Source organism: Diabrotica virgifera, chromosome 1, assembly GCF_917563875.1.
Source record: "Diabrotica virgifera virgifera chromosome 1, PGI_DIABVI_V3a".
NCBI classification, from domain to species: Eukaryota; Metazoa; Arthropoda; class Insecta; order Coleoptera; family Chrysomelidae; genus Diabrotica; species Diabrotica virgifera.
Genome location: NC_065443.1, coordinates 37,423,168 through 37,488,550, shown reverse-complemented (window position 1 = coordinate 37,488,550; position 65,383 = coordinate 37,423,168). Strand labels below are relative to the sequence as shown.

At 33.8% G+C, this 65,383-nt stretch overlaps 1 protein-coding gene across 4 annotated transcripts; it reads right to left on the bottom strand.

Annotated features, from left to right (window-relative positions):
* Positions 1-25,809: 25,809 nt before the first annotated feature.
* On the bottom strand, positions 25,810-65,018 carry LOC114335899 (facilitated trehalose transporter Tret1). 4 transcript variants are annotated; one of them, XM_028286194.2, is made up of 3 exons: positions 64,866-65,018; positions 32,300-32,358; positions 25,810-27,868 (listed from the first exon to the last, which is right to left on the bottom strand). In XM_028286194.2, the coding sequence occupies exons 2-3, from the start codon at positions 32,343-32,345 to the stop codon at positions 26,541-26,543; spliced, it is 1,374 nt and encodes a 457-aa protein (XP_028141995.1). In that variant the 5' UTR covers positions 32,346-32,358; positions 64,866-65,018; the 3' UTR covers positions 25,810-26,540. The 4 variants fall into 4 exon arrangements, with proteins under 4 accessions (XP_028141995.1, XP_050505770.1, XP_050505871.1 ...); XM_050649813.1 differs by lacking the exon at positions 64,866-65,018 and adding an exon at positions 64,464-64,503; XM_050649914.1 differs by lacking the exon at positions 64,866-65,018 and adding an exon at positions 59,141-59,316.
* Between the last annotated feature and the right edge of the window lie 365 nt (positions 65,019-65,383).

Here is a 65,383-nt window from a genome sequence, read left to right as displayed (position 1 = left end):
TAGCTTCCTCCGTGGATGTGTTAGTTGTTGCTCTCGAATCCTGAGGGTCTTCTAACATTACAGCCACAAATTGGTTGCGTTGCTCCTGTTTGGCTATACCATACTGATGACGACTAATAAGTCAGAAACACGTGTCTGTGGTTGCATTCCATCTTATGCATATTTTGTATTTTCATTGTTGCGAGCCATGCCGATATCTATTAACTCGCGTTAACCTCTCCTTGTTTGATTTTAAAACGTTTTAAACGTTTGGCATTACTTTCCTCAGGTAGCTGTAGCTTCCTCCGTGGATGTGTTAGTTGTTGCTCTCGAATCCTGAGGGTCTTCTAACATTACAGCCACAAATTGGTTGCGTTGCTCCTGTTTGGCTATACCATACTGATGACGACTAATAAGTCAGAAACACGTGTCTGTGGTTGCATTCCATCTTATGCATATTTTGTATTTTCATTGTTGCGAGCCATGCCGATATCTATTAACTCGCGTTAACCTCTCCTTGTTTGATTTTAAAACGTTTTAAACGTTTGGCATTACTTTCCTCAGGTAGCTGTAGCTTCCTCCGTGGATGTGTTAGTTGTTGCTCTCGAATCCTGAGGGTCTTCTAACATTACAGCCACAAATTGGTTGCGTTGCTCCTGTTTGGCTATACCATACTGATGACGACTAATAAGTCAGAAACACGTGTCTGTGGTTGCATTCCATCTTATGCATATTTTGTATTTTCATTGTTGCGAGCCATGCCGATATCTATTAACTCGCGTTAACCTCTCCTTGTTTGATTTTAAAACGTTTTAAACGTTTGGCATTACTTTCCTCAGGTAGCTGTAGCTTCCTCCGTGGATGTGTTAGTTGTTGCTCTCGAATCCTGAGGGTCTTCTAACATTACAGCCACAAATTGGTTGCGTTGCTCCTGTTTGGCTATACCATACTGATGACGACTAATAAGTCAGAAACACGTGTCTGTGGTTGCATTCCATCTTATGCATATTTTGTATTTTCATTGTTGCGAGCCATGCCGATATCTATTAACTCGCGTTAACCTCTCCTTGTTTGATTTTAAAACGTTTTAAACGTTTGGCATTACTTTCCTCAGGTAGCTGTAGCTTCCTCCGTGGATGTGTTAGTTGTTGCTCTCGAATCCTGAGGGTCTTCTAACATTACAGCCACAAATTGGTTGCGTTGCTCCTGTTTGGCTATACCATACTGATGACGACTAATAAGTCAGAAACACGTGTCTGTGGTTGCATTCCATCTTATGCATATTTTGTATATATATATATATATATATATATATATATATATATCGAAATTACCAGGACCACCTTTATAAAGATGAGAAAATTCTTCTGCAACAGAGATATAAGCATCCCTCTACGATTAAGAATGCTAATATACGGTGTATAATATACGGAATGATAATGTACGGTTAAGAATACGGTGTAGAAGCCTGGACTTTCAATCAGGACAACATAAAAAATATTGAAAGTTTCAAGATGTGGTGCTACCGTCGAATGCTGAAAATAAGTTGGGTTGAAAGAGTCAGTCACAAACCTTGAAGTAATACGAAGGATAGGAATATTCCCAGAAATTTTGTTAACGATAAAACGAAGAAAACTCAAATATTTTGGTCACCTCATGAGAGGCCATAAATACGCATTACTTCAAAATATAATGCAAGGGAAAATAGAAGGAAAACGGAATCCAGGCCGTAGAAGAATGTCATGGTTGCGGAATTTGAGAGATTTGTTTTACTGCACCGCTAATGAACTTTTTAGGTCAGCTGTAAACAAGGTCAGGATAGTCTTGATGCTTTCCAATCTCCGATAGGAGTGGCACAAGAAGAAGACCTTTAACTCCAGTTGCAAGGCAAGTTGCATATCGATTACTTAAATCCTAAAAGTAATTGTTTTTTGAGACAAACTTACTGTCTCAAAGTCTTTCTTTTTGTTAGGCAAAATACTTAATATATTTGGAGCATACAAGTTTTTACAAATTCATCATCAGAAAATGCTTTGTTACTTTTTTGAATATTATGGTGGGGGAACGCAGAGGTCAAAGATGAAAACATTTAAAATACAGTTTACAGCCCGCGGGCCGTACTTTGCCCACGTCATTTCTAAGCAGTGACTAAACCATCTACAAGCCGTATAAACATGTGATTGCAAGTCCCATCTTAAGTACGATTTTTTTTAGATGACCATTTTCTTAAAGAAATTACCCACGGCCTACTAGTACAGTAATTTATAATTTGCAAACATCTCAATGTCATCATACAAAGTGTTTGTATTACAGTGTATTTATATGCCTATTTCCTTACTGCTAAGGATGCCCTTAATGTCAGGTATTGTGTGATAAAAATTCAAGTTTTTAAAATAACCCCTTATCAAGACCTTAATAAACGTTGAAAATAACGACATTTTAATAATATCCAGTCAAGTAGACCTACAAAAAGGATTATAACCATATCAAACTAATAGTTGCCTGAAAACTGGATCTGGACTTGACGAATGACCCGTCTAAAGTTAGACAAGTAGCACAAGACAAGGTAAGAGTGGTCTATTCAAGTCAAAGCGTGGCTATGGTTCAGAAAACACTTCAATCGGGGTCATTTCCTGTTTAATTCCAGTTTTCAAAAATACCCCAAGTACTGAACAAGTTCTGTAAAGTTCCGTGAATTCCAAATGAAGTTGATAACTTACTTTTGAAATGGTAATCATGTGAACTTTTTAAAGAAAAATGTTAAGTTTGATTGATAAGATCTACATCAATTTCAAAAACGGTTTGAATTCTTTAACAACCCTTTGAAAAGGGATTTTGGGTGTTATTACTAGAATTGGGTAGTGTAATGAAGGTATTATATTCTAGGATTCTAGTTACCTACAGTTGCCTACAGAAAAACGTTAGTACGTACTGAACAAGTCTATATTGTTGACCGACACTTGATGGAAATCACAAATTTATGTGAGATAAAAAGTGTCCCCGAAAAGTAATTAGAAACCAAATTGACTATATCATCATACAATATGATTTCAAAAGTCCATAAAATCTACAAACATATCCAGGAACGGATGATTTTCAGACCACAATATTTAGCTGTGTCGGGTATCGTATATAAAACGACCGTATATTTAGAGAGTAAAGGATAACATCGCTAAAGAAGATGTCACAGAAGAATTCACAACATATTAATCAAGTCAAGCATATTAATCAAGAGAACCTTTGGACAAGATGGGGAATAAAATAAAAAATACACATAATTCAGTAAGACCATAAACTTAAAGCAGGGGAATATTTAAAGAAGCAATCGTGGATGACAAAAGAAATATTAGAAATAATGAAAAATCAAAGAAAATTTAGAAACAAGATGAAAGATGCACAAAAAATAAACATAATCACCAACAAAAAGATCAAAAAAGCAAACCAGTTTAGAACCAAGTATGGAAATAAAAATGTTGGAACAGAAACATGACACTTTTAATCTACATAAGATAATCAAAGCCGAAATAACTATATATCTAACTAAAGAAAATATTTTTTCCACCTAACTCTACCGAAAGTATACTTTCCGGATCTGATTGTAGGGTGCAAAGTTGTACTTTTCCTCCCTAGGGAAGAAAAATAAAAGTGACGTCATGGTATTTCATTCATGAAATATAACTTATTGAGGCCCTGTACAATATCTATTTTCTATTACGTAAGTAGCTATACATTTTAACGTTTATTTATAAAACACCTTGTATTTTGCGGAATGATAAAAAACAGTAAATTGTTATTTTGATTTAACCATGTTTACATTAATAATTTGACTTATATTTGACAGTTGACAGTTATATTGTACCTACTTGTTAGTTTTAGTTCTAATAAATTTTGTTGGTTAGTTACATAAATAAATTAAGTAAAAATGAAAAAATACTTGTTATTTGAGGAAGGTGGAAAAACCATATGTATAACATGGGAGTAAAGTGCCTTTTCCTCCCTTGAATGATTACTGCCCTCCGCTACGCGTCGGGCAGTAAACTTCATTCTCGGGAGGAAAGTAGCACTTTCCTCCGTTGTTATACAAATAGCTATTCTCGATTTTTCTGGTTATTTAGAAGGGATTTCCGTTACCTTTCCCCCAATTTTGTGTAGTAATATAGTATGTAATAATCGGACGTCAAAGGAATAAAATCCTTTTATGTACTCTATCTCATATTATGTATAAGTTTTTACTTTGTGAAAACTGTCATTATAGATAGCAGTGCGTGAAGGATATAAAGTGTGGGTGAAGTAACAATGTATTTTAAATGGGATTTACTTTTTCGCACTGTTTTTTGGCACACTTTCATATAATCAAATATCCTTAATTTTTGCGTTGTCATGGTGATGGCATGTGAGCAACAAATTACAACAAAAGTTTTGACAGTTTTGTGGTTTAAAAGAAGTTAGAATTTTTAAATGTCAAAGTTCTAAAAATTGTAGAATAGAAATGAATTCCAGTGACGAAGAGTTACAGTTTTTTTTATTTGTTTACCGAAGATAAAATATTGTATGAAACTGTGCGTGAAGTACTTTTTGCGAACTTACGCGATGTATAGCACTCGCCCCGCTGTCGCTCGTGCTCTAAACATCGCGTGTGTTCGCAAAAAGCATACTTCACGAACTGTTTCATAAATAACTGTTTTACCACTTTTTTGTTTTTTAGTATTTGTTTGTAAAATCATTAATTTAGAAGATACAGCAACTTTTTTAAATGAAATACTACATTTTTACAAATATTAATTTTATTTTCAACCAGTGGCGCATCTAGACATTTGCCTTGTGAGGGGAAATTTGCCTTAGGGGGGAACTGCTCAATGGAACATCAACCAAAAGACATAAAAAAGGATAAACCCAAACTATTTACATAAAAGACATAAATAATGACTTATATGCATTAACATTAAAAGTTACTTTAATATTCCTAACTAGCGTGTTTATTGGGTTGAATTTGCCTGTTTGTGGTTTAAGTTTCATGTCAGCTAATATATTTTTATGATTCAACAATTTTTTTATTTAATTTTGGACCTTGTTAGGGGGGGGAATTTCTCCTTTTCCTCCCCGTAGATCCGCCAATGTTATTAACTTTCAATTAGGAACATAATAATTTAATTTAAAAAGTGGTAAAAATTATCTCCATTTTTCTCCAAAATTATCAGAATTTTCAACGTTTTGCTAAAATTCTATTTTGAATTTTGAATACGTGATTTTTCTAAGAATTCGCATCAAATTGAATTGGTGGGACGAAAAAAAGTGGACAATTTCTGGAATGTAATACTAATATAGTCGGTTCGCTAAACTCAGACACAATTGGCTAGTCATTTTAGTAAGTAATTTTGCCAATTTGGTTAAATTGCCAAAAAAAAAAATAATTACTAAATAGTTAATAATTACTAAATGAACTTACGTGCATAGAAATCGGCCCACTTAAAAATTTGGTCATATTTGATGTTTTGTATTTCCTAAACCTGTTGGCCGATTTAAGTGATTTTTTTAATATGTTATAGCCTGATTCTTTAACAATATTGCTGTAATAATATTGTTGCTAAACAGGGAGATTTTTATTGTATACCGGGTGTACGAATCAAGCTGTGTTTTTTTTCTCAAAGTTCGCATCACACTGTGAAATATTCTAGAATTTATAAAATACTGAAATTAAAACCCAACTACAGTCTCAGTTTTCTTAACATTCTGTTTTTTGATTCATTCGTTTATGTTGGATAATAAAAAAGTTAGGTACTTTAACAACTAGACATGTTCTTCATCAATACACGGTGTTTCTAAATAAGTGGGACAATCTTTAAGGGGTAATTCTGCATGAAAAAATAATGACAGTTTGCTTTATAAACGTATGTTTGCAAATGTTTCGTTTCCGAGATACTGGATATTGAATTGTTTCTTACAAAATAACGATTTATTTATTGTACTAAAACCAGTTGAGATATGCAAATGAAATTTGGTAGGTTTTAAGAGATAGTTATTGCCGATTTTACCCATACGGTTATTGCCCATATGGGTAATATGACCGTTGATATTACCCGTTTGCATGCCAATGGTCAATATAAAAATCTTAATTGTATGTCAAAAAAAGTGCAATAACTACGTTTGTCTTAAAACCCACCAAATTTCATTTGCATATCTCAACCGGTTTTAAAGCAATAAATAAATCGTCAGTTTGTAAGAAAAAATTCAACAGCCCGTATCTCGAAAACGAAGCGCTCGCGGACATTTTTTGTTTATAAAACAAAAGGTCATTATTTTTCATGCCGAATTACCCCTTAAAGTTTTCCAAATTTATTTAAAAACACCCTGTATTGCCGAAACACAAGGCTAGTTGTTAAAGTACCTAACTTTTTTATTATCTAACATAAGGGAATGAATCAAAAAACAGAATGTTAGGAGGAAACAGTAGCGATCAACAGGTAGCAAAAACGCGTTCCAAGATTGCGGCTGTAATTTTGAATATTTTTTCGAGATATTTGGCACACGTATTCGTAATATAATAAAGAATGGCGGTACAGAGCCCAATTTGAAAAATATATTAATATGTGGAAATTACTCTGTAATTAAATACAATATTAAAAAACGAGCCTGTACCACCATTAAGAAGAACAAAAAAATACACTTTCTTTAAATAAACTTTTTTATCCGATTCCTAGATTTTGTGTCATTTTGGAACTACTAAAAATTTTTATTTCATTAGTTGGATTATACAAATGGACAAATAAGTTAATGTTGGAGTTTAATGAAAGTTTAACAAATCAATTGGAAGTTCTATCCGACAAAATACAAGGGATGTTTTCGTAGTCTGACGTTCGAAACCTGTGAACTGTTCCACAAATAAAACTTCCCCTGTTTCAGTGTTCCCGTACATCAAAGTTTGTCCGACTAGACACCGTTAAGCTATTAATAATACATTTTCAGTTTGCTATTAATAAACTTTTTTTGGTACGTGGGATCCAGACCTAGGATATACGAATATACCTCGTGTACTAATAAATATATATTAATATATATTCCTTGACCTACTACGCTATCCAAAAATACGTTACAGCCCACAAGTGGTTCACATGTACCAATTCATAAGAAATTTTACTACAAAAACTCAGGTATAAACTCATATGTGGACCCTCCTCTGGAATTTTTACGCTAGCACGTGGCTATCTAGTAGAATGGCTCGAGCCGGCCATTTACAATTATATCAAAATACATCTTGAATAAGGAACCCCAGGTCAGTTTTCTAGAAACAAAAAAGAAGAAATGGCGGGATTACCTGCTAGATACTGTTGTATGTCGTAACTGTAAATGATTGTGTAAATGACAATGATAAAAATTTTGGAGATGGGTCAGTGTGTTATTTATGTACCTACGAGGTAAGGTAAGAGGATAAAGGTTTTTAACGGAATTATTGTGCAATATGTAAAAAACATAAATTGATTTAGTTAGTTGCGAATAGATTATTTATAAAATTTATACCAATGTAAAGTATCTGCGTAACTCATTCCAATTGAGTGTCTAATACTAACTCTAGTTTCATTACTTTTATTTGGTTGTTTAGCATCTTTCGGTTTACCATCCACTCATGTTAATTTAGCTCTTCTTATAGAGAGATCCTGTATACAAAAGCACCGGAAAAACATAGAACTTCGTAAATAAACCACATTTTTGTTGATAATTGTTGTCTGAATTGTACAAAGGGAATACAAAAAAGGGATTCGCCTATTCTGCAATATGGAGATTTGATTATCAAATTTAAATTTGATACTTGCAATGTTGCCAGATTGGTGGAGATAACAATCTCCGATAGCGCCAATAACAATCGATTTAAAAATTTTGCGTTTTTTAAATTTGAAAAAATAATTTAAAAAAACGATTTAAAAAACGAATCAACTATTTTCAATGGGAAATAAGCCACAATTTTACCAAAAAAATGATTTTATTAATTTTCACAATTTTCTGACAACGACACCCGACTTGGGTCGCTTATTTTCCATTGAAAATAGTTAATTATAAAAATGCCACAAGAAAATAGCTTCAGAACAACAATAAAAAACGAAAACTGGTACGTTGGAAAAACTGAAAAAAAAACGGTTATTTTATCGCATTATTTTTTGTGTCTTTAATTTTTAAGCATTTTTGACAATAGATTATTAAATTATGAATTATTCAAGTACTAAAAGTTACTCTGGTTTAAGTCGATAAAATACTTACACCATTTTTTTAATTGTTTTAAATTTTGTTTAAATTCAAAAACTGCAAAATTTTCCAATCGATTTTACTAGAAAACAGTGTATTCTACCGACTTAAAGCAAAAGTATCATTTAGTACTAGAATACCTCACAATTTAAAAATACATTGTCAAAATACTTAAAAATTAAAGATAAAAAAGTTATGCGATAAAATAACCGTTGCCCTATCCAAAAGGGAAGCCTATAACCGGTAGTAGAAATTCGAAATTTATGGAATCGATTTATCTCTGGAAGATAAACAGACGTACCAGTTTTCGTTTTTCTAAATAGGAGCGTTCTTGAGGTTATTAAAAAACTAATTGCAAGACGCCATCTTCAAAGCATTTTCGGACTATACTAAAATCACAATAAAGATGCACTAGAAATAAACAAACCAAGACACGTTGAATGTTACAAACGTGTTACCAAACTTTGTAAATCATGATATGGGATTTACAATGTACCGGGTGTCCCAATAAGAATGGCTCTCGGCCATATCTCAGGAACCGTTTATACTACAGCTTTGGGAAAAAAAATTTATAACAAAAGTTGCCCCGAGAAAATCCTGGAAATTATTTTCGTAATTGTAAGTCCACCGCTAGAGGGCGTAATTGAATATCAAAAACTAAAAAATTAAAAAAACGAAATTTTACAAAATTTGCCTAATGAATGGGTACTGGAAATCCAATCATCGTATTCTTCATACAATTCTGTGCATAGTTTATTTCACAAGTTTAAGTCTACCTGTGCAAATAAGAGGTGGGGATGAGTGGGAACCTTGTTATGAAAAAATCGCTGTAAGTCCGGTTCTGCTTAATCGATTTTTATAAACTTGGTCTTGTTGAAAACAGCTATTTTTCGTCAATGTAATACATAGTTATAATTTGGAAACAGCCTATTACGTAATATGCCGGCTAGAAGGCGCTATTTATTGTTTTTTAGAAATCTAGTTTTCTTTGAAATATATTAAAAACAAGTATGTATGTTTTCCCTGTATTACAAAATTAGACTAAATTAGCAACAGAATACCGAAAACCGCATGTCGATACCTTTTTTCTATCTCGAGATATCTTAAGAAACGTGTAAATTTTAAAAATAACTGTTGCTGTCATATAAGTGGAAATATATAGAAGCACGTAGTGTGCTATGAAAAAAAACAAAGGAACATTGTCCAGATGTCACCGTATATAACAATAACGATGAATCAAAACAACAATAAGACAAATAACACTATAAAATATAACAAAAAAAGAGTGTGTGTACTTTGTACGCGAGTAAGAAGTTATATTTCTACTATTATGATTTTAACGAAATAAATATATTTTAAACAGTTTAATTTTATTTTTGTTTAAATATTACACTAATTTTAATACTTAAAATAATACCAAAAAAATAGCGTTAATATGTAAATTTTTATGAATTGTATCCTCCGCGCATTTGCTTTTCTCTAGATGAATCGTAGAAAATATAAAAACGTCAGATTTTCTACACAAATTTTTAATTTTTATTTCATTATATTTTAATATCAATTATCCTATTCCCAATTAAGATAAATACATAACTGTTATTGTCACCGGTAAACTAAGTTAAGGAAGTCAAAGTGGAAACAAGTAGTGTGCTATGGAAAAAAATAGAACTATAAGAAGTATTAACTTCAAAAAATCATCATGTGTCAAATTATGTGTCAAATCAGTAAAACATAAAAATTTGTTCATTGATGGTTTGTTGCGGTTTGTTTCTATTAAAATTTATATAAAATTTATACAGAGTGAAATTCAAGATGATTCTTACAAACTAAGAAGCATTTGACATGATAGCCACATTCCTTGAATGCATAAGAAATGCAACTGTTGCGGCTAGAATATATGGAATGAAATATCCCCAAAGACGTCACCCCAGTAGTAGAGTTTTTCATATTTTGTTTTGATTTATTATATACGGTGACATCTGGAAAATGTTTCTTTGTTTTTTTCCAAAGCACACTACTTGCTTCTATATATTTCCACTTATATGACAGCAACAGTTATGTTTAAAATTTACACGTTTCTTAAGATATCTCGAGATAGAAAAAAGGTATAGACATGAGGTTTTCGGTATTCTGTTGCTAATTTGGTCTAATTTTGTAATACAGGAAAAAATACATACTTGTATTTAATATTTTCCAAAGAAAACTAGATTTCTAAAAAGAAAATGAATAGCGCCATCTAACCGGCATATTACGTAATAGGTTGTTTCCAAATTATAACTATTACATTGATGAAAAAGAGCTGTTTTCAACAAGAGCAAGTTTGCAAAAATCGATTAAGCAGAACCGGACTTACAGCGATTTTTTCATAACAATGTTCCCACTCACCCCCACCTCTTATTTGCACAGGTAGACTTAAACTTGTGAAATAAAATATGCGCAGAATTTTATGAAGAATACGATAATCGGATTGGCAGTGTCCTTTCATTAGGCAAATTTTGTAAAATTTGGATTTTTAAATTTTTGATATTTAATTACGCCCTCTAGCGGTGGACTTACAATTATGAAAATGATTTCCAGGCTTTTCTCGAGGCAAATTTTGTTATAAATTTTTTTTTTCCAAAGCTGTACTATAAACGGTTCATGAGATATGGCCGAGCGTCATTCTTATTGGAACACCCGGTACATATATACATTGTAAATCATGATTTGGGACTGCTCATCGTAACATTCAACGTATCTTGGTTTGTTTATTTCTAGTGCATCTTTATTGTGATTGTAGGATAGGTGATTTGGGTTAAAATTTAATATTTTAAGCCCAGGAATCTACAGTTAAAATATTTACAATTATTAATGAAACACCCTGTATCGTATACTACTAAATAAAATATGGATCACAAAACAGTACTGATTAATAAATTGCCTCAAAATTCGGAAAATATTTCATCGTGTGACAATGACCTATTCAATATCGCCAGCGGAAAAACCTAAAATTAATAAAATCAATTAAAATAATTTACGGCGATACTTAAGAAATATTTTCGTAGGAGGCGTTGAAAATAATTTAGAAACAAAAGAATCTCCGCTAATTAAATTTCTTTGTTTGATAGTTAATTTGAATCCGTTTTAATTTGGTTACAACCGGTTCTTTGAGTTTGCGTCGTCTTTCTTCTTCTTTGCGGAATTAAAATTGCCCCTTTTCATCTCGGGATTATTTTTTATTTTTTATGTTTATATCATGGTGGGATGCAAAGCTGCCAGAGATGCTCGTAGTCCACCTGTTATACAAAAACACAATAACTTATACTATTAACACTTCGGAAGAGTTGGCAGATATACTTATTTGTTTAATAAATAATATAGCTGCAATAACAGATTTGAATTTCTAACAATATAAAAGGGTACTAAAAATATTCCAGATGGATAGAATAGAAAGAAAAATATGCTTTATTGTCACTGAAAATTTTTACAATTTTATGGACAAAGCTTACATACAGTCAAAAGAAAAATAATATCAACAACAAATAACAAATAACAACTACAATTTACTAAAATTAGATAAATCGTCAATATACAGTAAATATGATATAAAACCAAAGACAAAAATAATTAATTGCAAAATTTATATAAATTGCAAATTGAACATACTTACAACAAATAAAATACAACATTAGGAATTGACAGTTTAAGCTACTGCGTATGAAACTCAATTTTCTTAGTTATTCATTAAGAAATTCTTCTATTGAATAATATTATGGTCTTTTAGATAGAAAGGCTTTTGTCATTTTACGGAACTTTATGAAGAAGTTGCAGATTTAAGTTGTAAAGGGAGATGTTGTGGTTATAAAGTTTTTTGCGGAATATAATATAGATTTCTTGACTAACTCAGTGGATGGGATCGGTAAATAAATATCAAAGATTGAATTTCTGGTGGAGTAAATATGATTGGGCCTTGCTGGAAAGACATGAAGGTGTTTACGAATTAAACAAACCGTTTCTAGAATATATAAAGATGGAAGTGTTAAAATTCCGTGATTTCTGAAGTAGCTTCTGCAATGTGTAGATCTTCTGAGGCCAAACAGATATCTTATTGCTCTTTTTTGCAATTTAAAATAACATCAAATTGAGCAGCTGTACTAGAACCCCAAAAAGGAAGACCATATCGAAGATGAGACTCGAAAAACAAAAAATATGTTATTTTAGAAGATGCTAAACTGAATTCCCTTGAGACAGATCTCATTGCATAGCAAGCTGAGGCGAGTTTCATACTTAACGAATCGATATGAAGGGACCATTTGAGGTTGCTGTCTAAAAAAAATACCAAGCAATTTTACAGAATCAACGGTACTGATCTGGCTGTTACTAAGAGGCAAAAGTTGAAGAGCTCCTTTATAGGATAATGCTACTGTTTTATCTATATTAAAAGAGAGTAAATTAGAGTCAGACCAGGTCTTTATCGTCAGTAGAACCGAAGTTATAGTTTCATGAAGAGATGCAATAGTTGAGTTGCTCCAAGTGATACTGGTATCATCAGCAAAAAGAAAAATTTTCCCATCGATTTTTAAATTAGTGATGTCATTTATAAAGATAAGGATTAGAAGAGGACCTAATACCGAACCTTGCGGTACTCCACATACAATGTTTTTGAGACTAGAGTCAGTATAATTTGCTCTAACTAGTTGCTTTCTATTATTCAAGTAGGATTGGAACCAATTCAAAGAAATACCTCTAATTCCATAGAAATTTAGTTTTTTAATCAAGACGTCGTCATTTACACAATCAAAAGATTTGGCATAGTCACAGAAAACAGTGATAGTATAAAGATCATTTTTTAGTGCTTAATAAACCTCATGTAGTACAGAAAACATGACATCAGTGGTACATTTATTAGTTAAAAAGCCGAACTGATTTGTGAGATAAAATGTTGTTAGTCCATTCTTTCACGGTTTTTGCTCTAAATTTTAAAGAACCGCTTGGATTGACATGAAATTTGGCATATGCATAGCTTACATGTCAAAGAAAAAAAGTGATATTGTGCAAATAGCAATAGGGCAAAAGCACTATAAAAAAACATATAAGTCCAAAATAAGTCCGGAAATGGATAAACTGACTAATTTTAAGTCACTTTTGTTCAATAGAGCTTTTTCGCCCAGTCAACACTTTTCGAGTTATTTGCGAGTGAATATGTTCATTTTCCAACAAAATAACTACATTTTAGACGGTTTTTCGCAAATAACTCAACAAGTAAGTATTTTGTCGAAAAAAACGTTTTTTGCAAAAATATAGCCTGTAAAAAAGTAAAAAAAAATGGTGGACGCGTTAGGTCTCTGGACCTCGTAAAACCAGAGTTATAGCCAATGAAAAATAGATTCATATTCACCAAATTTCAAATAGAACATTTCGAAGTGAAATATCCAAAAAATTAAGCACTTTTTGGGGAAAATCCATTATAACTTTTTTAAAGCGTTTATTAAAAGCTTTATTTCTGTTTTTATAAAAAGTTTTTAGCATTAAATTTAAGCAAGTTACGCTCAAAATAAAGTTGGTCCTTTTGTTTTGGCAAAGAAAATCGGGAAGACCACCCCCTAATTAGCAACTTAAATGAAATTAATCGTTACCGCTCCACAAATTATTTTACTTATGTTGTGTTAATAATATAAACACAAAATTTGATTTTAATGTAAACTTTTTAAAAATTTTAATTTTGAAAAATATGCTTTTTTCAAAATAACTTAAAAAATGTTAGAGATACCAAAAATCTCGAAAAACAAAAAAGTCAGCATTGCTTGTGTGAATATCATGTATTCTTTTGTTTTTCTGTTAGACAAAAATTGATGTTTCTAAATTTGCATACATTCGTGATCAGTGACTCGTTCAACCACTTTTAACTACAGCCCTTTCAAAAATAAGGACTTTGAACCGATGAAACTTACAGATCATATAAACAATACATACACGAGTCAAGAAACTTGTGAAGTCGTAACTAACTTTATTTTGAGCGTAACTTGTTTACTTTTGATGCTAGAAATTTTTTTTATAAAACAAAAATGAAGCTTTTTTTAAAGACTTTAAATAAGTTGTAATGAGTTTTCCACGAAATGTGCTTCATTTTTGGTTATTTCACGTTAAAGTATTCCATTTGGAATTTGACGAATATGAACCTATTTTTAATTAGCTATAACTCTGCTTCAACTAGGTATAGAAACGTGATATGTACACCATTTTTTAAAATTTTTTACAGGCTATATTTTTGCTATGAATGTTTTTTCAACAAAACATTTACTATTTGAGTTATTTGCAAAAAACCGTCTAAAAGCGTGGTTATTTTGTTGAAAAAATGAACATACACTGGCAAATAACTCGAAAAGTATTGACTTAGTGAAAAAACTCTATAGAACAAAAGTTACTTAAAATTAGTCAGTTTATCAATTTCCGGACTTACTTTGGACGAATACTTCCTCACCCCCAAGAGGGGGTGAAAACCACCCCCGGGGCAAAAGCACATATCGGCACAATATCACTTTTTTTCTTTGACTTGTTAGCTATGTGTATACCAAATTTCAAGTCAATCCAAGCGGTTCTTTAAAATTTAGAGGTTTTGCAATATTTTACCGTTAAAGAACGTACTATGTTATCAACGATAAAGGACAAAAGGACAAGTCGAGTTTTAATGAGTCTCTCAATAATTTTGGAGAGTACCGGTAGTAAGGCAATAAGTCTATAGTTGCAGGTATTAGATTTTTCACCACCCTTATGAAGAGGAATAATAATGGCTTTCTTTAGGCACTCTGGAAATTTACCTTTTTCGAAGGATGAAAATCAAATTTAAAAGTAATCAGAAAAATGAAAGAAAAAATTATATTATGAACAATTAAGTAGAAAACACTACATTAAAAAATTATAGACCCATCAGCCTCTTGACACATATTTATGTACAAACTCTTTATGAAAATCTTAACAAAGAGGCTAACACCTAAACTTGATTTCTATCGGCCCAAAGAACACGCAGGCTTCAGGGCAGGATATGGCAAATACCATTTACATACCATAAATATATTAATTGAAAAATACATCGAGTACAACATACCACTGGTTCTTGCATTTGTTGATTACGAGAAGACTTTTGATTCTGTAGAGTTTGAAACGATACTGGAAGTCCTAAAGCAAAGCCGAATAGATTACAGATACACGTCGCTAATCAAAAGCATCTACAGGAACCAGTGGCGCACCCAGGGGGTTTTGGGGGTTAAGACCCCTCCCAGAGCATATAGAAATATATATAAAGAGTAGTAGAAATAACAAACAAATAGTAAAAATAACAAATCACCAAAATAACAAACGAGGCAGTGGCTCAAGAGCTTCAAAAAATAAAGAAAGGAAAAGTAGTCGCACCAGATGATATTCCTGGGGAAGTCTGGAGAGCATTGGGAGAGACAGGAACAAGTTGGCTAGCAGGTTTATTTAATAGAATTATGGAAGTTGGACAAATGCCAGACGAATGGAGAAGCAGTATACTGTATACTAGTACCTGTCTACAAAAACAAGGGAGATATACAACAATCTACAAACCTACAGGGGTATAAAACTGCTTAGTTACACCATGAAAATATGGGAGAGTAATTGATAGACGGATACCTGAAGAAATACCCGATAATCAATTTGGCTTTATGCGGGGCAGATCAACAACAGATGTAGTTTTCATTATAAGACAGTTGATGGAAAAATACAGGATTAAAGAAATAAACGCTCATATGGTATTCATTGATTTTAAAAAGCCTATGACAGAGTTCCCCGAGAGATTCTGTGGTTGGCACTCAATAAGAAAGGAGTCCCTGGTGAATATGTAAATATTGTGAGATATATGTATGAGGGAGTAACGACTAGTGTTAAGACAGGTGTGGGAGAAACTGATCAATTTCATGTGAAACTCGGTGCTTAGTCCTTATTTATTCTCATTAGTTTTGGACCAGATAACTGCGAAACTACACGGCAACATTCCATGGTACTTAGAGTATGCTGATGATGTCGTGTTAGTAAGAAATAGTGAAAGAGACAGAACAAAAACTGGAACACTGGAGACAAGCTCTGGAGGAAAAAGGTTTAAAACTTATTAGGACAAAAACCAAGTATTCGGAATGCTCATTTAAAAGATGATGGAGTTACTACAAATAAAATGGTATCTTTGGATGGTGAAATCATTGTGAAAAGCAATAGTTTTAAGTACCTGGGATCGTTATTACAGAGTAATGGATAAATAGATGGAGATGCATGCAGTAGAATTAGGGCTGGATGGCTGAAGTGGACGGAAGCGAGTGGTGTGTTGTGTGACAGAAAAATTCCAATGAAGCTGAACGGAAAATTCTATAAAACAGCCGTAAAACCGGCTATGATGTACGGAACTGAATGTTGGGCAGTGAAAAAAAAAAGAGAAATAACGAATGCATGTGGCGGAAATGATAATGCTTAGATGGATGAGTGGAGTGACAAAAAAGGATAAAATTAAAAATGAGTATATTAGGGGAAGTCTAGGTGTGGCACCAATTGATGCCAAAATGTGAGAGCATAGGTTAAGATGGTTTGGTCATGTTCAACGTCGAGACGTTAATAATTAATCATCCAATACGAAGAATTGCTGAATTGCAGATTCCTGGAAGGAGTAGGAGAGGAAGACCAAAGAAGACCTGGGGGAGACGATTAGGCAGGACATGTTGGTAAAGGGGATTAATATTGATATGACCCAAGATAGAATTGTGTGGAGAAATGCAATTAGGGAAGCCGACCTCGCATAGGGATAAGGCAAAGAGAATGATGATGATGTAAAGAATAGTAGAAAAATGTAACTTCTGTCTTTCTTAACTAATTGTCTTTCACAAACAATACAAAAAAAATTCGGTGCCTAAGCCAACCCCTCCCAGAGGAAAATTCTAGGTGCGCCACTGACACAGAAAAATTCAGCTTAAATCGAGTAGTAAGACAATAATATGTCCCCAAAATTGTTCACGGTAGCTATAGAGTCAATTTTTTTAAGAACACTCAATGGCAAGATATGGGCATCGATATAGATGGAGAAATATTAAATCATCTTATGTTTACAAATTATATATGTTAATCGTAGACAACCTACAAAATACAGTTTCTATGATACATTCGCTTAAAACTCTGTCTGAAAGAGCAAGATTAAAAATAAATTTTGAGAAAACTAATCTTATGACAAATCCCGTAATGAGTGAAAATATAACTATTAACAATAATCCCATACAACAAATAGACACTTATAAATGTCTGGAACGCGAGATCAAAATAAGCAGAGACAATCAAACACATGATACTGAAACATGTCAGTAACGGCCACTAAAAATGAAAGAACTATTGGCCGATATAGAAAGGTGGCCGGTATTGCCAGTTTTTGTAGTCTACATATAATTGGTTTGGGGAATTTTTAAACTGGCCGTTAGTACAGGTCTCCGGTTTTGGCAGGTGGCCGTTAACATAGGTTTTACTGTATATACAGAGGCAAATAAGTCTGACATGACCAGCAAGTAAAAGGAAAGGATACGCCTAGAAAAATTAAGCAGTTTATTAAAATATGCACCTGGAACGTCAAGACCATGTACGAATGCCATTCATGAAAATTTATAATGCCATTCATGAAATGGAAAGATTAAATATCGATATAATGGGCATCAGTGAAATGCGATGGCCTGATGCCGGAAAATGTCAAATAAACGAGCACCAAGCAACGAACTGTCAACACTGATGGAATCGCCATAAAACGAAGTTAATGGCGTCAGGATGAGATAGAAGATAATCAGGTAAAGGAGGAAAGATAATCGGACAGTGCTAGTCAGGTACGTTGCAGTTGTAGCAAATTTTACCTGACAAATTCTCTGTCTCTCTCATGTCTCTCTAGAAGTGCTAGAACCTCTCTCTTGTATGTTGGCGCCTATCTCGCTTCACTGTTGGAATGGGACGGGGCCATTCCATCAGTGTTGACAGTTCATTGGCACCAAGTATATTACTCTGGAAATACAGAAGGTCAACATAAACATGGCGTCGGAATAATTTTAAATAAACAAATAAAAAAATACGTTACGAATTTTGTTCCAATATCCGAGAGAATCATGCTCATTCAATTGGATTTATTCCCAGCAAAAACCAACATAATCCAAATATAGGCACCCACAGCAGACAAATCAGACGAACTAATAGAGGCTTTTTATTACGATTTAAGGAAAGTCCTAAGTAAGTTAAAAACCAATGAAGTAACGCTAGTTATGGGTGACTTTAATGCCAAAATCGGTAAGGGTAGTTATGGTGAAGTAGTAGGTTCATGGGGTTTGGGTGAGCGAAATGAGAGAGGAGAACGCCTACTCACATTTACTACGAAAGAAGAGTTGGTAATCACCAATACACTCTTCAAATTACCATATAGAAGGTTGCACACATGGCGCTCACCCGGTGACACGCCAGAAAATCTCATAAGAAACCAGATTGACTATATTTTAATAAATAAAAGATTCAGTGCAGATATTAAGTCAGATAATAACCCACTTGTCGGTAAGTTTCGTCTGAAATTTAAAAAAATCCACAAGCCTAATCCTATAAGATACGATCTCAAACAACTAAGAGATGATGACATAAAGCAAGAAGTACGGGAATATCTGAAGAACAACATATCTAAGTCAGAAGTAGTTAATGATGTTTACACAAAAATAAACCACTTAGAAAACATTTGGAAGGAAATATTAGACCAATAACTGCGACAGAAAAGAAAAAACCATAGATGATGGACAGAAGAAGAGAATCCAAGCGGAAAGACTACGTTGCATATAAGTTTCTAGACAAAGAGATAAAAAAGCTGTCAGAGAAGCTAAAAACAGAAATCTGGAAGAACAGTGTGAAGAAATCGAGATATTGGAACGTAAACACGATTCCTTCAACCTCCACAAAAAGATCAAAGAAGCAGCAGGCATCTATAAATCAAAAAGACCGGGACACTTAACAGACGCTCAAGGAAATCCAATAGTTGATATTGAAGAAACAAAAACAATATGGATGAACTATGTGACAACAACATTTGAAGACGATAGAAATGTCACCATCACACAAAATAAAAATGACGATACCGGACCACCTATTCTCGAAGCGGAAGTAGAAGCTGCTATAAACAACATTAAGGAGGGAAAAGCCGCACGACCAGGAGAGTTCTACTCAGAATTTTTGAAAATTATGGATAAAGACGAAGTAAAAAGACTTACCTTGATCTTCAACAATATATACCAAAGTGGAAAAATACCCCAACAGTGGCTAAGATCAACTTTTATAACAATCCCTAAAAAACCCAATGCCAAAAAATGTGAAGATTATCGAATAATAAGCCTTAGGAGCCATATCCTGAAAACTTTTTTAAAAATTATACATAAAAGGATATATGTATAAAAAGTGTGAAGAACACATGACAAACACCCAATTCGGCTTCATGGATGCATTGGGTACTCGAGAGGCACTTTTTGCAATACAAGTTCTCTTTCAAAGATGTAGAGACGTGAAATGTGATATATATGTGTGTTTTGTTGATTACCAGAAAGCGTTCGATAGAATAAAACATGACGAACTGATAAAAATATTAACTTCAATTGGTCTAGACAGCAGAGATCGCCGTATAATAAACAATATCTATTACGAACAAACTGCAGCTGTTAGAGTAGGGGATCAGTTAACAGGCGACATAAAGATAAAAAGAGGTGTGTGACAGGGATGTATATTGTCCCCATTATTGTTCAATACATATTCAGAGCACATTATGAACCTAGCGCTAACGGACATAGACGAGGGAATACTTACAAACGGAGAACGATTGAACAACATTAGATACGCTGATGATACTGTCATTTTTGCAGACAGTCTTGAAGGTCTGGAGACACTTGTCTCCAGGGTGGCAGAAGTAAGTAGCAGATTTTGGCTTGATTTTAACATCAAAAAAACCAAATACATGGTTATAAGCAAAAATACACCTGGTCAATTACTAGTTAACCAACAAGCTATAACACAAATCACCAACTTTTGTTATTTGGGTGCAAACTTAAATGAACAGTGGGACCAATCGACGGAAATTAAGATAAGGATCGAGAAGGCAAGATCAGCTTTCGTCAAAATGAAAAAAATCTTTAACAGCCACGATATAAAATTGGAAATAAAAGTTCGTTTACTAAAATGCTCCGTTCTTTTATATGGCGTAGAGTCATGGACCTTAACTGAAGCATCACTGAAGAGACTAGAAGCATTTGAGATGTGGTGCTATAGACGCATGTTGAGGATTTTCTGGATAGACAGAGTTACCAACGAAGAAGTTCTACATAGAATGAGTAAAGAGCGCAAACTAATTGTAACCATAAAACGTCGCAAACTGGAATACCTAGGCCATATAATGCGCAATGAACAACGTTATGACCTACTTTGGACCATACTTCAAGGTAAAGTGCATGGGAAAAGAGGTCCAGGACGAAGAAGAATATCCTGGCTGCATAACCTGCGAAAATGGTTTAACTTAACCACTACCGGGCTTTTCAGGGCAGCAGTCAACAAAGTCAGAATAGCCATGTTAGTGTCCAACATCCGTAACGGATAGGCACCATAAGAAAAATGAACAGCATTTGGCAAATTAAGGCATATTCTAAAAACTTTAATTCCCATATTGTCTCAAGCGAAAGGTTTATAATCAATGTGTTTTGACCGTACAAACTTATGGATCAGTGACTTTAACACAAATAAACTCAGAGTTACACAAAGAGCCAGGGAATGTGCAATGCTGAACGTGGGCCTTCGAGACCACATAACCAACCAACAAATCAGACAAAGATCAGGAGTTCAAGACGTCATCGAAAGAACCACGACGCTTAAGTGGAACTGTGCAGGGCACTTCTCTAGAACACAAGATGTATGGTGGACAAGACGAATCATGGAAGGAGACCCAGAAACTATAAAAGAAGCCAAAGACGACCACCGACTAGATGGACCGACGACTTAAAAAGAGTAACGGGAAACTGGCTACAAGCGGCCCAGTGTAGAGAACACTGGAAAGAACTGAGGGAGGCCTATGTCCAGTAGTGGACGCGATTGACTGATTGATGATGATGATGATGAAGTGAAAAACAGAGCGAAAAATTGTACTATTCTACTTCTATACTTCTATAGAATAGTAGACATAGAGAAGCATAGAGGATATAGATGATGAATTATTGTAAATTGTTTTCGGGGTTTATAGATCATGGTTTAAAAATATTTCTTCCTCACATTTCGGTTGCTACTTTTCTTTTGTGCTAAGGTGAAAAGGTTCTGAACCAGCTTTGAATATGTCCCTGATGCCTGATACCGTTCGATAAGAGAATTGAAGATACCTGCTGACGTCATGACGTCAGACACTCTTTTTTCTGAAGGATGACCACAACACTTGGATCTACAGACCGAGCGCGTTTCGTAAATTGCACGGCTTCGCGCAATCGTACTTGAGACACTGTGTCAGGTGAGGTGTTTGAAAATTTGAGTAACTTGATTCTGTGGTGTGAATTTCTAAAACTTTTAAGTGTGGTTTTTGACCGTTGTGAGAAATTATTTATTTAGTAAGAAAAGAAAATAATCGTTTTCGTTTTGATTCAATTCGAGTCTCTTGCCATCCTCTGACACCGTGTTTCGGGGTCCCTACCCCTTATCAAAGAGGCTATGCAAGTAGACTGAATTGAATCAACTCGAAACCAAGAAGAACTGCATATATTAAAATATCTGCAGCAGAGTGTGGTTAGACTGTCCTCTAACGGGGAATGACAAAATAAATAAAAATAAATTTCAACCACGAGTCAGGATTCTGTTAACCAAGATACGATAGTACCAAGCGGCGCCGCTAGGAGGAGCACTCCAACAATGCGTCTCAGAATACTTTAACGAAACGTGGTCATTGTGCACTCTAAACCGAGTAAGGTATGAAAAAGAAAAGAAAATAATCGTTTTCGTTTTGATTCAATTCGAGTCTCTTGCCATCCTCTGACACCGTGTTTCGGGGTCTCTACCCCTTATCAAAGAGGCTATGCAAGTAGACTGAATTGAATCAACTCGAAACGAAGAAGAACTGCATATATTAAAATATCTGCAGCAGAGTGTAGTTAGACTGTCCTCTAACGGGGAATGACAAAATGAATAAAAATAAATTTCGACCACGAGTCAGGATTCTGTTAACCGAGATACGATAGTACCAAGCGGCGCCGCTAGGAGGAGCACTCCAACAATGCGTCTCAGAATACTTTAACGAAACGTGGTCATTTTGTACTCTAAACCGAGTAAGGTATGAAAAAGAAAAGAAAATAATCGTTTTCGTTTTGATTCAATTCGAGTCTCTTGCCATCCTCTGACACCGTGTTTCGGGGTCTCTACCCCTTATCAAAGAGGCTATGCAAGTAGACTGAATTGAATCAACTCGAAACGAAGAAGAACTGCATATATTAAAATATCTGCAGCAGAGTGTAGTTAGACTGTCCTCTAACGGGGAATGACAAAATGAATAAAAATAAATTTCGACCACGAGTCAGGATTCTGTTAACCGAGATACTATAGTACCAAGCGGCGCCGCTAGGAGGAGCACTCCAACAATGCGTCTCAGAATACTTTAACGAAACGTGGTCATTTTGTACTTTAAACCGAGTAAGGTATGAAAAAGAAAAGAAAATAATCGTTTTCGTTTTGATTCAATTCGAGTCTCTTGCCATCCTCTGACACCGTGTTTCGGGGTCTCTACCCCTTATCAAAGAGACTATGCAAGTAGACTGAATCGAATCAACTCGAAACGAAGAAGTTAGACTGTCCTCTAACGGGGAATGACAAAATGAATAAAAATAAATTTCGACCACGAGTCAGGATTCTGTTAACCGAGATACGATAATACCAAGCGGCGCCGCTAGGAGGAGCACTCCAACAATGCAGAATACTTTAACGAAACGTGGTCATTTTGTACTCTAAACCGAGTAGGGTATGAAAAAGAAAAGAAAATAATAAATTACTCGGTTTAGAGTACAAAATGACCACGTTTCGTTAAAGTATTCTGAGACGCATTGTTGGAGTGCTCCTCCTAGCGGCGGCGCTTGGTACTATCGTATCTCGGTTAACAGAATCCTGGTCGGAATTAACGGAATCGTGGTCGAAATTTATTTTTATTCATTTTGTCATTCCCCGTTAGAGGACAGTCTAACCACACTCTGCTGCAGATATTTTAATATATGCAGTTGTTCTTCGTTTCGAGTTGATTCAATTCAGTCTACTTGCATAGCCTCTTTGATAAGTGGTAGAGACCCCGAAACACGGTGTCAGAGGATGGCAAGGGACTCGAATTGAATCAAAACGAAAACGATTATTTTCTTTTCTTTTTCATACCTTACTCGGTTTAGAGTACAAAATGACCACGTTTCGTTAAAGTATTCTGAGACGCATTGTTGGAGTGCTCCTCCTAGCGGCGTCGCTTGATACTATCGTATCTCGGTTAACAGAATCCTGACTCGTGGTCGAAATTTATTTTTATTCATTTTGTCATTCCCCGTTAGAGGACAGTCTAACCACACTCTGCTGCAGATATTTTATTATATGCAGTTCTTCTTCGTTTCGAGTTGATTCAATTCAGTCTACTTGCATAGCCTCTTTGATAAGGGGTAGAGACCCCGAAACACGGTGTCAGAGGATGGCAAGAGACTCGAATTAAATCAAAACGAAAACGATTATTTTCTTTTCTTTTTCATACCTTACTCGGTTTAGAGTACAAAATGACCACGTTTCGTTAAAGTATTCTGGGACGAATTGTTGGAGTGCTCCTCCTAGCGGCGCCGCTTGGTACTATCGTATCTCGGTTAACAGAATCCTGACTCGTGGTCGAAATTTATTTTTATTCATTTTATTTATTTAGTGTTGTGTTTATAATTTAAACTTTTGTTTTATTTTCAAAGTGTTCTTTTTGTTGTAAGTAGAAAATGAATCGTTGTACTAAGTGTAACATAAACTTTTCGAAATCTTCTAACTTGATGGCACATGTAAAAAGAAAACATCCAGGTAATATCATATTTTATACAGGGTGTTTGGTAAACAATGGGCCATAGCTTAACCGTAGATTTCTGAGCTTAAAATAGGTCGATTTAAGCTAATAACTTACCTTAGTACTAAAGTTGTAGTCCCGATAAAACCCACCATAGATGCTATAAGAAATCAAAAAGATATCAATTTGGGTTTTCCATCCACATCCAGAATACCCTCCAATAAAAAAATTATACCCCAAAGGAAATTTTTTCCAACAAAAAAAATTAAAAAGGGAAAGAAAAGTTCAAAATTGCAAAACCCGTCCTCAGAAGAAGCCAATATGCTAGCTGCAAACCTTTTAATTCAAAAATAATTTATTTTTTTATGTGTCAGTATATAATATATGTTTTAAAATAAGTTTTGTTTTATTTTTTGAGAAAAAATAAAAAATACAGGAATACAGCATACTTACAGTACTTTTTTTGAAATGCTATTTTCCAAAGTTTATAAAATTTCTTACGCTCGATTTTATATTAATAAAGTTAAAGTGGACTTTAAATTTAAAGTTTTCTTTAACTGTTACAATTGCATTTTTTAAGGTAACACACACTTTAACTTTATTATGAAATCGAGCGTTAGTCAAAATTCTAAATGCTCAGTAAATAATATCAACAAGTAGGTACTTGTATTGAAAACAACATATTTTGTAATTTGAAAAAAAACAACATATTTACAACATAGATAACAAAACAACATGCTTTGTTACGTATTTTAAAAAACTCTCCATCATGCATGCTCCATGAGAAAAGAAAATATAAAACTAATTTCATCCTTATCGTGTCTCAGATGGCGTAGCTACTTTTGCTATAACTACTCAACGCTTTGCTACTCTACCTACTTACATACAATTTGTATTATTTTATCAAAAAACAAGCATTTACATACTCTGCAAATTGTATATTTTGCTTTGCACTTTCATATGAAAAAACCGCGGTATTTATCTTGAACTTTTTTTGAACAAGGTGCAATACTTAGGTAATATTATTATTAATAAAACAAAGTATATTAAAATACAATGTTAAAAACTTTAATAATATTAGCAATATTTAAAAACTTTAATATATTATATTATAGTATACATATTATGAATCAGTAGAAACGATTATATTTAAATTTGGTAAATTATAACTCCACTCGACCAGAGCACGACCACACAACTCAAAACACAAGTACGCAATACGGTTGCGTGAAGCGTGGCTCGAAGCCGTGCAATTTACGAGACTCGCTCGGTCTGTAGATCCTTGTGACCACAACTGTACTTAGCACAGCATACACACGGCACTAGTTAGCCTGTTACCAAAAATAGAGTCACTAGCTTGATGAAGTTTGGCTCGCGTGTATAGTATATCTAACTTTTTGATTTGCGTACAAGTTATCGTGTACCTAGACACAGCGAAAAGACTACGAAAGAAGAAAATGAAAGAGTAATAAATGTTAAAGGCGTTAAAAATAGAAAGAGAATAAGGTACGATGGTTTTGAATAAAACAGACTTATAATTATTTCAGTGTATATTTTATAATAAAATTTACAAAATAAAATAATAGCAGTAACACATTGCTACATAGGTTAAAAAAACATACTACACATGTAATTTATTTTTTCAACAATCATTTAATAAAGAAAAATTTTTGGCAGTCATTGATAACGAAAGGATAAGTTTGACAGATAAAAACATTTTCGCCATAATATTCTCGTTTAATAACTCGGTTAAATTTAAATAAAAAAACATATGGATTACTAACTGCGGTGTTTCGAATACATCTCTGAAGATCATGAGTGGTCTAAGAGTTCCAAAAATAAATTTCATTTTATTAAGTGGTTCTCGAAAAAAATTTGATTGTATTATGGGCAAAAAAAACATTTTTGGTCTTAAGTAAACGCGGATCACTGTTGTCTACAATAATGTATCAAGTTTTTGCTGAAATGTATAAATAGTTGTTAAATTACTAAATAATACTGGGAATTTCGATTATTATAATGTTTATAAAATGCTATGATCTGATTTAGCCACTTTGTAGAAGAATTCCAAATGATTACATTAATACAATACTGTCAAAAACGTATTATCTACAATCTTAGCTAAATTTTCCATTCAAATAATGGCGATAAAATATTGCAGATAAGAGTAGAAAACCCACACAATGTTTTCGAAAATGGTTTTAAATAGAAATAAATAAATAATAAGATCATATCTCTAGTCTTATGTCATTTCACATCACCTTCAACGCCTTCCTTCTAGTACATGCTGTATTTCTTTAAAACTTTTGCCTTTTGTTTCAGGCACTATAAATACTACAAACAAAATAGAAAGAACTGAAGTTATCCCGAAAATCCAAAAGGTGTACGGCCTACCAACTGCATCAGATAAATATGGAAAACCTAAAGTAACTAGAAAAGCCAGTAACAGGCAAACACATGTTGACAAACTGGCAGCCATTGCTTTGATGTTACTGGAAAACAGTTCTCCACACACTGTCAAAGGTAATGTACCAAATCCAAAGTTGAATGATACGAAAAATACAATAAGACTAAGAATAGGTAGCCAGAATATGGAGTCTGTATTATAATTGTTCTCTAGACAAAAGAAAAATGCTCCTAAAGCTGCTAGTGATATAGTACAACCAACATTGGAAGCTAGTAAAAGTACTTTTCTTCCTAATCTATCTACTAAAAGAGTGGAAAATATGTTGGAAATAATCTGAACACCTCCTAATATTAACGAGGCTGTATTGGAATTAATGCTAGTCTTGGCAGCTTCGAAAATAGATTGCATATAGTTCAGCACTGCCATAAATCCTAATAATTGTTGAAACATCAGAAGCCCACAGGTAATAGTCAAACCTTTTCTAGCTGCTTTAGTGGAATATATCTCTCTCCAATCTGATTTCTTTTCCTTATTTTCATTTATAACTTCTTCGAGATATGCTAATTCTTCATGCACCTTACTGGTAGTTCTTATTTTTTTCAAGCACGCTTCAGCTTCTTTATCTAACTTTTTGGCCAAGAAGTAATAAGGACTCTCAGGTATAAAAGGTACAAACATTACATAGAACAGTATTATTGGAAATAATTGAAGATAGGCAAACATTTGAATAGAAACTACAGGTCCAATAGCATAAACGATAAAATATCCTATTGCTCCCATAATACCCATAATGCAACCTAGAAATCCTCTATTCGAATCTTCAGAAATTTCTGCAACGTAACTTGGTAATACAGCTAAGGTACAGCCACAACTTAGACCGAGAAAAAATCTAGTTATGTAGAAAACAGTAACTGATTTAGCTAGTGCTATACCTATATAACAGAATAGGAACGGTAAGCTAAATAGTATTAGTGTTTTCTTTCGACCGAGTTTCTGAGACACATAACCAGCTATAATTGTTCCTGGGACGCTGGTAAAAGTTGGTAAAGAAGCTATCAGTGACTTTTCAGCTGTTGTTATGGGCCGTCCAAGAGGATTGACATCTGGATCCAAGCTTTCTAGTTTTATTAAAGATGGAGAAGCCCATGCCATGGCTATTCCTGTGGCTAACGTCAAAATGTTCACTAAAAATAAATTGTGGTTAAATTAAAAGTATTAAGACTACAAATAATCGTAGGTTACTTATTTGTAAATATTTAAAAGTGGTATCGTAATACCGTATCGTAATGATAAAATGGGATCTGCAGGCTTAAATCAATATACCTTTTTTAATAATGAGGCATACCTAAACTCTAACTAAAGCTATGTATAAGAGACTGAAGGTTTTATAACAAATTCGGAAAACGAATGGAATATATGTCTTAATTAATAAACAAACTCTATGGGACTACTGATGAGGGAAAAACAACCCCCGAAACCGGTATAGACTCTTCCTGCACTCTCAGATTTGACCATAGTATTAAGCAGCTGCTGCATTTTCGTGTTGCAAAGAAATTGAGAATGTTTATACATTTTTAATTCATTTACTCTTTTGTTTGAGTATTAAGGAATCTTTCTTGTTGGAGCTTTTACCACGCTGAGCAGATGAGTTGTGAATTATTTAAAATTCTCTCATCTTAATTTCCTCCACATCCTGTAAGAATTATAAATTTTGAAAATCTCAGGAGGTGTAACCAAAGAAAGTATTCCACCTTTTGTCAATCTGGTGGTATGGGAACGATATTTTTTGTTGTTTTCTGTGCTACTTCGATTGATAACTTACTTTGTTTTTCGGTAGATGGCCCTAGTTCATCCGTGACATTTCTTTCTTTGCAATTCGGAAAGGCCCAAAGTGTGGTACGTGGAAGAATCTGAGAGAGGAGGATATGGGACTACTGATAAGGGGGAAACAACCCCCGAAACCGGTATAGCCTCTTCCTGCACTCTCAGATTTGACCACCGATATTTATTGTCGTTTTCTGTGCTACTTCGATTGATAACTTACTTTGTTTCATTTTATTATTATCTAGATTTAAGTCATCTGTCTCTCACAGCCGATATACCAGGGTCTCATAATATTACGATCGCTTCCTTTGCTGATGACGTAGTAATACTAGCTGTAAATGAAGATCCCATACAAGCCTCACAAGACCTGCAACACCATCTGGACATACTCAGTGAATGGTACACAAAATGGCAAACAAAAGTAAACAAAACAAAATCATCTCAAATAACGTTTACCAACCGCCACAACACATGCCCACCTGTAAGAATGGAAAATGTACGAATACCAACAGTAACAGACGCTAAATACCTTGGCCTCCATCTTGACCAACGTCTTACTTGGAAGAAACATATCCAGACCAAAAGAAGACAGCTAGACTTGAAATTCCGGCGAATGTATTGGCTCATTGGGCGCAGATCAAAACTCAACATCCAAAACAAAATTCTTCTGTACAAAGCAATACTCAAACCTATTTGGTACTATGGACTACACCTCTGGGGCTGTGCAAAGTCAACATCCTTGAATATCATCCAAAGATTCCAGTCTAAAGTTCTAAGATCAATAGTGAATGCACCATGGTACGTAAATAATCAAACACTTCACGAAGAATTAAATATACCTTCCATCAGAGAAGAAATCCATCGAGCCACGGAGTTACAAAATGAGCGTACCAGTCACCAGTAAAATGAGTTAGTAAGCGAATTATTCCATAATGGCCCTGCCACAAGGAGACTAGATAGAACCTGGCCTCAGGACCTATTTTAAAACTTAAACATAAATAGAATAAGATGAGACATCATTGGAAGTCTCTTCTTCATGCCCAAAAACATGGAACAAATTTACTTAATACTCTTTTAATGGTGTAGATTGTAAATAAACATAATTACATAATAAAATCTGTCTCTCACTCTCTTTAAGGAGAAAATTAACTGATCCCAGATACCTACGATACCAAAAGGATTCAGCTCTGAGAGAACTCCTTCTATGTTAACGAGACTTAAGTTACTTGGTATGCTGGGGTTCTCTATATTTTCATAGGCACCTGGACGTTGAGGGCACTATCATTTTCTGCGGTATGTTCTCAAATGCTCTTCATTCTTTACTTCTCCATTGTCTCGTACTACTCTTTATTGTTACACTGCTCTTGTGTATCTTGGTGATCTTACCACGCAGATTATTGTTCTTAGGTGTCGCCACATCACTTGGTATTGTTTGCATTGTTATTTTTAAACTACATAGTCTAAGATTAGATCTATTATGTGCCAGTGGTTGGTCTGTAAGTATAGTACGCTTCCAGCATAGCTTATAGTTGTTATTCTCAAACATGTTAGGTACATATTAATAATAAAAGAGATGGTTGATTTAGAGAAGTGGCAATTTTTTGGGTACTCCTTAGTGCAGTATGAGTAATGCCGTTCTTTATAAGCAGTTTTAACAAATTCGTTACAACCTCCGGAAAGATGTTCGATGGATTTTGGGCTTCTTCTTCTTTAAGTACCGTGCCCAAATTTTAGGCGAGGGTAGCTTACATATCAATTTGCCGATATCGTTCTCGATCTTGCGCGGCATGTAATAATTGATCTGCTGATAAGCCAGTCCATTGACGAAGGTTTCGGAGCCATGAATATTTCTTCCGACCAATTCCTCTTTTTCCGTCAATCTTTCCATTGAGTATTAACTGCAGCATCCTGTATCTGCTACCTCTCATTATATGCCCCAGATATTCAAGTTTTCTCTTTTTTATTATCTTGATTGTCACCTTCGCGTTGACCTACTCTCTTTAAGACTTCTCTGTTTGAAATGTGTTGAACCCAAGATATTCTGAGTATTCTACGGTATGACCACATCTCGAAGGCTTCTAATTTGTTCATCATGTTAACTTTCATGATCCAGGTTTCACATCCCTATAGTAATACAGGATACACATAAAATTTTAGGAACTTGATTCTTAGTTGTAAGTTCGGATAGATCTAAGTTTCATAATGCTCTTCTTACAATTTCTATACGAGTTTTAATTTCTTCATCCGGATTTTGTGTCTCGTTTATCCAACATCCTAGGTATTTAAAATGGTACTGGGCTAGGTAAGGTTCTTTGGGCTAGACAATCCTTATATGAATGCCATGAATGCCAAGCTTTGATGATATATTTCAGGTAGTTTTTGGGTACCATTTCCTGTCCCATAATGGCAGTAGAAACTCATTGAATTAATTTTTTACTGTTAAAACATGGGCGATGTAGCGTAACTGTGTGACTCTAATTTCAAATCATACAGTCACATACAACAGATAATTAATTGTACAGTATTGCTACTTTTGATGCTAAAACCCAAGTCAGTAATATTCAGTAATTAAGATAGATGGTTCATCGTTAGGCAGAACCACAGCGGATTTGACAAGTCCGCTTGGAACAAGCCCCGGTTGATAGAAGTATTTTTAGGCTCGATATGGTTTGCACTGGATATTTGAATGTGAATTTTGGTCTTCAAATATGTCATTATATGCTTATAACGGTCACTCTATTACTATACGGGTTATACTTAGTTAGATCTTGGGTGTTGTTTCTATCCTTCGGTATTAAATAAGTTGTTTCTTGAATAAGTAATGATAAAGTTTCCTGCACATTGGATATAACATGGTTAATTAATATTGCTTAGCCAGAGTGGTCCTGCAGATTATCAGTTATGAAAGTTTTTGATGACATTCTCAACTTCTTCTCAGTGAAAAGTTCGTAGGGAATCACAGTAGCCTTGGCATATGGGCCTCGTGTCTTGGATCTGTCCAGCATTCGTGTTAAGAGTAGCTGGCCTTGAAAGTTGATTTTCCCAAAACACAGGCATCCTGAATAAACGACAAGTTTTTATTTTAGCTTATCCTGGCACTGCTCAGCTACTCAGCTCTGTTGTTTTCTAGATCATATTGTATCCTGCAGTGCTCAGCGATATTTCTTCAGAACTTCTAATTCTTTTCTATTTTCTGTTTTTCGAATATATTCCGTAATTGGATCAATAGCCCTACTCAATAATTCAATGTTCCTTAGCAGTCGTTTATCTCAGGGTGCAATTCTGTTATCAATATTTCCAATGTTAGTAGTCTATCGTGTTCTGATCTTAATATCCATAACATTACCAATTATGTAATAACAATGTAACAATTTCCGTGTATGGGCTTTTACTATATAATTGAATATTTTCATGAGCTCTGGCTGATTTTCCAACGCAGTACCTACATAGGGTGGAGCTCTTGTTGTTATTTTTCTTGCTTGTGATTGTTGGACTGTAGACATGGACATCAAAATCCACAAGGATCTACAGTGCTATCGCAGGATCACAGTGCTATATTTGCCTTATAATACAAGAACAAATAGAACAAAAAGATGGATAGGACGACAGAAGCTCACATAGTTGCGCATTATCAGACAGTGGTGTGGTCTCACGGTGGAAGGAATATTTCGCGCAACAACAACAAAGAAAGATTTTGGGAAGTTGTAAATATGATAACCGCCAAGGTCTAAATATGAACGCGGTAAATAAAGAAGAAGAAGAAGCAAATTTGGGCAAAACTAGAAACTTACCTGTAAAAGCTGCCCAGTGAAGGAAGTAGTTTGTCTTGCCAGACATGTTGAACTGAAAACTACAATAGAAAATATAATTTCATAAAAAATATAAATATTTGCATAGTACTGCATAAAAAATATTATATGTATATGTTACAGTTCAAGTTGATTATCCAGTTGGAGTTGACTTTTCCTAGTTCGAGTCGACTCAAACGGCTGGTTTTAGTAAAAGTTGATTATAAATATAAAATGAAGATTTTTATTCAACATTTACTAGTAAAAGTAGACTCCAACTAGTTAAAGTATACTCTTCCCAATGCCATTTAGTAAAAGTTGATTCACACAAACAACCGATTCTAGAAATTAAATGTTACTGTATATTATGTTCAAATCGTGATATTTATAGTCCAGGCTGTATCGTCGCCCCTGTTAGGTAAATTATTGCAGTTCGATTTTTTTGCACAAACTTACTCAAAAAGAGGTCCTTATAACGAATACACAGGGTGTCAGGTGATACCGTAATCGAAAAATTGTTTAAACAATATTTTTTAAACAAATTCACAAAAAAAATTCACTTCGGACATTTTTTACATCATTAATTTGGGTCATTCAGAGCAAAAGAGGTCTTTTGTGATTTTTATGTAAAATTTATTGTTCTCGAGTTATACGCGATTTAAAATTTGAAAAATGCGAAAATGTCCATTTTCAAGGCTTAATAACTCAGTTAAAAATTATTATTACGAAAGTCAGAAAGTCACAAAATCAAATTTTAACGACCCTACAAGGTACTGAAGAAATATTTGTCATTATTGTATTACTAAGCTGTTTTTTTTAATTATTAACAATGAGTGCTAGGGGCGTATTGAGGCAGATGTCAATATGAGTGCGACTGAGATGCACCATTGGACGGTCGGAATGGAGGACCTTACTCGCACTCACATTGACGCCCGCCTCAATACGATTTTAGCGCTCATTGTTGATAATTAAAAATAACAGCTTAGTAATAAAATATTGACAAAAATTTCTTCAGGATCTTGTAGGGGGGGCTTTAAACTTTGATTAGGTGACTTTCTGACTTTCATAATATTAGTTTTTAATCGAGTTATTAAACCTTAAAAATGGTCATTTCGCATTTTTCAAATTTTAAATCGCGTATAACTCGAAAACTATCAATTTTAGAGAAAAATCACAAGAGACCTTTTTTGCTCCGAATGACCAAAATAATCTAAACAAATTTGTCCGGAGTGAAATACTTAGTTATTTATAAAACAGTTCGTGAAGTATGCTTTTTTGCGCACGGACGCGATGTTTAGAGCACGAGCGGGCCGAGTGCTATACATCGCCTAAGAGCGCAAAAAGTACTTCACGCACAGTTTCATACAATATTTTATCTACCAAAAAACAAATAAAAAAACTGCAACTCTTCGTCACTGGAATACATTCCTATTTTATAATTTTTTAGAACTTTGACATTTAAAAATTCAAACTTCTGCCAAACCACAAAACTGTCAAAACTTTTTTTGTAAATTATTGCTCACATGTCATCACCATGACAAGGTGAAAGTTAAGGATATTTGATTATATAAAAGTGTGCTAAAAAACAGTGCGAAAAAGTAAATCCCATTTAAAATACATTATTGCTTCAGGCACACTTTAAACCCTTCATGTACTGCTATCTATATTTACAATTTTCACACAATAAAAACTTATACATAATATGAGGTAGAGTAGATATGAATTATTTTTGTGAATTTGGTTAACAAAAAATGGTTAAACAATTTTTCGACCGCGGTACCGCCTGACACTGTGTATTTCTTATAAGGATGTATTTGTTTGAATAAGTTTGTGCAAAAAAATCGAATCAGAATAATTTACCTAACGGGGCGACGTTACAGCCTGGACTAATAAGTAGTTGAAACGGTCAAAACAAAGAGACGCACACTCATCTAAAATGCACGTGAGATTATACTCGTATAAATTGCATAATCTACTTTTACTAACAAGAGTTAGGAAGAGTCAACTTCAACTAGTAAAAGTTGATTTAAATTTTTCATATCAACTTTTACTGCCCGTTTCAGTTGGAGTTGACTCGAACTAGGAAAAGTCAACTCTAACTGAGAATCAACTTGAACTGTAACATATGTTACCCATCTTTCCAATATTAATAAAATAAGTATATTCTCCCTTCTTTTTATATTGGCACTTTATAGTAATAGTGGTAAACCATTGGGGGTTGAAACAATAAAGAAAATATGGCACAAGTTATCGCATATCAAAATAAAGTAAGTATGACAATTAAAAGAAAATAATTGGAAAAAAATTTAATTTTGGCCAATAAAAAAAAGTAGAATGGGGTGAAAAGAAAATATATTCTATTAGAATAAATATAATGTTACGGACTGATATAAATTTTGAAATTATACTAGAATGTGTAAAAAGGTTTAGAGAAGCGAAAATGTTGGCAATCCAGTTGGTAATACTTAAGGTATGTGAAATCTTACTCTACATTCACACTCAAGATGCAGTAGAAGTAAACAAACCGAGACACGTTAACTGTTACAAGGGGCACTCCTGAATCATGATTTAAAATGTGTATACATTGTATATGATGATTTACAAATTTTATACATTGTAAATCATGATTCAGGAGTGCTCTTTATAAGAGCACTTCTACTGCATCTTGATTATGAATGTAGAATAGCCTTACTTGTTTTTTTTTTCTCATTTAGTGCAGAAGGAAAACGAAGAAAAAGTAAAGAAAGGAAAAATAGAATGAAAGGTGATTTGAAGACTGTATGATGTTTGCATTATAAGAATCAGATGATAAAATTGTATTAGGATCTTCAAAAATGAAAAATGAAGATACCTTATACACATATAAATTATAATTTGTATCTATTATCGAGAAGTTAGCCCGCGAACTTTTACGCTGTGAGCCGATCTTGCGTCTCAAAGCGTGTAATTAAAATATCGATTTCGTGGCAAAAATAAACCTACAAACACTTTTCTAAGCTCAAAATGTTCCTTTTGAGTTCTTCTCTCATTAATGTTAATTAAAGTATAAATGTTTATTGTTCAAATTAGCTTAAAACCCTTATAAAAAAATTAATGTACAATTTGTTTAAGAAAATTATAACTTCAAACGCGTATAACTTTAACACAAATTAAGATAAAGACATTTGACTTTGTTTCAAAGTCTATGAATCAAGCTTTAAAATGAGACTTTGTAAGGCTAATTTGCATGCGTAAAAGCCTAGTACTCTGGGCTAATTAGCAAAATACAAGGAAAAGTTATTTACCAGCAATTTTATTGCTGGAATCGAATCTTATTATTGTATGTATTAGTAATATAGATGTGCAAAGTCCGCAGATATTGTGCTACTTTTTTTTATAAACAAAATGGCGCCCGAAAATCGTGTTTTTTCAATTTTTGCTCTATAACTCCAAACATTTTAACTTTACACCAAAAACACCCAAATAAAAATTGACCGCAATTCAATTCTGCACAGAGACGTGTTTTTTCCGATTCAGTTCGACGAAAACTTTCCCCGAAAAAAGCGGGTTTTTCCAACAAAATTTTTAATTTTCAACTAAAATTTTAGATATTGTTAATCAACGATAAGTAATTGTTAATCAATATTTAAATAACTTGGTAATCTAAAAGCCCTTTTCGTATAGATTATAATTCCAGAAGGCCATGAAAATTGAATAAACAGTTTAGCAACAATTGAATTGGTTAATTAAAAATTTACGGTCGCTATAATAACGATAATAATTATGATGCATAAGAATAACTATGATTTTTTCATAAAAAGACACTATACACATCTAATATACTTTACAGAATTGAAATTGGGCTATTTAAGCGGCCTCAGGAATATTTTAAAATTATAAACAATTTTTTGGCTTATAAACAAATAGAATATCTCGGGAAATATTAAACTAAATTAAATTGTGAAAACGGTATTCGAAAGACAGCGGCAGGACGCTTCTGTTAAAGAAAAAACGTTTAATTATGACGAGTGGTTCCTGAGATACAATCGGTCAAAGTTGATCGGAATTTACGGCAAAGATATAAACAATAGGATCATAATCATCACCTTTTTATTTTTGTCCTATTTCTCCACACCAATTTTCATATCTTTAAAATACTCATAACATATATTATTATAATAAAAACTATCGATAATACGTGTGAAAATTGCCAAAAATATCAAAATTCCAATCAAAAATTAGGTTGGAGAAAATGTAACCCACAAAGTTCAAAATCGATATACGTTAAAAAAATGCATTTTCTCGGCTTCCCATGGAGCAATTTCCTTCATTCTTTTTTTGTTCCCTAATAACTCGAGTAGAGCTATCGAACTAACGCATTTTTAAATGTCAAACTTGCTTTTGTTTTGTTATAATAGATTAAATTATTTAAAGAACAGAAAACTATATATATTTTCCAGTTGTAGGCTTTTTTTAGATAAACTTACTACAAGTGTACCTTTTAAAGTTAAAAATATAAATATTCCCATTTGAAAGCTGTATAATTATTTAAACAATTTTTATTTAAACAAATTAAAATTTTGTGTTATAATAAATAAATTAATTTATTATAACAAAACAAAAGCAAGTTTGACATTTTATAATGCGTTAGTTCGATGGCTCTACTCGAATTACTTGGGAACAAAAAAATAATGAAGGAAATTTCTCTATGAGAAGCCGAGAAAATGCATTTTTTTAACGTATCCCGATTTTGAACTTTGAGAGTTACATTTTCTCCAACCTAATTTTTGATTGGAATTTTGCTATTTTTGGCAATTTTCACACGTATTATCGATGGTTTTTATTATAATAATATATGTTATGAGTATTTTAAGGATATCAAAATTGGTGTGGAGAAAGACGACAAAAATAAAAAGGTGATGGTTTGAAAATTATGATCCTAGTGTTTATATCTTTGCCGTAAATTCCGGTCAACTTTGACCAGTTGTATCTCAGGAACTGCTCATCATAATTAAACGTTTTTTCTTTTAAAAGAAGCGTCCTGCCGCTGTTTTTCGAATACTGTTTTTATAATTTAATTTAGTTTATTATTTCCCGAGATATTCTATTTGTTTATAAGCCAAAAAATTGTTTATAATTTTAAAATATTCCTGAGGCCGCCTAAATAGTCCAATTTCAATTCTGTAAAGTACATTAGATAGGTATAGTGTCTTTTTATCAAAAAATCATAGTTATTCTTATGCATCATAATTATTGTCGTTATTATAGCCACCGTAAATTTTTAATTAACAATTCAATTGTTGTTAAACTGTTCGTTCAATTTCCATCGTCTTCTGTAATTATAATCTATACTAAAAGGGCTTTTACATTACCAAGTTATTTATTTATTGGCAATTACTTATCTAAAAGTTTAGTTGAAAATTAATGATTTTGTTGGAAAAACCCGCTTTTTCCGGGGAAAGTTTTCATCGAAGTAAATCGGAAAAACACGTCTCTATGCAGAATTTAATTGCGGTGAATTTTTATTCGCGTATTTTTGGTGTAAAAACACGATTTTCGGGCGCCATTTTGTTTATAAAAAAAGTAGCACATTATCTGTGGACTTTGCATACCTATATTATTAATATATACAATCATAAGATTCGATTCCAGCAATAAAATTGCTGGTAAATAACTTTTACCAAAAATGGCCTATTCTCCGATAATCAGCCCAGACTATAGTTACAATCGGAAAAGCTTCGAAAAATAATTATTTTGCAATTTGCAATTTGAATTTTGCACTAATTTTACAATATTTTTAGTTCTAATTGTTGGTTTAGTAAACGCCATTTTCTTTTATTTTTATTAAGGAACAAATTTTATTTAAAAAAAATTTTATCTCTTTTAGTTTATGAGCCAGAACCTTATAAACAATTTATAAACAATTAAATTGTTTGTAACAATTTTTTGACCAATCGGATCGAAATCCACCCTCGAAATTCGTAATCAGCAGCCAAAATTCCATAAGAAACCGTTGAGGTAGCCCATCAGAATTGAAAAGGCCACGGTGACCTCGGTGGCGTCTAGACTATTAAGGACCTCACTTATCTTGCAAAATCAAATAAAGTATTCGGCCGAATTTAAAAATTTAAAGAATATTGTATAGGAAATTGAAGTTCAAAACGATGTTTTATTTGACCTCCATTGCCATTAAAAAATGTTGGGATGATTCTTACCCTAGCTTGGGGCTCAAAGTAAAATAATCGAAAATAGCGGAAAAATATGCTCCCCTTTAATCAAAAATCGAAGTGTTACTGGGTTTTTCAAAAATCTTGTAGTTACAGATAATGCCTCTGTTTTCTTTTCATCCGTTCACCCTGTATACATTTCAAGACCTTTTATTGAAAAAAAAGAATATTACTCAATGTGCAAACTTCGAATAAAAGGACTCTTACGATATAGTTAATTACTGTGGTAAAGATTGAATAGACCATCCCACAACTTCAGAAAGAACTGGAACTAGTCTAAAACTTTAAATAAATATTCTAATCATGAAAAATGAGGCAAAAAAACTAAACTTTTCTAAAAAGATTATTAACTAAGGGAGATAAACACATAGGAAAGAATAATTTCCTAATAATCACCCACATAAAAAGACAAGCTTAGTAAGAATTCCTAAATAAAAATTATCAAATTTTACAAAATATTAAGGAAGTTTTACGCTTAGTATTTAGTAAAATACTAATTTAAAAACGTTAACATATAGTTTAATATAATTTTCTAGTAGAAAACAGTTAAAGTAAACAATTTTACCTTTAAATCAAACTCAGCTCTAATTGCCTGGTGAAAGGACACAAACAAATTGTGAAGAACTAAATCGATAACTTATTTTTGACGCTAATTTATAAAAAAAAAATAAAAGTACTCATTACATGTACTCCATATTGTCATTTTAAAACAGATCCGTATTTGTCGCGTTTATGGTGTATTCCACGAATATACGATATACGACTGTTTTGGATTATCGCGACAACGAATATTTTAGTGTGCAACATAAGAAGTACGAAAGTATTTTGCTCTAATAATTACTGCAATAAACAGCAATATAATTTGCAATTTACTTTCGTTCTTCATATTTTGCATACTAAAATATTCGTTGTCGCGATAATCCAAAACAGTCGTCTATTCGTGAAATGGGACTTACTTAATTACGAATAACTGGTATGGGAATAGCTAGATAACTTGAGAAAGAAATCAGACTAATGTATTTAAAATAGTACAGCAATTAGTATTATTTTCGATTAGTAGTAGACAACAATTTTTCAGTTGAAAATAAATTTATTGTAACGTTTCGATTTCCCAATCGCTTCAGAACCATATTAAGTAGTACTTAAATTAATGAGCAAGGATGTACAGCTGGTTCCTAAAAAAACTGATACGGCTCTTAAAGCGTATTTGTAAAAAATTGAGCAGTGTATTTTGAAGGATAAATACCAAATACTATGGACAGTCCATAGTCAGGGCCGTCTTAACCCGGGGGTGCAAGGGGTGCGAGGCACCCAGGCGCCAAGTCCAAGGGGCGCAAGCCGAACATTTGCTAAGCTCAAAATTGCGCTTTTTGTCCTTAAAAAACCTAAAAATAACAAAAACATACAAGTGCGCTTTCGGTATTTTTTACAAAGGCTATTAATCTTACTACACCTACAATACGCAAATGTAATACGAAACCCATTTAGTTTATTCCGACAATAATTTCAAAAAGGTGACGCGTAGGTACACTATTTTGACCAATATTGAATGTCGAGTAACAATGAATCACCATCTTGTAAAAATTATCAGTGTATCCGATTCTGCTGATAAAAGTATAATTGCCGTTGGAGAACTATGTATGTATCCCACTTTTAGCGACGCCTTTTATAATAGGAAAATATAAATGCTGATCTTCTAAAACCTAATTTTCTTTATTACGTTTGCGACAAGAAAGACGTTTATTTTACATTTTTAGAAAGACGTGAGAGAAGGGTAGCCACTTAATTTCTGAAAAAAAAATATGTACCTAGATCTAAAAAAAAGCCTTGCTAGAAAGTCATACAGTAGACTCTGTCAATTCTTCAGCAGCAGTTGAACGCTAAAGAAAAAGGTGGACGGCGGTTTTAGAAAGAATTATCGAAATAATAACATTTTTAGCACGACAAAATTTACCATTAAGAGGAACCAGTCAAAGGTTCCATGAATAGGATAACTTTTTAAAATTAATAGAATGTATTTGATAATACGCTATCAGAACACATTACACGAATTGTTGTCCAATCTCCCTTTTTTCTGGAAATCTAATGAACTTTCTTATTTTAAATGGAACAACCTGTATATTTTTTGCGTTTTGAAGTCGTTAAGAAATACTGATTATTTTTTATGTTATATTCCTTATACCTCAATGCCATAATTTCGGAGTTATTGCGACATTTATTTAAAAAAAATTAAAGAAATTATAGACATCAATTTTTTTGGCCCGCTTAGACATTTTCTAGGTTCTTTGGATCATTGGGAATAAAAAAAGGTTTTTTGTAATTTTTCTCTAAAGTTAATCGTTTCCGAGTTATAAACAATTTTAAACTGAAAAAAATTGAAAAATGACGATTTTAAAGGTTCAAAAACTCAAGAAAAAAAATAATATTTGAAATTACAAAGTATCTAAATTCAAGTTAAAACTTTCTTCTATCAGCTCCCTATAAGAATTGTTGGCACGTTTTATTATAAAACATTGTTTTTTATTGTTAATGAAACTCATAAGAGAGGACGGGCGATCGGGCTGCATTAACAACTAAAAAACAATATTTTAGAATGAAATAAGACCAAATCACTTATCGGTAGCTGATACAATAAAGTTTGAGTTTGAATTTAGGCACTTTGTAGTTTCAAAAATAATATTTTTTACTTAAGTTTTTGAACCTAGAAAATCAGCTATTTTCGATTTTTTTCAGTTTTAAATTGTTTAGAGAAAAGTTATAAAAGACCTTATTTATTCCCAATGATCCAAAAAACCTAAAAAATGGCTAACCGGGCCGAAAAAATTTATTTTTAAATTTCCTTTAAAATTGTTTTTAATAAATGTCATAATAATTCCGAAGTTGTGGCATTTAGGTATAGGGAACATAACAGGAAAATTTCTTAGATACTTAAAAACGCAAAAATGAAGAAACGGAAGATTTGACAACAATGCAATTACCACTATAATATCGGCCGCATTAGAAGACCCTGGCTCACAAAAAGCTATAAAAATCGTTTTAGCGGTTTCCGAGAAATTACCGTGTTTCTATACTCTCTCGCTACCCTGTATAATCTTCTGACAAAAGGGGGCGCAAAGATGAGTCTTGCACCCCGGCGCCGTGTATGCTTAAGACGGCCCTGTCCATAGTATTTGTAAATACTTATTATTTACATATTCTCACTGTCACTGACAAATCTTAAAATTTGTCAGATAACTATAACTTATTCTGTTCAACCTCAAAAAATAGCTCCACATGCTAGGAAAGAACTAAAATCAAGAATTGTAATGAAATTAAAAGATGGTTAGTAACTATCTGCCGTAGCGAATCATATATTGTTGAGTTAAGTCGTTTGTTTTAGTCCTTTTAATAAAAATAATAACAAACCTATTTTATCTCACAATAAAACACTGAAAACTTTTGTTTTCTATACTTCCACAAAATTTATTATTTACAACTATGTGACTACAGCTGTTTCGGCAGAGTGCCTTTCTCAAGTGATATAATTTACAATGTGTTTGTCTTTTTAAGTCTCTAACTAAAGAGATTGAGGAGTGGGGAGCTGTTTGTCACGAGTTGGTCATTCAGAATTATATCTGTATTTTTCAGTTTATTAATTTCCATAGATTCTAAAAAGATAGCTTAAGGCCTTTATTTTGGATATGCAGAATTTGAAACTCTTCATTGAAAGAATGATTATGATCTAGAAGGTGAAGTGCGTATGTAGAAGTGTCTGTTTCTCTATTGTTGAAGTTCTCCGTATATCTGAGTTCTCCGTATATCATAAACCTCCCCATACTGACACAACTACACATAATTCATCATCCCATCCTACACAACACAAATTAGCAGCCTACCATAGCATGATACATAGACTGACAGAAATTCCCATGACAAAAAATAACTTCGAGATAGAATTAAACATCATTAAACAAATAGCAGTAAACAACGGCTATAACGAACAAACAGTTAACAAAATTTTAAATCAAAAACTCCATAAGAAAGCCCTGAAGTTAGTGTATCCACTACCACAGAAAGAACCCAGTACCTTCTGCTCTCTCACATATACTGGCAAGATAACAACAAAAATAGTCAGATACATAAAAAAAGAAAGGAATAATACCAGCTTTCAGAACTAACAACAACTTAAGCAAATATATTAAAAACAATAAAAGCCGAAAGAGAAAGCAACTACAGAGTGGTGTGTACAAACTAACTTGTGGTGACTGTCCAAAAACGTACATCGGTCAAACTGGCAGAACTTTTGACAAACGGATAGCAGAACACAAAAGGGCTTTCAACAATAGAAAAAAGACACTTCTACATACGCACTTCACCTTCTAGATCATAATCATTCTTTCAATGAAGAGTTTCAAATTCTGCATATCCAAAATAAAGGCCTTAAGCTATCTTTTTTAGAATCTATGGAAATTAATAAACTGAAAAATACAGATATAATTCTGAATGACCAACTCGAGACAAACAGCTCCCCACTCCTCAACCTCTTCAGTTAGAGACTTAAAAAGGCAAACACATTGTAAATTATATCACTTGAGAAAGGCACTCTGCCGAAACAGCTGTAGTCACATAGTTGTAAATAATACATTTTGTGGAAGTATAGAAAACAAAAGTTTTCAGTGTTTTATTGTGAGATAAAATGAACTTCCATCAAGTAACGGTCGAATCCATCAAACCTATTTTATGTAAAAACTATCATTATATACTCTAAAATGCATGAATTTAAAATAATATCAAAATTTAGACCTTAATAATTATTACAATTTATGAATTATCATATGTAGTCAGTTGTTTGTTGTTTATTTGTTTGTTTTATTATTTGTCTGTCATAATAAATATAGTGATGAGTGCACTAATAACCGGCAAAATAACGCAAAGGATGGAAAACAGAATACATTGCGAAACAAAAAGAGATGATACTAGGTGTAGGTGGAAATTATCGTTATAAACGTATCTATAAATTAACATTACGTTATCTAGTCTCCCACCTTTAGACGTCTGTGACAGGAGTATTTTATTAAATTCTACTATCACAGTGACAGTTGTCATACTATCTGATAAGTCTAAAGGTGGGAAACTATGTAATGTTAATTTATACGTTTATAATGATAATTTCCACCTCCACTAATTTCATCTCTTTTTGTTTCGCAATGTATTAGATTTTCCATCTTTTGCGGTATTTTACCGGTTATTAGCGCGCTCATCACTGTATAAATATAATGTCAGACCAATAAAATACACTGCTCAAAATGATCAAATCTTACTAAGAGTCGTATCAGTTTTTTTAGGAACCAGCTGTACCTTGTACTATTAGTGAATTTTGAAGTACAGCTGGTTCCAAAAAGAAAACTGATACGACTCTTAAAGCGTATTTTGTAGAAAATTGAGTAGTGTACTTTCTTCTTCTTCTTCTTCTTTTTATTTTTGGTCTCGCTGCAAGGCAATTACCAGCACGATTTATAGGTGATATTGATGTAGTCTGGCTCTAAGCCTTATCAAAATCGCTGACTATGTTCTTGTAAAAAGCTTTTGATGAGCTGTGACATAATGAATATGAGTTTAATTATATTTAATATTTTGAAGGATAAATACTTATTATTTACATACTGTCACTGTCACTGCCAAATCTTAAAATTTGTCAGATAACTTCAACCTCAAAAAATGGCTGTTTGTTTGTTTATTTTATTTTTTGTCTGTCATAACAAATATAATATAATGTCAGACCAATCATACACTGCTCAAAATGATCAAATCTTACTAGAGTCGTATCAGTTTTTTTAGGAACCAGCTGAACCTTGTACTATTAGTGAATTTTGAAGTACAGCTGGTTCCAAAAAGAAAACTGATACGACTCTTAAAGCGTATTTTGTAGAAAATTGAGTAGTGTACTTTCTTCTTCTTCTTCTTCTTTTTATTTTTGGTCTCGCTGCAAGGCAATTACCAGCACGATTTATAGGTGATATTGATGTAGTCTGGCTCTAAGCCTTATCAAAATCGCTGACTATGTTCTTGTAAAAAGCTTTTGATGAGCTGTGATATAATGAATATGAGTTTAATTATATTTAATATTTTGAAGGATAAATACTTATTATTTACATACTGTCACTGTCACTGCCAAATCTTAAAATTTGTCAGATAACTTCAACCTCAAAAAATGGCTGTTTGTTTGTTTATTTTATTATTTGTCTGTCATAACAAATATAATATAATGTCAGACCAATCATACACTGCTCAAAATGATCAAATCTTACTAAGAGTCGTATCAGTTTTTTTAGAAACCAGCTGTACCTTGTACTATTAGTGAATTTTGAAGTACAGCTGGTTCCAAAAAGAAAACTGATACGACTCTTAAAGCGTATTTTGTAGAAAATTGAGTAGTGTACTTTCTTCTTCTTCTTTTTGTTTTGGGTCTCGCTGCAAGGCAATTACCAGCACGATTTATAGGTGATATTGATGTAGTCTGGCTCTAAGCCTTATCAAAATCGCTGACTATGTTCTTGTAAAAAGCTTTTGATGAGCTGTGATATAATGAATATGAGTTTAATTATATTTAATATTTTGAAGGATAAATACTTATTATTTACATACTGTCACTGTCACTGCCAAATCTTAAAATTTGTCAGATAACTTCAACCTCAAAAAATGGCTGTTTGTTTGTTTATTTTATTTTTTGTCTGTCATAACAAATATAATATAATGTCAGACCAATCATACACTGCTCAAAATGATCAAATCTTACTAAGAGTCGTATCAGTTTTTTTAGGAACCAGCTGAACCTTGTACTATTAGTGAATTTTGAAGTACAGCTGGTTCCAAAAAAAAAACTGATACGACTCTTAAAGCGTATTTTGTAGAAAATTGAGTAGTGTACTTTCTTCTTTTTCTTCTTCTTCTTTTTGTTTTTGGTCTCGCTGCAAGGCAATTACCAGCACGATTTATAGGTGATATTGATGTAGTCTGGCTCTAAGCCTTATCAAAATCGCTGACTATGTTCTTGTAAAAAGCTTTTGATGAGGTGTGATATAATGAATATGAGTTTAATTATATTTAATATTTTGAAGGATAAATACTTATTATTTACATACTGTCACTGTCACTGCCAAATCTTAAAATTTGTCAGATAACTTCAACCTCAAAAAATGGCTGTTTGTTTGTTTATTTTATTTTTTGTCTGTCATAATAAATATAATATAATGTCAGACCAATCATACACTGCTCAAAATGATCAAATCTTACTAAGAGTCGTATCAGTTTTTTTAGGAACCAGCTGTACATATACACTAGGTTGTTCAAGTTTTGCGGTTCGATAAGAGAGGGCGTTGCTACTAGCCTAATTTTTTTGTTATGTTGGTATACTCTTTATATGAACGTATGTGAAGTTTTATTTCAATCTGTCAATTCATTCTTTATTTACAAGCCATTTAGTATCGATGTGTCGCAGTATTTTTTACAACGGAAATAATGAAGTATCGCGCAGTGATTGAATTTTTATTTTTGGAAGGTTTAAAGCAAAGGAAATTAATGAACGAATGCTGAAAGTGTAACAGGACTCTCCACCTTCAATTATTACAGCAGAAAGATGACTTGTCAAATTTAAACGTAGTAGTACAAGCCTTGAATACGATCCACGTCAAGAACCTCCAAAAACAGCAACAACGCCAGGAATCTTAGAAAAATACAGGATATAGTATTTGAAATAGAGATTGCAATTGCTGGATCCAGCATCCAGCAATCCAGCTGGATCCAGCGCATTTTTTTACCTGCTGGATTCAGCCAACCATGCTGCATCCAGCAGCGCGGATCCGCAAACGTGTTAAATTCGAAATAGGTTACTTAATGTCTTCATTGGCCTCTTTATTCAAAGCCGTGAGTCGGCAACTTGCCATTCTATTGCGCTAGCAGTAGCTCAGTATGCTGGAAAGATTCAAGAAAGAATTTCAAGAAAGTTTCTAGAATATATTCTAAGATAATATTCTCTGCTGGCGAGTGGACAATAATCCATGAGTTAATCGCCACTCTTTACCTGGTGAAACTGGCTGTAGAAGCTTTTTGCAAAAGAGAGTCCACTTTGATAACGGCCGACACAACCATGAAATTTGTCTTAGACAAACTAAATAGTCAGGACTCTAGCTTTAGTGCCAATCCATCGGAAGCATTACGCAACAGAATCGCGGAACGGCGGCTCTCTGAAATTACAGGTACATTAGTGTACTTACAAAATCCAAAAAAGTATGACGAAAGACTATACAATCCTGATTTTTCCCCATGCCAAAAAAGAATGCATGCGACAAGAGATGAAAAATTTGTTGAGTCGTATAAATAAACAAGTGATTGTGGAAACAGTGCAAGAGGACATAATGGAGGAAGAAAGGTCAACTAATCCGGAGCTTGAACTTGAGATTGAATTGAATCGAGAAAGAAAAAACTTTTTTAACCAAAGAAAAACTGGTTTTCTAAAAGATCACGAAAAGATTTTGGAAAAGGAAATGGCCATTTATGAGACAGAAGGAGTGAAAGGCGATCATTTGTCCATGGTCTATGAGTATTTGATGACCTTAAAACCGACCAGCATAGAGGCCGAAAGGGCTTTCTCCGCAACCGGTTATATGTACAGTTATTTGAGAATTAGGTTAGACGATAGATAAAATATTGTAGCGGAAGAGAAATCTTGGCCGATCCCCGTATAACAGTAAACACCTCGAGAATGACGTAATCGGATGTGCTAGGCCTCGCCGGAGAATTCTGGAAGGTACGTCACGTAGGCGGAACAAGCCGATAGCTAGAGATGGGAGTCGATTGTTCCAGAATAACAACTGGGTATAAATACGGGCATATTTTGTGAATAAGTTTAGTGTATAAGATAAATTCGTCTGTAACTTATATAAATAAAGTCGTATATAAATTACGAACCGCTAGTTTTATTGTAATTAGAAGTAATTACACTAATCACGCTACAGTTGGTGTCAGGTGTGGGTAAGAACCATTGAAGAAAGTGACGAACACAACGATGAACGTCTGGAGGAAATGATACGGAGAGTATTAAGTAATCAGATGCCAAAGAGACGCGAGCCTAGATGTTGGAATTGTGGAGACGTAGGCCACATTCGTCGTAATTGTAAGAAAATCGTACAGCCGTCGGAAAACTAGAGCGGGTCGACACCAAGGGGCAACTGCCGACCTCGAGAACTAGAGCCCCCATAGTAACTGTCAACCTTACGTTCTCCGGTGGAATCCACAACTTATACATCGAAGGTCGTATCAGTAATAGATGTAGATCATTTTTGGTGGATACAGGTGCAACGAGAACTATCGCACGTCCAGATGTAGTACGAGACCATAATAAATTATCACCTGCAACAGTAAAGCTTAGAACAGCGACTGGTGAGCTAATTAATACATATGGCGAGGCTAATATGTCAGTATCCATTGGCCAGACCACAGTTGAACATCAAGTATTAATTGCCGAGATCCCCGACGAGTTCATATTGGGGATGGACGTACTACGAAAAGTGGGGGCAATATTGGATGTTCAAAATGGAGTTCTCAGGATCAACGGTGAAGAGTTGCCCTTTCACGACGACAAAGAAGATGTCATCCGCTTACTAACTACATGCGACGTAACCATACCCGGTAATAGTGAGAAAATTCTGATGACCATGCTTGATGGACACTGCCGAGAGGGAAGTTTAAGGATGGTCGAAGATGTAGAAAATGTCGAGTTCCTAACGGCGAAAACTTTGGTAAAAGTTCGAGATGTCATCCCTGTAAGAGTTATGAATTTAAGGGAAACTGCTATTAAGTTAAGTAGAGGAGCTTTGATCGGACAGTGTGTTCCCGTGGCTTCAATTTGCTCTATGAATACCAATGAGAAATCATCAAAGTCAAAGTATCCAAAAGACCTTGTCGAGATGATCATTGAAAGATGCCAAGACCTTGACTATGAACGAACGGAAAAAGTAAGGTCTATGCTGATAGAGTATCAAGATGTTTTTGCTATTGATAAGAAGGATAAGGGCAAAACAAGCATAGTAACGCATAAAATAAATACCGGAGACGCTCAGCCAATCAGACAACGGCCTAGACGACTTCCATTTGCGAAAAGAGATGAAGCCGAAGAGATTATCAAGGATATGGACAAACAAGGGGTAATTGAACCATCGAACAGTCCATGGACATCACCAGTAGTTCTGGTAAAGAAGAAAGATGGTTCAACGCGTTTTTGTATCGACTACCGCCAGCTCAATGCGGTAACAAAAAAAGATAGTTATCCTTTGCCCAGAATAGACGATACATTGGATACTCTCTCCGGTTCTCGTTGGTTTTCCACACTCGATTTAAAAAGTGGATATTGGCAAGTAGACATGGAGCCAGCCGATCGGGAGAAAACCGCATTTTCGATAGGATCAGGGCTTTGGCAGTTTACGGCTATGCCGTTTGGTTTATGTAATGCCCCTGCCACATTTGAAAGATTAATGGAGGCAGTTTTAAGAGGTCTAACATGGAAAACATGCCTGGTTTACTTGGATGATGTAATTGTGGTTGGAAGGTCCTTTGATGAACATGCCAAGAATCTAATAGAAGTCTTTCAACGATTGAGGGCAGCGAACTTGAAGTTAAGTCCGAAGAAATGTCACATGTTTCGACGAGAAGTTAAGTATTTGGGACATATTGTATCGAGTAATGGTGTAACAGCTGATCCTGAAAAGATTGAAGCAATTAAAGATTGGCCAGTACCAAAAGATAAACATGAAATTAGAAGTTTCCTTGGCCTATGTACATATTACCGACGATTTGTCAAAGGATTTGCCAATATCTCCAAGCCCCTAACAAAGTTGACGGAGGAGGGCAAAGAATATACATGGAGTGAAGAGTGCCAAAAAGCTTTCGAACAACTACAAATGGCTCTGATCAGTGCACCGATATTAAGCTACCCGGGACAGGCAGGAAAATTTGTTTTGGATACCGATGCTAGCAACAGTGCTATAGGAGCTGTTCTCTCCCAAATCCAGGACGGACAGGAAAAAGTCATCGCTTATTTCAGCAAAGTCCTGTCGAAACCGGAAAGAAACTATTGCGTTACCAGAAGAGAACTGCTGGGTGTAGTGAAGGCTTGCGAACATTTCCATAAATACTTGTATGGCAGAAAGTTCCTTCTTCGCACCGATCACGCTGCTCTAAAATGGCTCATACAATTCCGTAATCCAGAGGGCCAGATGGCAAGATGGTTAGAACGATTACAAGAATATGATTACGAGATAGAACACAGGGCCGGAAGAGTTCACTCAAATGCTGATGCCCTTTCGAGACGACCATGCAGTGCGAATTGTAATCACTGTGCCAAATTAGAGGAACGATTTTGCCCCGTGAGACGAACCACCGTAATTAATGAGCAATGGCAGCCCCAACAGTTACAAGACGCCCAAGAAGATGATCCATGTATAAAAAGAGTATTGGATTGGATGCGGCAAGGTGAGAGACCTAGTTGGCAGAACATTAGTGCATGTAGTCCAGAAGTCAAGGCCTACTGGAGCCAATGGAATTGCCTGGTACTAAAAGATGATCTTCTGTACAGAACCTTTGAGAACGATGATGATACAGAATCTAAGCTTCAGTTAATTGTACCTAAAAGTAAAGTGTCAGAAGTATTGCGTCAGTTGCATGACGGTACATCAGGTGGACACTTTGGTATTACGAAGACTCTGCAAAAGGTTCGAGAACGGTTCTATTGGGTGAATTGTAAAGATGATGTAATCATATTCTTGTAATCGTTCTAACCATCTTGCCATCTGGCCCTCTGGATTACGGAATTGTATGAGCCATTTTAGAGCAGCGTGATCGGTGCGAAGAAGGAACTTTCTGCCATACAAGTATTTATGGAAATGTTCGCAAGCCTTCACTACACCCAGCAGTTCTCTTCTGGTAACGCAATAGTTTCTAGGTGTGGGGTGATGTAAGAAGATGGTGCCGAAAATGTGAACCGTGTGCATCCGGTAATGGTCCGGTTGGTAAAAAGAGAGCACCCATGAGACAGTACAATGTTGGAAGTCCTATGGAAAGAGTAGCTATCGACATTGCAGGTCCATTTCCAGAAACCGATGCTGGAAATAAATACATCCTGGTAGCCATGGATTATTTTACAAAATGGACTGAGGCCTATGCATTACCAAATCAAGAAGCTGCTACCGTTGCAGAGGTACTTGTTAAAGAATTCTTTAGCCGATTTGGTGTTCCCTTGGAGATCCACTCCGACCAAGGGCGAAACTTTGAGTCAGCTCTTTTCCAAAACGTTTGTAAATTGATTGGTGCCAATAAGACCAGAACAACACCCCTGCATCCTCAATCAGATGGGATGGTCGAGAGGATGAACCGAACGATGGGTAAACACTTGTCCAAAGTTGTATCTGAACATCAGCGAGATTGGGACCAACACATTCATTTATTCCTGATGGCCTACCGCTTGGCCGTAAATGAAACTACAGGTCAAACACCAACCTGCCTGATGTTGGGTCGTGAAGTTCGGTTGCCCTGCGACCTAGAGTTTGGCTGCGGACCTTCCGAGGAACATGTTGCAGGCGAAGACTACGTTGACCGCCTGAAATTACGAATAAACAACATTCATGAACTTGCCCGACAACACATCCAGATAGCCAGTGACAGAATGAAAGATCAATATGATTCTCGATGCAAGAATGAAAGCTTCGAAGTAGGTGATCTTGTCTGGCTTTATAATCCGCAACGTCGTCGAGGCTTATGTCCTAAACTGCAAAGACAATGGGAAGGTCCATATGAAGTTAAGAAGAAAATAAATGACGTAATATATAGAATTAAGAAGTTGCCAAACGGTAAACCAAAAGTTATTCACATAAATCGTCTTGCACCATATGCTGGCTCAAATGAAACAGAAGAAGCACGAGTCCTCCAACAGGAGATGAAAGATGTCGCACAGCCAAGTTTTAATCAATTTTTGTCAAATTACGCAGCGAGAAAGAGTGCTAGATTCGGCGTGACCACAGAAGTTCAGCAAGATCTGTTTGGTGTTCCAGAAAACGTCTCTCTGGCCCACTGTGTTGCCCAAGACCTCGAGATGACTAAAGGAATATCGTCCGTATTCAATAGAAAGTTCGGCCGCCTGGACGAGTTAAGAAATCAGCAGCCTAAAATTGGAAGAGTACTGCGATTGGAAGATGGTCCTCGATCTTTGCTGTATATGGTGACCAGAAAGTCTTATACGGACACGCCAAGCTACGAGAACATATGGCGTGTTCTAACTAATTTGAAGAAAATCGTGTGTAATTATGACATCAAAAATTTGGCTTTACCAAAAATAGGCCATGCAGTAGAAAATCTGGATTGGAAGATTGTGAGAAGCATGCTTGAAGTGGTCTTCAGAGGAACTGGTGTACAAATCACTGTGTGTTGCATGAACCCGAAGATGTCGTACCCTTCAAAGACAGTAGACTGTTATTTCTTCTTGAAGGGTGAATGCGGAGCTGGAGAGTCGTGTAGATTCCGCCATCCTGGGCCTTCATTTAGAGTTGCTGATCGAGACGCTCAGATCTTAAGAGGGGAGCAGTGTAGCGGAAGAGAAATCTTGGCCGATCCCCGTATAACAGTAAACACCTCGAGAATGACGTAATCGGCCTCGCCGGGGAATTCTGGAAGGTACGTCACGTAGGCGGAACAAGCCGATAGCTCGAGATGGGAGTCGATTGTTCCAGAATAACAACTGGGTATAAATACGGGCATATTTTGTGAATAAGTTTAGTGTATAAGATAAATTCGTCTGTAACTTATATAAATAAAGTCGTATATAAATTACGAACCGCTAGTTTTATTGTAATTAGAAGTAATTACACTAATCACGCTACAATATGTTTGGTCTTCCAAAAACTAAATAATTCATGTTTTTGTTGTTTAGAAACTTAGAACACAGACAAAAAACATTAAAATCGTGTTTTTATCTTATTCCATATTTTGCTGGATCAGCGCTGGATCCAGCTGAATTTTGGCCAATCTTGCAAAAATCCAGCTGGATTGAAAATGCTGCTTGCAATTGGAAACTCGTCGAGTGACTTAAAGTGATTTAGTAGAATCCGCAGGCATCTCATTGGACAGTATAAGCAATATTTTGGCTGTAGTATTGGATTTCAAAAACCTGTGTTCACAACGAGTACCGCATTCACTAACAACGGAACACAAACACATTTGAATGCGACTTTCTCAGCAACATTTAGAGTGTTTTCGAAAGGATAAACTAGATTTTGTGCGTTGATTCATCACAATGGATGAAACTTGGTCTATCACCATTATTCTGAATCAAAACAAGTGGCTTAACAGTCACTGCCGTAACATACTAAATGCGACTTCTTTAATAAAAACTTATATGTGTTATAACCCAGTAAATGAACGTGAAATACTAAGATATTATACCCTGTAATTTTGTCACCACCGAAGTGGCGACCACCGTCTTGTTTGTTTTATAGTGTCACCACCGAAGTGGTCAAGTCAATACTTTTCAAGTTATTTGCGAGTGAAAATGCTTATTGCTCAACAAGAACACCACGTTTTCATGCGGTTTTTTGCAAATAACTCAAAAAGTAAGTATTTGATCGACAAAAATAGTCTTAGCAAAAATGTAGCTTATAAAAAAATGGAAATACCCGTAAGTTTCACCGGTTCAAAGTGCTTATTTTTTTAAAGGGCTCCAGTTGAAAGGGCTTAAACGAGTCACTAATCACGAGTGTATGCAAATTTTGAACAGCCATATCTTAACCAATTTTTTTCTTAAAGAAAAACAAAATAAAACCATAATATGAATTTATAACAGCAAAACCTACATTTCTTTGCTTTTTGAGATTTGTTCTATCACTAATACTTTTTAAGCTATTTTGAAAAAGGGCATTTTTCCAAACTAAAAAAACTTTTTCTACTATAAAACCAAATTTTTTCAAGAATAAGAACTGTGAACCGGTCAAACTTACAGATCATTTAAACAATACATAATATATGTACAAAGTAAATGGTAAAGCGCTAACGATTAAATTTATTTAGGGTGCCAAGTAGGGGGAAAGATTTTCGATTTTTTTTGCCAAAAAAAGGGGCCAACTTTATTTTGAGCATAACTCGCTTAATTTTGATGATAGAAATATTATAAATATTTGATTTGGAATTGGAAGAATAAGAAAAATAATTTTTCATGAGATACAACTTTGCTTTTACTGTGTCGATAGACTTCATGAATACACCACATTTTTTTTTGGTTTTTATAAGCTACATTTTTGCTAAAAATATTACTTTGATATTATTTAATTCGATAAAATACTTAATTTTTGAGTTACTTGCGAAAAACCGCCTGACAACGTGTTTTTTATTTGTTGAAAAATAAACAATTTCACTCGCAAATAACTCGATAAATATTAAACAAAAGTTGCATTAGTCAGTCAATTTATCCATTTCCGGACTTATTTTAAACGTATATTTTTCACCTACAAGTATTTCACCCCCAATTGGAGGGTAAGTAGAACCAAATCCAAATGGTCAAGCAAATCCGTGGCGCGTCGTGACGCTGATAATTACACTTCAAAGCGATCATTTACTGTTCTATTAGTGTTTTCATGCACTGTTTTATTGACGAGTACAATATGTTGATAGTATTATTGATGAGAGGATCAACTTTCTTCGTGCACTAGGATCAGCGAATACATCTACAATTTTATTCATACATATCTATCTGATGGACAACTTCATTTTCAATACTACATCTACTGCTTAAAAAAACGTTGCGAATGTATGCGTAAAATAATATAAAAATGATACATTTTTACATATATTACACAAGATGGGGCTCCTGATATATTGGGGCCCCCGCAAGCTTCATGCTGCGTGGGCCTCTGTTACGCCTCTGTTAACAGTGGTAGAACCTGGTTTTTGGCTCCGAAACGAGCTCATGTCCAGAAATCGACTAAGATGGTTTTAGCATCAGTTTTTGGGATGTGAGAGGATTTTTTTGTGGATTACCTGCAAGCTGATAAAACAATCAATTCTGGATATTATTGTAATATTTTAGACCAGCGTAAGGAAAAAAATCGTGAAAAAAGACCTGGTTTGCAAAAGAAAAAAGCCTTGTTCATCAGGACAATGCACTGTGTCATATGAGCGTTTTACCAGTGGCTAAAATCCATGAATAATTGAAGTTCAAATTGTTGGAGCATCCACAATATTAATCAGATTTGGCTCCCAGCGACTTCGATTTAAGGCATTATATCATACTTAACTGACTTCAAAATCATGTCATTATTTGTCAAATAATATACCAGTCGGACATTAAGGTTATTAATGACAGGCTTATATTCTTTTCAATCCGTGTTTCATTTCAAATAAAATTGCAATGTTTTTGCTAAAATAGTTTAAAGAATAATGGTTTCATAATATATTTGAGTATTATATTTCGTAGTGTGCTTAGGTTAAGATTGTTATTAGAAGTCGAGAATATCGAAGATATCAAAAGAATATCTAGTCGAGTCACTTAATTAGGGTGTTCCGAAAAAAACCAAAGTTTAAAAATGTTAATCTCCTCGGCTGTTTTCTGGTGATGGGTATCCTATAAACCCTCAATTTCAAATTTCAGTCCAAAATGTTAACCCTAACCCTTGTCCTAAGCTCCCAAAAAATTTTTCTTTTTGGGTTTTTCAAAGATTTTTAATTATTTTTCTCTTATTTTGATCTTCCCACTGTTTTCTGGTGATGGGTAGCCTGTAAACCCTCAATTTCAAATGTCAGCAAAAAATGCTAACCCTAACCCTTGCCCAAGCCCCCCAAAGTTGTACAAATAAATAATTTAAATGGAGAATAATAATTAGATCAGTTAAAGTTTGTTTAAAGGTTAATAAAAGTTGCTTTTCTGATATCGGTAAAACACTTCCTGTGATTTTCAGCTACTTGTAACCCACTTTGCTTACTTTTTTCATTTCAGACATTTCATTGCCCCTCACAAAAGATGAAAAAAGCAAACAAAGTGTGTTACAAGTAGTTGAAACCACAGAAAGTGTTTTATCGATTTGAGAAAGGCAACTTTGAATAATATTTAGACAAACTTTTACTCATATGTAGTTACTATTTTCCATTTAAATTAATTTGTAACAACTTTTTTCATACCTTTCGTACCCAACTAATAATCTTTTATAAGTGACCCAGAACCTATAGTACTTATAATTATTTAATAATTTCAGACACGTGGTGTCTGATTACAAGCTCCCAATAGATATTAATCTATAAAAAAAGGAGACCCTAAGGAAATCTCAAACTATAGACATACAAACAAGAGTCATCTCCTTTTTGTATAAACTTTTTACCAAAATAATTACCTGTACACTAAAAAATAAACCTGAACCTGATTCCCCTACTATATTTGTCTTCTCGTGATCAACAATAAATATTGTTTATTGTCCACCTCTCATTCACTTTTTATGCCCCTTGTCTTATTTAGTCCAGATTTAGTTCTGAAATTTTACCAGTTACAACGTCCATTTCTTTTTTGTTTTCTTTTTTCCTCCTTTATTAAATAATGTTATCTTAGATAAATGTCTACCAACTGTGTTCCTCTTAACTAGAGATTTAAAATTTCCGGAAAAATTGGATGCAGGAAAAAACCTGTTTTTTCCGGAAAAAAAACAGGAAAAAAGGAAAAATTCGGAAAAATTGAAATTTGTTACAATATACTAAACATATCCTGCATCCCGTATTAAAATCGATAAATTTAGTAGAATCGCATACATCTATACTTCGTCTAATTTACTAACCGTTGCACGTCATCCGCGTCATAGCCTGTGACGTCGCATGATACCAACACGAAATGTTTGGCGGTAGGTGTGTTCTTTTTTAGAATCATTTTGCCGAGTACACTGGAATTACAGCCACTAGACATATTTTATTATATACGCGTAGAAATAATATTTGAAGATTTCTATTAATGTTAACCTAAAGAAATACACAATAATATGTTTCATTTAATTTGTATAAATGGATTATAAAGCGTTTTTATGAAGCACATTTGTTCGGAACACACTGTAACTGTAATCGAACGAAGGTGACATTTTAGAATAAATTGGTAACATTTATTTGACAGTTGCGGTGATGACACTTCATATTTGACACTTCACTACATTCTTTACTATAAGTATCTGTTCTATTATATTTACTGTTTTTATTATTTACTTTACTATAAAAAGATCCTCTACTATAAAAATATAAATTTCACCTAATTTTATCATGACTTGGAATATTCGAGGTATCTGACAACTTTTTTAGTTGTTATTGTAGACATACCTATACAAAGAAACCTATCGGCTTCTCCCAAGAGTTCGGAGCCGTTTTTTAATAATTATTAACAATGCAGTGCAAAAACGCTTGCACTGCAAATCGTAAATGATTATAACTTAATTCTTGTTCTCTATTTATTAAGTTTTTATTTATTTACATTGAATATCAATTTGTTTTGTTGTATAATCCACGTTTACAATAATTATGTGATCTATTTGATTTAAAATGGATTCGGGATTTTTTTATACTTTAGCAACTATGTCAACTTAGATCTCTGGCGTAGATAATGACGTGCAACCGTAAGTACATTAGACGGACTGTATATTATCAGAAGTGCCTTTTGTCTTTAAGTATATAAAAGACGCAATACTAAATATTGCCCAACAAGTTAACCAGACTAGTTATCGAAAGCTTGCTAAAATATGTTGAAGAAAGCTACGAATTTTGTTCTAGGCGGATTCACTTTGAAGCTAATTTTCTTGATGCTCGTTTTAAAGGAGAATAATTATTGAATGAAGACCAACTAATGGAAGCTATAGACTTCATTTTTAAATTGGCTCGTTCACTTATACTAGATGTAGGTGGCAAATGGTACTAATGTGGTGGCAAATCTATCCCGAGTTAGTACAAAAACTGGATTTTTTAGTCGAAATTCTTTATGGGATAGTGCGAATATTGCTCATCCCATTATATGGTGGCAAGGTTTGTTTACATCGCAGCCACTTATGCCAATTGGCTTCCGAATTTTAAATGGACCTACATCTTCCGCCTCATTAGAAACTGGTCTTTACATGGCCTCATACATACCAGCAAAGGAAATACAATCACAAGATAAAATTCAGAAGTTATTCAGTTAAATTTGGTTATAAACGAAAAACAGATAAAAATCATGTTGTTTTATCCGTTCAGGATGATGAAGCGGGGATCGAGTCTGAATCAAATGATTGGTCTGAAGATTCAGATTCAGACTCAGATGAAAACCACTGAGCGCTTTGGTTAAATATTGTGCTTTCTATCGTTGAAGTTTCGATTTTAATACTTTCAATAATATTATAATTTTTAACCCTATATACATATTTATACTTATATCTTAGATATTAATAGATATTCTTAAAGTATGTTCCTGCATTTATTTTTACAAAATATATATATTTAACCGACTTCACGTTTCAAGTCTAAATTAAAGAATATTTAAATTTTCCCATTTTTTCCAATGGTTTGGAAAAAACGGAAAAAACCTGTTTTTTTCCAATTTTTCCTGTTTTTTTTTTCGATGTGTGATTAATCCCTACTCTTAACCTATTCTCTGATAGCTAAGTGTTATTGTTTTCATTTTAATAGGTCAGGTGGGCCGCCACTGTTGAATAATTTTTCGTTAAATCTATTGGTATCCATATATTTCTTAGTACCCCACTAAATGATCTTCCTCTACTGCCCAAGTCAGATAGATTATCCTTAGTTATCTTACTGTTTGTTATTTTCGATTTCAGTTCCTTCTATTTCAATATTTTGATCTGTCACTTGTCACTACTTTTGATCTGTTGGATTTGATTCTTCTCTAACATGACTAAATTGACTGTTTCCATTATTTTTTAGATTCGTTTAGCATACAAGCAACATCAGATAATTTAATTACTTAGGTCCCGTCATAATTAACAGTGAAAATTGCGAAGACGGATCCGTCGACGCATCATAATGGCCAAGATCGGTAACAGTCAAACTCGCAAAAACATGGAAAAGCACTGACATTACCCAAAACACAAAATTACGCCATGTTTTTTTTATGGCATGGACTTTATGTCAATCAGCCAGTAACAACATGACTACTAAGTATACCAAGAAGATTAAATATTTAAAGACCGTAAGTCCATAAAATATCAATAACGAAGAAAAATTAGTTCAATAGTTGTTGAGAGGTAATTTATGTACTGAAATAAAGAGATGGTACTAAGCTAATTACAAGCTAATTATAGCCACCTTTCAACATCATAGATGTGTTCAAAAACGATCTACAAAAATTTAATAACAATAACAATAAGATAAGAATAATAAAATAACAATAATAATAAACAGGACGGTGAGGTCCTCAAAGTTCCATAGCAAGTTTTTTCTTTGTTTTATCTTCCGCGGCTCCCTACTCAATTCGAAAGCCGCCTTGCTATGGACTGTCTAAGTTGCTCACCATATTTTCTCTATATACATACATACACATATACTTTTAATACTTAACACTACAAAACTATTTTGGTACTTGACAGAAACATCACCAACGCATTATACATACTCTCTTGTCCATTGGCTAAGATACTAAAGATATTAAACGGAGCTGGTATCTTAAGTCTATGTAGCTGCTGCATAAATCGATCTGTTTCATTCTTATATTTTTGGCATTCAAAAAAAATATGATCTAAATCCCCTTTTTTATCACAATTTGGACATCGATCATTTTCGAGAACACGAATTTTATGCAGGTGTGTGGGATAACAAGCGTGACCTAAAAACGAAGACGTGTTATAGTTGTGATGTATTTTCTTGAATAATTATATAGCTGGAACCACGTTCCATTCGGTATTTTTTTTGTATACTACAGTAGGGGAGCAGGGCGCTAGTTGTAACAATTTTCATAAAATCAAATATACCTTGACAGCTATTTTCCCAATTATCACTAATTCAACACTAAACGCTAATTTAACTCTTTCTGAATAATATTGAACTGAAGAAAAGTTAAGAAGACTGTTATTTTTTAATCAACTAGAATTTTACCAAAAAAGTGCATTGTTATAACTTACCCCGCGTTTGGGGCTAGTTGTAACATATATTGCGGCAGGTTGTAACATTACGAAAATTCGAATTTTTTTGAATATTTCGAAGAAAATTCCACACCTGTAATTTTGAACCAATCAAAATACGTTATTTTGACAGATCACCATGGCAACGGAGGTATTTTATCGGAAATTTTTTGCTCGTGGGGTACCCAACAGCGAATTATAGTGGAAATTTTTTGACGTTTACAATAACAGAACATTTTTGACAGACTGGTTTTTATTTGTTTACATAATTTAGTTTTGATTCATTTTCTATCACTTGTAGTTACTCAAAACTTATGTAAAATTGAAGAATATACTATTTTCTATCTTGAAATGGTATTCCCATGCAACTACAATGAGTAGAAATTACGAATTTGAAAGCCTAAATAATTGCTGACAAAGCTATGGCGCGCTATTAATCTGTTCATGCAGCTTTGGATTTTCAAATGCAAATTTGGTGTGGAATTTTCTTACCGAATACCACGCGAAGTCAAATTAATATCCGGAAATTTTTTTGAGATCATGAATATTTTGAAAATTTCCCGAGTCGCAGACGAGGGAAATTTTCTAAAAATATTCATGATCAAAAAAAAATTTCCGGATATTAATTTGACTTCGCGTGGTATTCGGTAAGAAAATTCCACACCAAATTTGCATTTGAAAATCCAAAGCTGCATGAACAGATTAATAGCGCGCCATAGCTTTGTCGGCAATTATTTAGGCTTTCAAATTCGTAATGTCTACTCATTGTAGTTGCATGGGAATACCATTTCAAGATAGAAAATAGTATATTCTTCAATTTTAAATAAGTTTTGAGTAACTACAAGTGATAGAAAATGAATCAAAACTAAATTATGTAAACAAATAAAAACCAGTCTGTCAAAAATGTTCTGTTATTGTAAACGTCAAAAAATTTCCACTATAATTCGCTGTTGGGTACCCCACGAGCAAAAAATTTCCGATAAAATACCTCCGTTGCCATGGTGATCTGTCAAAATAACGTATTTTGATTGGTTCAAAATTACAGGTGTAGAATTTTCTTACCGAATACCACGCGAAGTCAAATTAATATCCGGAAATTTTTTTTTGATCATGAATATTTTTAGAAAATTTTCAAAATATTCATGATCTCAAAAAAATTTCCGGAAATAATTTGACCTCTAGTGGTATTACTAGTGAAAATACCAACGTTGGTGTTGTTAAAAGATGTTGATCTACTTAATAACGTGGCTTCCGGTGTTCTTAAATATAAATGTAGATTTTTACGTATAAAATTTTGGACCCAATCTGGACCAACTGTATAATTTTGATACCAAGAAGAAGGAAGTTGCTTAGCACTGAGTTTCACAGCACATTGGTAAGGCAGTTTTCGCATCTTCATGGGAATTAGTCCAAAATATATTTCGGGCACTTCAGAATACACGAAGCCATTTTACTTTCTTCTTCGGCTGTAAAAACTATCCCTGGTTTAGTACAGCCCACTTGTAGACTCTTAATGTTTTTCTTTTTTTCTACATCGGTATAAAGATACATGACACAGTCCGTGCTGTTTACCAGTTTTCCACGCTTGCTTGGAAAGCAAGCTTGCTTTATGCTACATTGATTATCTAAAATTTCCGCTAAACCTAACTCGTAGATTTCACTTCCTGGCGTTGAGTTGCCCTTTCTGATTTTCTTTTATGTTGTCTCATTCTGGACTATTACTAAACTAAATAATACGTTTTTATATTGTAGATCATAAATTTAGTAAGATTCAGCGCAATTTGTAACATGTTACAACAAGTCCCAACGTTTTGTTACAACATACCCCGTAGCAAGCATACTTCGTTTTGGAAGCATCAGTATATATAGCCACAGATTCTTCAAAGCTTGCTGGTATAGAGTTTAATAAGTTAATATTAATGTGAAAATTATCACTGTATGAGGGTTTTACAATCTTGATATTCAGGAACAATGAATTGTAATCATCAAGGTCAGATAGAATTGGGCTGGGATAATATAATTCACTAAGGATATCTTGATTTGATTGTAGCGCAATACACAGTAAATAAGTAGTGAAGAACTTTTCTTCAACCAATATTTATTTGTAAGATTGTATTCATTTAATATTACTATTCTCGAATATAGACTACTGCTGGTTTTTGATATCTTGAAAAGAAGTTCATTAATATTTTCTATCGCCACCTACGCTTCAGAAACGTGGACCATCAAAAATGTTGGTCTACCTTATAATGTTGCGCACACCATGGACCGCACATCGTACAAATAATTCAATATTATAAGAACTTAAGATAAAAATTCGACAAACCACAACTATCAACTAAAATATACTGACATTGTTTTGGACATATAACTAGAAGAATAGAAGGCTAATAGAGGATAAACCACGCAGATATACAGGGTGTCCAGAAACTCTCCCGACAAACGAAGACCGGAGATTCTTCAGATAATTTTAAGACAATTTAACCCAATTCACCTAGTCCGAATATGCTTCCTTAGGGAGCTAGAGCTCTTTGAAGATGGCGTCTTGGAATTAGTTGTTCTTAGATATCACCAGAACGCTTCTATTTAGAAAAACGAAAACTGGTACGCTTATTTAATTTCCAGAGATAAATCGATTCCATTAATTACGAATTTCTAGTACCAATCATAGGCGCCCGTTTTGGGTAGGGAAACGGTTATTTTATCGCATAACTTTTTTGTCTTTAACTTCTAAGCATTTCTGATACTGGATTATTAAATTGTGAGGTATTCTAGTACTAAAAGGTACTCTTACCTTAAGTCGGTAGGGTACACCTTTTTCTAGAAAAATCGATTTGAAAATTTTTCGTTGGCTGAATTTGAAAAAAATATCTCAAAAAAAACTATCTAGAAAAACGAAAACTGGTACACTTATTTGTCTTCCAGAGATAAATTGGTTTCCTCAATTGTGAAATCCTAGTACCGGTCATATGCGTCCGTTTTGGGTAGGTCAACGGTTATTTTATCGCATAACTTTTTTGTCTTTAATTTTTAAGCATTGTTGACACTTGATGATTAAATTATGAGGTATTCTAGTACTAAAAGATACTCTTGCTTTAAGTCGGTAAAATACACAGTGTTTTTTTGAAAAAAAAATTCAAATTTTTTTCCAATTCAAAAAACGAAAAATTTTCAAATCGATTTTTCTAGAAAACGGTGAATCCTACCGACTTAAAGAAAGAGTACCTTTTAGTACTAGAATACCTTACAATTTAATAATCCAGTGTCAGAAATGCTTAGAAGTTAAAGACAAAAAAGTTATGGCATAAAATAACCGTTGCCCTACCTAAAACGGGCGCCTATGACCGGTACTAGAAATTCGTAATTGATGGAGTCAATTCTCTGGAAATTAAATAGGCGTACCAGTTTTCGTTTTTCTAAATAGAAGCGTTCTGGGAGATATATTCTAAGAAAAACTAATTCCAAGACGCCATCTTCAAAGAGCTCTAGCTCCCTTACGAAGCATTTTCGGACAAGGTGTATTGGGTTAAATTGTCTTAAAATTATCTTAAGAATCTTCGGTCTTCGTTTGTCGGGAGAGTTTCTGGACACCCTGTATATTAGGAAGTAGTCTTAATAGCCCAATAAATGAACACTTCGGAGTGTAATTTTCAGGGGCAACTCCGAATTGCATGAAAATTTGGATTTAGGTTCTACTTACCCTTCACTTCAAAGTTGAATTTGTGCCGTTAGTTGCTTTTACTTGGGGGTGACATTTACCCCTTCGGGTTAAAAACGCGTGTTTAAAATAAGGCCGTAAATGGATAAATTGACTTATTTTAAGCACCTTTTGTTCTATAAAGTTTTTTACGTCAATACTTTTCGAGTTATTCGTTATTTAAAATGTTGATTTTTCGACCAAAAAACTACGTTTTCGACCGTTTTTCGCAAATAACTCAAAAAATAAATATTTTATCGAAAAAATATTTTTAGCAAAAGTTTAGCCTATAGAAATAAAAAATGGAAAAATAGTGTACCAGTAAAGTCTACAAATTGAGTAGAAGCGAAGTTGTAGCTCATGAAAAATACTTTCTTATTCGTCTAATTCCAAATCGAATAATTCAACGCGATGTCGCTGAAGAAAGAGGCGTTTTTCGGGAAAACCTTATTAAAATTTTTAAAGCATCGAAAAAAAGCTTATTATTTGTTTTTTACAAAAGTTTACAGCATCAAAAATAAACGAGTTACACTGAAAAAAAAAGTTGGCCCCTTTTTTTTTGGCAAAAAAAATCGTGAAAACCTCCCTCTATTTAGCACCCTAAATGAAATTAATCGTTTGGCTTTACCATCTATTTTAACTGTATGTGTATTGTTTATATGATCTGTAAGTTTGATTGGTTTGAAGTGCTTATTTTTAAAAAAATTTGGTTTTATAGTAAAAAAAATTTTTCTAAAAATTTTTGAAAAATTTCATTTTTTCAAAATAACTTAAAAAGTATTATTGATAAGAAAAATCTTAAAGAGTAAAAAATGTAGGTTTTGCTATTAAAAATATGCTAGTTTTATTTTGTTTCTCCGTAAGCCAAAAATTGGTTAAGATATCGCTGTTCAAAATGTGCATACACTCGTGATTAGTGACCCCGAGAAAGGGTGACTGTCACTCCCCAAGTAAAAGCAACCAACGACACAATTTCAACTTTGAAGTGGAGGGTAAGTAGAACCTAAATCCAAATTTTCATGCAATTCGGAGTTGCCCCTGAGAATTACACGGTATCGCCGGATTTCTTGTTCATTTACTGGGCTATAAAGAGAAGCTCATGGATGAATATAATATCTTACCTAAACATTTTGCGGACATGGTTTAACAGCAATATCACAAATGTGTTCCGAGTCGAAATTAAAAAATTACGAATAGCCATGATAGCTAATCACTAAAGTTTTGAAATACACAACAAACCCACGTAAGCGTCAAACGTTAACTAAGAGACAAAATTATTTTTAAAATAATAAATTCAATATTTCATTTAAATGATATTAAATACATACAAATTTTATTACTACAAAAAAAAACTGATAAAACACGAACAGGCTCAGTTAATTAAATAGTTATATCAAAGAAAGAAATGAACAGAAGTATTATGGTTTATTTTAAAGATTTTGAAAAGAAAAATTTTTAAATCTGGCACTGTATTCTTTTAAAATTCATATTACTAAAATACTTAGATTAGATATCTATCTTACCAAAAAACATGCCTATTCACTTTATTGGATAATTTCACTAACAAAGCCACACTCAAATTTCTATGTAGGTACTTATTAACAGCAGGTATATAAAATATATTGACGTTATTTTAAATATTTTCACGTTAATATATATACGAGTGCACTATTTACGGAAGCAAACTGAACTTTCTAACCAACTGTGTGCATGTTTTTGTAAACTCAGATAGGCTACTTATTTGTCAATATTAATAATGTAAATATTTATGACGCAAATTTAGATTTCTTCAAATTTAGATTATAAGCATATATAAGAATGCATGCCAAAAGTAGATCACTACTTACCTAGATTATAATAAAACGCAATATACCCTTCTTCTCCACGCACGGCACACTGGACACGTGCCCTGGGCCCCACGATCGATTGCGGCCCCTTAGCTCAACACATAATATGTTGTTATGTACGTTATTCTTATTAATTTTACGAGTACATATATACTAGATGTTTGCAAATGTTTATGTAAATTGAATTAACGTAA

Coding starts and splice junctions, on each gene's coding strand:
- LOC114335899 (XM_050649813.1), bottom strand. Junction 27,869..32,299: donor TCACTGGGCAGCTTTTACAG/GTAAGTTTCTAG, acceptor ATTTATTTTTAG/TGAACATTTTGACGTTAGCC.